Here is a 55,513-nt window from a genome sequence, read left to right as displayed (position 1 = left end):
CCCCTTTTTCCCCCCCCCGTACATTTGTGCCCCGCCCCCGCCCCCCTTGGCACCCCGGCCTCTCTTTTTTTTTTTTTTTTTTTTTTTTTTTTTTTTTGTTGTTGTTACACATCTTCAGCGCCAGGGCTAATCTCACTGACCCGGCGCAACCTTGACCACCCACTTCCCCCGGCCTTGGGCTTGGCTCATCGCCGCCCCGGACACAGAACGTTTCCCGGGAGAGACAAAAGAGTCTGCTTGATCGTTTCATCAAACGCCCGTCCCCGCGCTGCTGCCGGAGCGTGCGCACACCGCCGCCGACCTCCCCACGCTTCCCAGCAGCGGCGCGGGGATGAGAGGGGAAGTCGATGCCACAGCGCCAGCCAAGTCAATGATCCATAAACAAGAGCCAATCGGCGAGCGGGTAATGAGGGACTTCATTTGAACTTTATGTAAACAGCGGGAAGCGATGTTTGGCTTGCTGTGGGACGGCGCGGGGTTTGTAACCTTGATGGATGGACAGCTTAAGTTGGCATTACTGCCAGATTTCTACAGAGATGAGTGTCACTGCTGTTTCATCCACTTGGCAATGCAGAACATCTCTATGAGAAAATAATAGATATGCCCAATTTTAAAACAAAAGCTTTTTTTTTTTTTTTTGCTTAGAAGTAGCAACACACACATACACACACAGAGAGAGACAAACACTTAAACTCAAACAGAGAGGGAAAGAGAGGGGAGAAGCACCTTTCACTGCCCCCCTCGCACCCCCCTGTATCTCTCCTTTTCACCCCCCTCACCCTCCAAAGCACCCCTCCTCTCTTTCACTCCAGAAAAAAAACGGCAAGGAGGCGCGACTCGCAGGGCCGCACATAGCTGATCAATATTCGATTTAGTTGCTAATTTAGGGCCTTTCTATAGCTGTCATCCCGTGATGTATGAGTCCTAACCCGAGGTCGCCGCGGAAAAGAAGAAGAAAAAAAAAAATAAGAAAAAAAAATCAAACACCAGTCAACTTTTCACTTAACAATAGAGCGACTTGAATATTATTTATGGGCGAAAGACCCACTTTATGGGTGAATTGCTCCTATCGCTGGTGGGAATGATGAAGCGCCTTGTAAGTGCACGCCACACAGGCTCTGACATCGGCGTAAACAGACGTGCAGGCAGGAAAGAGAGAGAGGGGGGGGGGGGGAACATGCAAACACACACAGGAAGCACGCTACTTTTAAAATAGACGGGGGAAAAAACGGGGAAATATTCATATCAGCGCACGTCAATATTTCAGACTCCAAATGCGCACATTTGATTAATGACGTTTTAGTCAGAAAAGTACCCGCACATGCACGCGCTGACGTACACGAGCACACACATACATATGACAAAAAAAAAAAAAAAGATATCCTATTTGTCACTCGGACTGATATTTTGCATTATGGACCTAATTGTTTTTGCGCGCCCATCAAATCTGAATGCTGCCGCTTTATTTTTGCCACCTAATCTCTTCCCGATCGATCACTGTACTAAGGATGTTATCAATAATTTGGAAGCCTGATTAACTCCAACGTTTCCATAACAATGCGAGCGCGTTCATCCTCTCCTGAATTTTTAATTAACGCCTGCTTAATTAGTTCAAGATCGTTTGAGAGCGAGATACTTTGTTTTAAAGAGGAGGAGGACGGGGAGGGGGAGGAAATTAACATAAAAATCTCTGCTGATAAATTGATATATTATCAGGAAAGAAATGTTGTAGGAATTTCTAAGCGGAACGACTCATAAACAGACATCCATCAAGACGAGACAGCCTGAGACAACGTATAATTCTTTGGCAGTATAATTTAATTATTTAATGACTATACTATTCTAATTTCTTCAAATAATGAGGATATAAATTCTTTCTGCCTGAATCATCTAGAGACGATCAGAGCGATTTATAACATGAGGCATAAACAGGAAACCAATTTCCTCAGGTGACAAACTATTCCAGGGAACAGTCACCATGGATAGTTTGCACACTCTGAGGGCCTTACACCGGCTCGGATCTGCTGCAGCTTGCTTAGCAAAAGGGGAATTATCACGTTTGAAGTAAAAAGGCATAAATCTGTACAAATATAGAGAGTCATCGAAGGCGATATGGAAATACTGATTGAAATTTCTGGGTATTTTGTGTGGCGATTGATCCTTAAATGGAAGTAGTAGGCTGGCATGTAAACCACTGAATGAATAAAAGGCATTTTAATTAGAGTGATTAGTTAAGGAATCAATGAGCTGGCACTAGCAGAGCTCACATGGAGACCAGGGATCAGCTAATGGAGCAAGAGAACACTAAAGTAAGCGTTTACAACCCAGCTTTCACTTGTTTTGTTTTTTTTTTTCTCTTTTTTTTGTCTTGATCATGCAGGTGCAGCTTTCAGACCTGTGAAAGTTTCAAATGCTGGAAAACAACAAAGTTCCTTAAAAAACTTGAGGAAAAAAATTACCTCAATACTTATGTGAGTCAGCATTAGTCAAGTATTGATACCATTCAACTTTGATCAGTTTAGTCCTGACAAACCTACAATCTTTTACTGAAAATTCTAAGCACATGCAAATACAAAGTAGGGGGTGTTTGTGAAGCTTACAGAAAATGATCTGTGTTTTTGCCAAATAAAATAAAAAGAAAAACTGAAAAGTGTGGCTTTAATTTGTACACAAAAGTCCTGAACCATCCCTGAAATCACTAAGTCTTTTGGGGTGCTTTTACCTAATCTGTCGATCTAGACAACCATTTTTGGCCCTTGTTCTTTGCAAAAACATCCAATCCTTTCCACAGATTCCTGATCAGATTTAAATCTAGACTTTGAAAGCCCCAGCATATGCTTTGATCTAATCTATTACATTGAAGGCCTGGCAGAAAGAAGTTGGAGCTCTGAGCTAGTCAAGTCTTTTGCAGCCTCTAACAGATTTTGTTTGCTGTGTCTTTAGTTCCATCCATCTATTTGACCCATTTTCCCCGTACCAGTAGAGGAAAAGCATACCCATAACATGATGCTGCCACCTCCATATTCATCCATGTGGAGTCACTATCACACAAAAATAAAGTACGTTAAAGTTTGTGGTTGTAAATGTCCAAGGAGTATAAATTCTTCTGAATGAAGCCTTTGAATGAATCCTAACTACCTTCTGATTTATTTTATATATATATACAGGTCATACTCTTCGATCCAGTGCATTAAGTGGGTCTCTTTGCATGGAAAGTATAGTACATGGAGAGTGGGAGTGTGTGTATTGGCTGCTGCCAGCTGCTATGCAGCCTCCAGCTTGTTTTGTTGAAAGTGAGAGTGTGATTTCCCCAGACCCTGCTCTCTGGGGACGCCTGGCTCCCCCCCTGCCATCTCCCTGCAACCCCACCGGTTAAACGGACAGGTCATTGATACACACACAAACACACACCCTCTCTGCCTGCCGTTCAATCTCCTGCACTAAGATGGGCCCCCACTGGCGCATAAAGGCCACATTTCCCTGGTCATTACTGGTGAGTCACAGCGAATATCTCACCTCACTGTATACACAGTAATCAAATCAAACCTGGAATTACTATCATTAGAAATACTGCAGGAGGCAAATCATAAGGAAGCAACCCTGCGAGTAATAGCCGGCGCTGCCAAAGAGAGTTGTAATAGTAAATCTGATTCTACCCTTCAAAGCGCATGGTGTAATGAGCACCAGGCATTGTTTAAATGACTCAAATGAAATTGATGCCGATTCACCAAGCATGAATGACAGCTCGCATGAAGACGCGCACTGGGAATGAAATATGAACAGCAAAGGGAGGGTGTCGGGGTGGGGGGTTGTGGATGTGCGTGTCAGGATGTGTGGATGATGCTGGTGGCGGCGGTGGCCCCATGAATGCGCTGTTTAACAGAGGTATTAATAATCGGCATGATCTATGAGCTCGTCTGGTGTCAGTGAGCCATTAGAGGGACAGGCTCTCTGTGTTCTCCACACCTCGTTTCCTCCCCCTCGCCTGTGTCAGACCCCTAAAATAATTGTGTGTTAATGGGTGAAGAGCCAGGGAAGGGAAGAGGGGTGTGGGGGGATTACAGCCAAGGGAAGGAGAGGATTACAAAGGAGACCGGTGACTGCTAGCAGAGGAGTTGATTAGGTGCGATGACTGACCCTTCTCGGCCAGAAACATGAGATGTGTGATAACAGAGTTCAATTGGTGTAAAGGAATTAGAGGAAGATTTTTCCAGACAAAGGAGATAATAAACACATAAAAGATTGTTCCTGTAGGAGAAGCTGAAACCATAAAGCAGCCTAAAGCTGTTTAAAGGTCTTAATGTGGGTAGAATGAGCTGTGAGGGGAAGGAGGAACTGGAGCAGACTGACTAGCAGGTCTCCTCTGACCTCCCTCCGACTCTCCTGCATCTACTTCCCCTTTTCCTCATTTCCTCTCCCTCTCCAAACTGTTCTTCCCACTGATCCCATGAACAAAACAAAGTTGCCTGGCATTGACGGGACCCTCGAGGCCCTGGGCAAGCAAAGGAGGAAGTCATACCCAGCCGAGAAAAGGAGGTAAGAAATGGAGTAAGGTAAAAAAAAAAAAAAAAAAAGGAGAGAGAGCAAGAAAGAAAGAAAGAAAGAAAGAAAGTGGGGGTGAGGAGACTGGAGCGTTTCTAATTTAAATAAACCCTTCGGCAGACTGAAACTGGCAGCAAGCTTCCACTTTGCTCACATGAAGAAAAGGAAAAGAGGGGAAAGAAAAGGGTGGAAAAAGGAAAGCAGAGATAGCGAGATGGAGATGGAGATGTCTCCATGTAGGTTTGGCTATCCGCATGGGAGAGTTAGAGGCCAGAAGATGGGGAATGGAGGAATATAGAGATTGAAGTGGAATAAGATGGGGACCTCGATAGAGGGGAAAGAGAGGGGACACACATAATGGAGGGAAAACACTGACAAGATACACAGGTTAAGGGAGGGGAGAATAGGAAAGAGCGCTGTGAAAGTTAGGTAATGGAGAATTGTGTGTGAAGAGATGGGAGGTGCAATCCATCTGGTGTGAAGACTTCATCCATCCTCCCTCTGGAAACAAAGAGAAAAGAGGAAAGAAAGAACGGAAGATCTCTCAGCACCGGGCCCGATCAGTCTCATCTCATCAAAACTTAGCCAAAGTTTTTCGGATTGTTCCCAGCAGCCAATCTTCTCAGGCCTGCACCGTCTTCTCCGTCACACTGTCTCCCCCTGTCTGTCCCTGTGGCTCGTCACAGCAGCGGCTCACTGGACTATGCGCTCCTAATCGGCTGCCACGAGGAGAGGAGCTGCTGCGGCACACGCTCTGCAACAAGAAGTCTCACCACATTGAAGTCCTCTGCTGGTTCTGTTGGAAGAGAATGAGGTGACTTCATGCAGAGATGGTAATAACATAAAGATACATACATGCTTAAAAATAAAATAGGTAACTAGGCATTCTAGTAGCATTTGGGACGTTTCTTTTTCAGCAGGTATTTGATTAAAACGGCAGCCGTATGTTACATGGTGTCATGTAACAATATTAAGTCAATATTCAGTTCTTTATGCTTTCATTGAAATCAATTTCTTTTTATTTGACTGAATGGTGTAGAATGAAATTTCTCTGAGGAATGAAATTGCAACAGAGTAAAAAAATATATTATTTTACACAGAAAACTACAAATAAAAACACTAGAACAAATAAGATATAAAATAAGTGCAGACGTGTGTGTATATTCTGGCAGCAGCTAAGCTGCAGGCAGGAAGCTTCATATCAGTCTGTTGCTTCTACTTTTGAAGCACCAACACTGATTGCAAGAATGCAACAGTTCTAAAAGTTTGCTCAAAGGTTATGAGGGGTTTTTGACATCCTGCATCAATCTTTATCCTGTAGTGTCTCTGAAACAGACCCCGGACAGAGAGTAGGTGCAATGCTAGTGGCCTTCTGAGCTCCCCTCACTACCCTCTGTTATTCCTGTATGCCATAGAAAATCACAATGAGATGCATCTGGTAACACGCAGCTCCGAACAATGCTGTGAGAATAGTGGAAGAGACGGATTCTTGTTTCACTTTCCTCTCAAAGTGGCACTTCTTCCAGACCTTTTCAATAACCCCCATGGTGTTCCTCAACCAAATGGGCAGATACAAGATCTGATCTCCGACGAAATAAATTCTGTTCAACTTTCTACTGCATGGATGCTGACTTCCTCCCTCTAAATAGGTTCACCTTTATCATTAATAACTCCCACTACTTTGTCATCTGCAAATGAAATGATCAGGTTTTTCTCACGTTTTCACAGTTGTGTGTTTTCATTGTAAAAGCACACAATGAGGGAACCCAGTGTTCAGCATAATCAGGTTGGAGATTTTTTATTTTTTTTCCCCAAAGGGGACTGATTTTTCTTTTGTGAAACAAAATTTTCTTATTAATAAATTGCTCTTGATCATTAGAGTATATGATATTTCATAGGTGTTATTTTGTTTCTTTTTGTGACTAGTAGCTATTTAGGAAAGAAACTTAGAAGTAAATTAAATTAAATTGAAATTGAGTTAAGCTTTATTAGCTTTTTCATCCTTCAGCTAAACCCAGTTTACAGGAAAGGTTACTAAGGATCAGAAAAATCTCAATGTGCAAGACCAAACCAGGTTTATATGACATGGTACATTGAGGACAGTGATGCAAAGTTGGAACAAATATGGGTTAATAGTGACAGTGCCAAAGAATATAGAGCATGTCTGGAGACAATGAATATTTAACACCTCAAGCTCATTGTTGAGCTTTTCAACCCATTCCGCTAAAAATCCACTCCCGGATTTCCTAGTTACCTGCAACAACTCACTGCACTTCTTGCTCCAAGCATAAACAACAAAGTGAACCGTAAGTGCATTCTGCTGAAAACTGATAAAGGTAAGGCAAGTCCCATCAACATCTCTCCATGTCTAGCATGTTTAATTTAATGAAGTGAGATAACGGTTCAGTTGAAGTAACTGCAATACAGATGACTGAACTGCAGACATGTGTAATAAAGTGTTTTTGCTGGAAACATGTCCAGCAAAGGTGAACATTGATATTTTTAAAAAATATTTTTCTTCATAATAAGCCACTTAAGAAACTGGAGTTGACATGAGAACCTTGACAGACCAGTTAAGTCATGCACAGAAGAAAAACAAAAACCATTTTGTTTACGAGTTATGTGTCTGAGTGGTGTGTCCTAGCTACAAATACTTCTGCCCCTGATCTGAACATTTCTTCTGTGAAGGATGGCAGTTTGAACATCATATTGCCATGGCAGAAATATCACTCAAATGTAGAGAGACTCTTCAAGAAGACCATCCAACTGGAAAGCTCTAGAAATAACTAAGAAAAACAGGTTTGTCAAGCTTGTGAAGACTGACCTAAGAAATCCCAAGGCCATTGTTGCTGTCAAAAGTAGTTCAACAAAGTATTTAGTAAAGGCTTTGAATGCTCATAAGGAAATACATTAGTTATGCACAATGATGTTTTTGCAAACAAGCAGACATTTGAAAAAACTGATTAAAAAAGAAGCAGTTAACCTAAAAAGGCATCCCCAGGTTACGAAATATATCAGCCAAGCCAAGTCCTAAGTTGGACGATATTTTCATGTGAAGATGATTTTATCTACCTTGGCAGAAGTAGATAAAAAAACCTACTGTCCTCTTCTGCTCTCTTGTGAGAGAGGTTTGACTGACAGATCCACCCACCAGGTCATGTCTGCATGTTTGCAGTTAACTGTAGCCACCCCACTGTTACAAACTCAGTGATTTTCTTGCTATATTTGGAACATTTCGGATAAAGAAAAATCAGAATTGGCCAAAATCGGAATCGGCAGGTCAGGCTTTTTAAAGGTCGATAATCAGTGATCAACTGCGATCAGTGCACTCCCTTGATTATACTCTGAGTTTGAAAGTCTTTTTGTGCCTAAATAATTCATAGGCCAAAACTAAGGCAAAACAAGATTCTTGAGTGATACTTGACTGATGATGTGTAAAAGAAAAAAGCCTAAACAAAATCTAAAGAGAAACTTTGAAAGACATACATAAAGTCTGGAAAGCTGCTAATCAAGACCAGGTTAAAATCTGCTTTTTTTTTTTTTGGAAGCAAGGTATCCAAAATTCAGTGTTGACTCAAGATTTTTGCACAGCTGTTTTAAAGGTTTACTCTTATAGCCATCAGTTTCTTATTTATGATTTTCCATGTGTTGCCTGAAGGTCATATGGAGCCATTTATATTTTCCACAACATCACTTATCATAATCTTTGATTAAGTAGCATGCGCATATGCATATAGACCGGCTATTACGAGTTTATTTCAGAGTCAAGCAAAGAGTCAGGGCTTGACACGAATGTTGACAATAGATGACAGGATGCGATTACACAGTCTCCGGATTAAAGGTGTGTGTGCGTGAAGGCGCGACACGCATTCTGTGTACAGGCCCACAGGTAGGAGCAAAGTCTACAGGATGGATGGAGAGACAGGAGGGAAGGAGAGACTCCCCGACCCCCTCCTTCAAACATACACACTGAGAACTGGCTCCCGCTCCGGCTTCGCTGGAGTGGAGAACCATAAATCTTCATATAGCGGCTGTTTTGATTAATGCAGCCGAGTCGAGCTAGGGGGCTGGACCTATCCCATTACGGCCTAATGGAAGATGGAGCGGCGCTGTCTCCACCACTAGGCCCCTGTCATTTGTTCCACTTTGCAGTCCATTTGGCCGAGAGACTACAAGCCACTCCATCAAAAATATTTTCAGAGTTAATTTCCGCCCGCTTAATTCGCCTTGATTCGGATTGCGTATCGAATGGCAGGATCGATTTTCGCCTGGCGTCTAAATTAAATAAAAGAGAGGGGGGTATACTTTAAGTCTGCGTTTTCTTTCTTTTCTCTTTTCCATTCCATTTTTCCACCTCTTTTCCTGCCATCCTTTACCATGGGCCCCTCATTCTTCTTCTTGCGATGCATCTCATTTCCTTCTTTCTCTCAGATTCTGACAAACCCACGTTTACAGAGAGGGAGGCTCAGATCTGACTGGTTAGTGATGAAGGAGCACCCACTGAAAGACGAGTTTACAAATTTGCCATGCAAAGGAAATACATTTTATGGTATAAAGGAGACAGACTGAAAGAACTCCTTTATCAAAGCAAAGAAATGTCATCTCTGGAAGAAGATTTGGAAAACACATAGTGAAGAAGAATTGGATAGGCCTGCCTGGGAAAAGTGGGGTAAATTAGGGGCATCGGGGTATAGAGGGGGTGAAAAATAATAGGGGGGCAAAGTATCAAAAAAGAAATGAAAAGAGGCAAAAAGCACAGTGACAAATTGGTCGAGTGTGTCGCGAATTCCCTTTTAGATTTAAAGCCGCGTGTAGCCTATCGTCATATCTTTCCAGAGTAATTTATTTTCTCATTTCTCTCCCTCTCCCCTCACTACCCTTCTCCCTCTCTGTGTGAATTTATCTGGTAGTCACGTGGACTGAGGAGGTGGGGGGAAAAAGTCAATAAAAGTCTCTGGCGACAACTGTTTCCCCCACCGGCCTCTCGTCTCCTTCTTGCATTATCCCTCTTGTTTTGCTTTCTATTTGCTTATTCAATGAAGTTCTCTCGCTCCTCCCCATTTCCTCCTTCTTCGGCTGCGTTTCCTGTGTCGGATCATAAGACTACAAGCCCGTACCTGCTCCTCTCCGGGGAGGCCTATTGATTTTATTCTCCCACTAACAGCAAGCCCTGCACTTTGAAATTACAAAATCAGGAAGCTGTTGGATCCAACTCTTGTACCCATCTCTGAAACGTTTCGATAAGCGTCGAAAAATTCACAGAGCCGCCCTGGCTGAGAATTAAGGCCCATTGATGTATAGCATGGAGAGATGTAGCCATGGTCAAATCCAAAAAGCAAAGTAAGATAATTTGATTTGTTTGCACTCTTGTCTATTTTATGAATGTGTGTTAAACATAATAAAAGGGGTGAATTAAAACATAAAGGAACGAAACAGTTTGAGCATCTGACCAAATCCAACAGATGCAACACTCCTGAAAGCTGATGATCTGTACGGAGAAGAGAGCGTGGCTGGACGATATGACTGAAATAGGTTTAATATCAACTGATATTGAGAGTTATTGATTAGTTGTTGTTTTTTTGTTTTAAATATCTGAAATATTACCAAAATGGTGCCGTGACCTTTGCCGTTTCATCCAGTTTCCTCTCGAGGTGTTTTACTCATTTTTTCCTTTCACTTCACATTGTTCTTTTTATTTTTAAGCGGTTTTGAGACATGGTGGCGAAACATAAAACTGCTGCTGCGTAAGTTAACTCAACAAGTTGTTGCTCGGTAACCAAACTATGAATGATTGATGCCACCAGCCTTGCTTAGCTGGTGGTGAGAGGTTGAACGGCTAAAGCCTTTCCTCTGCCTACATCCCCCAGAATGCCGTGTGGTTCTGGATTGGAGTTCAGTGAAATTATTAAATATTCTATCAGACATATTTCCTATTACCTTACCTGTTGTGAAAATATGTCTAATATAATATTTAATAATATTTAATTTGCCCAACAACTGTTAAACTGCTTCAGCCACGCTGTACTATAGTGTTCAATAAGATTTCCAAACTGATATGTGTTTCACCAACGTCTGCATCCACGATGAGCTGAAAAAAGCTTGATAAAGTAAGAGGTCGATCCCCTGGAGGGGGCTCACACCACCACGGCAAACAGGACTGATGACCGATGCGCCCAATATGACTTGTTCACTCAGCCCCACAAACACCAGTGCCTCCATTTCAGTCACCACATCTGTTATTGTCTGATTCTTAAGAAAAAAGTGGCTGAGCGGAGGATAATGAAATCAAAGTCCAACACACACACAGTCAACAAGCCCTTGGTAAGAAGCACACTGTGTCAATATTAATCTCCTGGACAGAAAGTCGAAAAATAGCGTCTGTCACACATCATCTTCTCTCTCTCCTGTCTTTTTGTTCTGGAGAGGGAAAAAAGATGAAGAGGACCTGGAACTGGGGAGAGAGAGAACAGGCAAGTTCACATGAAATTCAGGACGGTGGGATGTTTAAAAAGCTCATGTGAATAGTTGTTGTTGGTAATGGTCTGCACAGAAAAATGTAGGAAGTTACTAAATATTTACAAAAAGGAATCAGGATGCCAATTGACCAAAAATTTTATCTGCTACACATCTGCAAATGAAGCAGGAAAATCTGACGATGCAAACTTGCATTTTGCATGGTGAGAATACCAAAACGACAAAATAAAAGATCTGGTAAATAAAGTCGGCCTTCCATATATGTCACTAAATGCATCAGTGTCTGTTCATACAAGAAAAGAAGGGAAGATTTAAAAACTCCCTGAAACCTGAGAAGAAGTGCATGATATTTATTTGCAGCGTTTCAGCGAGGAAAAAAGTCAGAAAGAGTCTTGTTTGTTATTGGAAACAGAAGAACAATCAACTAATCATACAAACATGGTGAATCCCAAAAACTGATCAAATTTTTTGTTCTAAAAATCAGCAAATTTGGGCCAAATTGGGAGGATCAATTTGATGGCCAATTGTTTCACCAGGTATTATCTGCTGTTTCCTGTTTTAAATGATTGCAGTCATTCATTTACTGTAACAACACACATGCTTGCTGAGGAAAAGGGTTAATTAATGAAAACTTAGTAACCCAATTAAACTGGTTAAAATTCCTTGGATAGAGAATGTTGGACATTGTTTGAATCAACTGGATTTGACAATATTGTCTTATAAATTGGGCTGACCTTGTCTGGATTTATTAAAATCTGAATTTGACTACTACATCACTGGGTTACATAGGACAGAACTGAACAATTTAAGGTATCTAAATTGGACTGAATTGACGCTATATGTAGTAAATGGGAAGTCACTTGAACCAGTCATGTGCCTTAAGAAATTGTTGTGTATTGGAGCCATAAAAATGAGCCGAGTTACTGAAGCAGAATCACCAACATTAAAAATGAAACTAGCAACTTTGAGCCATATTTACATCAGTGTAAAGCATCATGTTACAGAACACTGATCATTATTCCATAAAGTACAACATTGGTTTAAATTCTTTCTAATTAGAGTAAACTGAATTTATTTGGTTTGGATCTCTGGTTTTTCTTCTCACTGATACAATTTTCAAAATTAGAATGAGTTCTGACCTGTCAATTCTGGATGTGATCAATCCATTTTTTAACTAAAAAAAAGCGTGTCAGAGAACCCCTTGGTGGTCAGTTCTTTTAGTAAACCAAACAAAAAAAAAGAGTTCTGATGTTAATAATGAATTAGAAAAAAAAAAAAACACCTCTGGATCTTTCATCAGAGCAAAATAAAGACAAAAAAATGTTGCTAACCAACTGGTGCATTGCTAAAACAAGTTTTTAAAATTTCTTTTGCTTTAGATTCTTATTAAATTTCTTAAAATTAGCTCAACTGACACAGTGAAAAAATTTTTGCATTAAAATAACAAAAAATATCACCTATAGACCATACCCCCATGAAGTGCATATTCAAGGTCAAAATAAGCGACACATCAGTGGGAGACATCCAGGCTGCAGGGCTGCAAAACTAATACTGCTGCTGAAACAAGATGCTTAAGGCCAGTGATCACAACACAAGATCCCTGGGTGATGAGATATAAAATGCCCCCCCATATTTCATCAATTGTCCAGTGTTTTGAGATTTTTCTTCCTCATGCACATCCACCCTGCGTTTATATATATATATATATATATATCTATATATCTATATAGATATAGATATATATCTATATATATATAGATATATATATATCTATATATATATAGATATAGATATATATATATATATCCTTCAATCATCCAAGGCTCTCTCCCTCCTTTTTTTCAGCCTGTTATTTCTTCTTCCCACTCCTCTCACCCAGAACACTTTCCCTTCTTCCATCCTCTTTCCGTCTGCTTCCTATCTTCCTCCCACCTTTCCTCTACCACCCTCTCTCTCTCCATCTTTTGGACATTTCTCTTAGTCTTTTCTGTGCGCCTCTCCGTCCTCTGTTCCCTCTCTTTCCCCTGTGATGAATGAGTCTGTCTGCTGGCTGCAGTTCATATTTACTGAGCAGGGGAGCACACACTGTCAGTCTCTCTTGCCCTCCACATCTCTATCCCTCCACTAAAGAGACAGAGAGAGCAAGAGGTTACTGTGGGATAAGAGGAGGAGGGAGGCCGCAGTCACCGAGATTTTCAGCTGGCTCAGAGTGGAAAAAGTCCACACCAGTTTAGTTTGTCTGAGTTGGCTAAGGGAGAGAGAGAGAAATCTTCCGAACCTCTTGACCAACCTGTCAATGCAATGATACTAATCGTGGAATAAACAGCTCCCTTCCCTCCTTTTATGTGCAACTTTGGCAGCCCACTCTAAGCACTCAGCGCAGCACAATTTAGCAGCATTTTCTCTCCCTGTCCTTTGTGTGAGCTGTGATTTTAGGGGCGTTTGGACTTGAGAGGGAAAGAAGTAAGCTGCAGCTTTACCAGAGGGCCCTCCCAAACAACAACAAGACAGAAAAAAATAAAAAATAAAAAAACCGCCAGTTTTATCTACGCCCACTCACACCAAACTGCGCGTATTGACCCGTGTGCTGACCCCAACCCTCTCCCGCGAATGAGAGGAGTGGATGTGGGACCTGCAGGAGTCCAAAGGGACAGGGCATGAGCCCCGTAGAGCCACCGTCTCTTCCCACACGCTGACCTCGGAGGCTAGCTAACACCAAAACCACTGTAGCGTGACGACACCGGTGACACCATGGGCCAAACGCGCACAATGTGTTCCCCTGCCAAATTGGCAAAATATAGACAGTAAATGCAAGGAAAATTGGATAGTTTGAATTACATTACGAGAAGAAAATCCTCTCGACTGGACTTTTATAAGGCTCGATAATTTAATTCTCAGCCTGTTTTTCTTTTCTTTTGCTGCTTTGAGATGAGGAAGGATAAGTAAATGTAACGTTGATTTGTTGAGGATTTGCGATGGAGCCAACATTCACATAATGCAAGCAAGCACGTGTTTTACTCCAAGAAGACAAATGAAAGAGAATGGCAGGGGCGTAGGAGCAGCATAGGAAAAAGAGTGGAACACCAAACAGGAGGGAAGGAAAACATCACACCGTAATCATCTGATTATTAGGGAAAATTGGACGCAGCATAGGCGAAAATTGGATATGGGAGAAGATTTTCTTTGGAGCAGAGAAAATGTGAAAACAATGGCCGATATCAAAACGGATGGAAACAAATGTAGGGCCCTGTGGATAAATAAACGCTGTGAAACATCCTAAAAGCTGACAAATGAGAGGGTCAGAGGGCCCACACTGGATGCACTATTACAGCCAAAGGAGCACTATTTATGAGGGGACATGATCATGTTTTCTACATGTAGTGCTCTCTGCAGGCTTATTCTCCTTCATAGGTCTAACTTTGGAGTGAGAGATGTTTCCTGAAGTTCACTATTCCCTGAAGCATCGCTTCCACAGCTATCCATTTCCCCCTGGTGCCTCGAGAGAGGAACTACTGCCGTTTGAATCGGGCAACTTTTGTCGCAGCCGTTCATTTCACACAGCGTAATTCATTTTCAGCCTTTGTTTCTGCTTGCATCTACAGAAAATTCAACATTTTGTTTCTCAGAAATTTTTAACATAAATAAAATAATTTTTAACATGTAAATTTGGCCACCTGGACACCAGGTTTATGTGCTGTTACTTTTATAATGACCTTGAGGTCATCTACATTGGTGGGTCTGGAGTATTATTACCTTTTTTTTTTTTTTTTACAATACTCCACATGTTCTCTATAGAGTTTAGTTTAGTTCAGTTGAGTTTTATAGCTGATCAAGCACAGCGATGCTATGGTTATTAAAGCCGGTTTTGGTACATTTGGTAATGTGGAAAGCCAGGGCCTATTGGAAAAAAACACTAAGTACTCTCCTAACAAATGACATGGTTCCCCAAATTTCCCTAACTGTGGAAAATTCAGGCAGGACCTCATGTAACTTGTATTATATGCCTCCCCGCTTCTCTCTCACTTTTGTTTTAAATATTAAAACCGAATGTATTTTTATTTGTAAAGAGTATTTTGGACCACTGAACAGCCGTTCAATCATTTATCCCTTAAGACCAGCCTTGACCCATGCCATGGATATATCTGTAGTAAAACTACTTTTAAGAAAAAAAAATGCATTATTGCTATCTGAGAAGCTGACTTGTGTCATGAGTCACACAAACAAAATCAGGGTTTTGCAATCCAGTGACGTAGCCTGCTTGTTGAGAATTAACAGTAATTTATTTATATTTTTTGCAGTGTTAAATCCTTACATTATTCTTGAAAAAAGTAATCAGATTACAGTAACGCATTAATTCTGAGAACACAATGCCCTCCTACAGCAGTGTGAGACCAAGACGGTGATCAGCATGAAGAGGAAGAACCAAGGGCTTGTGGTTTGTCCATGGGCATCTCACACACCACTGAGGCCCCTGTTCGTTAAACAAATAACTTGTTTAAGTGCCAATATAAAAAAAAACCAGACCCATAAAAAAAACTAGACCAAACAAACAGAAAGCATTTAACAAGCTCAGCTCTGTTGCTCTAAGCACAAATGCTCTTGCTTCCAAATGTGGCACCATTTCAAGGACATCAACAGGACTTTCAGCAGCAAAAGATTTATTGCCAAGAAGCATTACTACAACCAGCACAATTAGCCAAACACACCTTTCATTCCTGTTAGCGCGGAGTTTATATACGAGTTACACTTTCTGAATTGAAGTGCCCAAGTAAATAAACTTTTAATGATGTTCTAATTTATTGAGATGTCCCTGTATTTACCAGAAATCCCTCTCTGCCACTTTGTGCACCCCAGCACCCTCCCCACCTCCTCGTCCCTGGATCATATTTGTCCATCTGCCTGCCACGCCGCTGGAACGCTCCAAAACTGGCTTCTGAGCAATCCATCTCAATTTTCCAAATCTATTAACTTTCTTTGTGTGGCCTGCCTCTCCCCGAGCCCGATCTTTAAAAACCGTGGTTGTTCAACAATTATGATAACTGCAACGGGGGGAATTAGAGAATCCACCCATTCATCTCCCCGCCCCTCCTCCCAGCACAGACATGACGCGGCTAAATGAAAAATGGACACACTTTAAGAAGTATTGATTCCAGCTTTAAACAAAGGTACAGTCAATATTATTTACTCCTAAATATATCTTTGTTATCTGTGCCGGAGTCGTAGTTACTGCTCTGTAGCTGTAATTGCGGACATAAAAATAATAGAGCAATTCCCACTGAATTGACTGAGACAGGTTTGGTTGCGGGCCTTGTCCAAGTGATGCATATCCTGTGTGTATATGAACGTTAGCAAGGTTTTCCAATGATTACTGACCAACGAGGCAGGTATGTATTCCAATCTGAACGGGGAGGGAAGCGTAAAAGATGCAATGAATTAAAAAAAAAAAAGTAGCAAAACAAAGCATTTTAGAAACGATTAAAACCACAAAATCAAAAATTAATCTTCCTCCTTATTGTTTCCCATGTATTCTTTTGAGATTGAATTTTTGTCTAAACAGACGGCGTTTCATCTAAAATCCAATAAACCCCCCAGAGTTTAGAAAATGTAGAAAACGCGATTTGTATTTTGTTTTTCAAGCAGGTTCAGTGTGAATTTGTGTGCATGTGTGAAAGCTAAAGTTTAAATGTCTAATCAAGGCCTCCTTTGAATCTTTTTACTATACTAGCTGACAATAAAATTAAGAATACACTGTCGCATAATGGCTATTTTCAGAATACATAAATATGCTGAACACCTTTAGATTTGTGTACACAACCAGCTAAGGAACAAGTTAATGCAAATCTAAAATAACATTATAGCTTCCCAACACAACTGGAGTATCATTATTTACACGTTTTGGGAAAACACATTTTACGAGGCAGAACCATTACTGACAAGTTTTTAATACTTGGTATAAAAACAACATATTTTTGCTTATTTACATAGCATCCTAAATGCAACAGTTAGGGCCGTATACATTAATTTCAATGAAAAGTGTGGGCAAAGCATGCTAATGTATACTTTACCTCTTTAAAACAGAACTGTGTTTGGTAACATTTATTTAGGCATCCACGACTTCCTGATTAGATAAAGTAGAAACATGAGATTACAGAAAAACTGTTTTTCTTCAAAACAGGAAAAAAAAAACTCTTCAAATAAGGGTAATGTGTTGATTTTGATGAATCAATAGCTGCAAGGAAATGGCTGCTTGCCTAAAGTTAATATCTCCAGTCAATGATGATTAAAAAGCTTAAGTCTGAAGGACTGTAACAGGACCAAATGTTATCATTTCACCACATACAGTGAGGATGATTGTAGTGGAAGTAAGAAAAAGATCATTTTGGGTTATCCTCGTGTTCTGTTGTTGCTCCTGTCTCATTTTGTTTCCAATGCTCATTGTGTCGTTAACCTTTGCCAGTCTCCCTCTCTTACCTCAAACCTTGTCGGGTCGTCCCAGCTGCTTCCACTTTGGGAATCAGTCCGATCAGCTGATCAAGGGATCAGTAATCACTCTCCAAGCAGAAAACCCTCCATGACAATGCAAAACTTTGTAAGTTCCCCTTTGGTATGCTTTTCCAGCCTTTCCCAAAAATACATTTTCCTTTGTACCTCAACCTGCCTACGTGAAGTATTGCTGCAAGAAAATATTAATTTACTTGAAGGCTTTTTAGCAAGGGTGCTAATGAATGTAAATGGCACTTTTTATTGTTTTACACATGACCTGTGAACATAATCACTTTGTGGTTAAATTGCCAACAAAATAACAAATAATAACAATCTTGTGCTTACCTTTAAAGGGATGTTTTCTTTGTTAATGTGAATTTGCTCTTTCGGCTTACTAGAAATAACCAGCTTTTGTTGATTCCCACAATTATTTGCAGATGCAAATGTCAAGCAGTAAAATGACACAGGGTTCATGCATTTAATGAATAATTTATTTTACCTTTACACATATTTCAACTGACAAAACAACCAATCCGAACATCCTAAAGAGCTCTATTTCCACAAGCCTTTTTTTAAAATAGTGTCTTACAAAACATCTTCAGAACCACTCCGGACAAAGAACAGACGAGGCTCGAGGCGGTTCTGTGAAAAGTGTCATGCATTGGGGTTAGTTATTTCAATTATTCCTAGAGTTTTCAGAGTCTTACAGTGTTTAATAAATAATTACTTAAAAACAAGTTAAATCTTTCTCACATTTATCAAAATGTAGTGTTAGATTGTGTGCAGATCACATCATGATCATCTCATATGCGTCTTCCTCATAAGAGCTCAGCGACATTTAGCAACATGTCCAGAAAGGTGGTGAGAGCGTGCAAACCTGCGGAGGCAGTTGGGGCAAGAGTACGGCTTTTCCCCCGTGTGAGTTAACATGTGCGTTTTCAAATGACCCGACAAACGGAAGCTTTTGCCGCAGTCTTTGCATGTGTAGGGGCGCAGATTAGTGTGACTCCTCCTGTGCTTGCCCAGGTCGCCGGAGGACGTATAGCAGCGGTGGCACTCGGGACATTCGAAGGGTTTCTCCCCAGAGTGGATCCTCTTGTGCTTCACCAAGTCACCGGACTGAATGAAACTCTTGTCGCATTCGTTGCATTTGTAGGGTCTCTCGCCAGTGTGGGTGCGTTGGTGGTTCCTCAGATGCGAGAGGCGAATGAACCTGTTGCCGCACACCGTGCAGTGGTAAGGCCTCTCTCCGGTGTGTGTCCGTAGGTGGACTTTTAAAGCTCCCAGATCTCTGATCTCCAGCCCACACTCCCCACACTGGTGAGCTTTCTCGTTGTTGTGAAGCTTGGAGTGAACCCTCAGGTTCCTCCGAGTGTTAAAGCTCTTTCCACACACGTTGCAGTGGAAAGGCCTCTCATTGGAATGCGTCCTCACATGAAGATCGAGGCTGGACTTAAATCCAAACTCCTTCCCGCACTCAGGGCAGGAGTACTCCTTCTTCCCCGAGTGTGTGGTTAAGTGGGACTTAAGGTGATGTGACCTTATGAACGCTTTGCCACAGACATCACATTTAAACGGCTTGTCTCCTAGGTGTATTTTCATGTGTTGGCGCCAGCTGCTGCGCTCCCCAAACCTCCTCCCACAGTCCTTGCAGACAAACGGCCGGTCCCCCGTGTGGGTCCGCATGTGGTCCCCCAGACTCTGGGGCGTGCGCAGCTTTTTGCCACACTCTGGACAAGGCAAGCCGGTATCTAGACAGATCGGCTTATCCTCAGATTCAACGTTTGGTTCGTGACACATATGGCGACCTTGGCCCCAGGTGGCCTTGAAACTCTTCCCGCAATCGGCGCAACTGAGGTGGCCCCCTCGGATGACTACAGACATGTTGTGCCAGCGGGTGCAGTGGTTCTTCAGGTTCTTCAGGTACTGGAAGCTACGCGCACACGTCGGACATGGATGAAGCCTGCGGGGGGGAGCCGAGGGGTGGGCCTCGCGCATGTGGATGCTGAGGTGAACTTTAGATTTAAAGTTGCAGCTGCAGATGGCGCAGGTGTGTTTAAGGTTGAAGCTTAGGGTGTGGTTTGGAAGGCTCTTTTTGAGGTTAGCAAGATACTCTTTCTGATGGACCCACTTCACATGTTTCTCTAAATAATCCAAGTCAGTAAAGGAGACAGTGCAGTGGGGACATGGAAAAAACTCAGAAGACAGCTCTAAGGAGAGACAAACACAGACAGGAAAGTGTGTTACATGATGAATTGAGAGAAAACCAAAAAGGAAACTGAGAACCAGCGCTCACTATATATCTTCAGTTTATTGCAGGAAATAAGGAAATAATACAGGAAATCCTTATTGCCTGCAGACATGCACTAGGTGCTGGTTCTCAGTGTGTTCAACCGCTTTATTGCCTGTGCAACTAAAATTATAGCTTACTAAATGTACCTTTGATCTGAGACATTGAAGTTTGACAAAAAAATAACAACAAAAAAAGAGGTTTTTTTTATATCTGTAATATCAAAAATAAAGCAGCTGAAATAATTGTTTTGCGAAACGTATACCCTGAGCTGACATCACATATTAATTCTAGTGAATCTAACAAACCCAAAATAAAATTCAGCTAAATAAGCAGGATTTTCTTGGCATTTTTATAAAAAATATCAAGGATTTCACTATTTTAGGTAGATATTTGAGATTTCAAGACAACTCAGGGAAAGAATGGGGTACTGCATGAAAAACCATGTTAAAAATGTCATAATATTTGATTCGAGTTGTTCTAATGCGTATTGGCAATGAAGCTGGGTGAAGTATTTCTGAAGCTCTAGGAGCTGGCAAGAACTTAACTTGCACAATAAACAGCTTTATTGATGAGGTTTTATGTGTTTTTATTGATATATTAACCTGCTACCATCATAGAAAAACAACTGCAACCCGTTGGACTGACTGTGAACCTGCAGTGCTGAACTCTGCCATAATGAAGTGCTGTGTAAGTCTAGTCATGGGCAACACTAAACCCAGCCAGAGACGTTATCCTTCCAGTCCAAAGAACCCAAAAATAAATAAAAAATACTCACACCTGCTAATGGACTTACACTAGGTTAAACATTTACAGCTCAGACTAGGAGTAAAATATTGATCCTTAACTGGACTTTAGACTTTTTGAATGAATAAGTTGTTAATGTCAGCAGTAAAATCAAACAAACTCCAGGGACCCCTCAAGTGCTCATTCCTCAATCTTGTGACACATGGCTGTACTGTCAAATTCAGCACAAACAGGAAGCCCACTTTGACTGGTGATGATACTACGGTGGGGGGATTTGATAACCTCCTAATGCCACCGAAACAAGAAATCTGACTCAGAAAGAAATGGTTGAATGTTTTCCCTCCTACACTAAAGGTCATAACCTCTAAACACCACACAACTGGCATGAAGGTTGAACAAAGGATGTAGGGATGACAGCTGTATGTCAGCCAGAGAAAACATTCAAGGAATATTTGTTTCATTTTCCCTCATGTCACTTTTTTCATCAGACTATGTTTAACCAGTTTGTTAAAGTCTTGTGTCAACCTCGCTGAGCTTTGCTGTAATTTAACAATTTCCAACAGTTTTTCCAAAGCTCTACCTCTTATGAATCATATATTTATGGGAAATTAAAAACACATTTTTTTTTTATGTTTGTATTTTCCAACAAAAAACTTTAGAAAAAAACAGGTAACATCCTCATGTGGTGGAACTGTAATTATTAAAACAATCAGCAACAATGCCTTGCAAAAGCATTAACACTCCTTGATTTTTTTATTTTATTTTTTCACATTTTGTTATTTGATAACCAAAAACCTGAATGTATTTGACTGGGATTTTATGTGAAAGACAAACAAAAAGTAAAGCATAGTTATGAAAAGTTAAGTAGGAAAAATAATATTTATTTTGCGTCATGTATTACAAAAGACACTGATGACGGGAAAAATGTTCATGTTAAAGTTAATCAGTCAAATCACAAATATTTTTTCTATAAATAGAACTCATCCAGTTATGTCAATTACAGTAAGTACCGTAAAACTGCACATAATTCCATTCAGTTTGATTTTAAAATGTACTTATTCAACTAACATTAAAATAAACATTTTCAAGCAATAAAAATGATCCAAACTGTCAGGTTTTAGATTTTATTTCCATCATAATTTACATTTTTGTACCCCCAAAATAAACAAAACATACAATTACCCATCCTTACTGTGAAACCTACCACCACACTGTTGTCCACTCTCACTGGTTAGGCAAAGAGAAGCAGCCTAAGAGACCCCATGCTAATTGGGGAGGAGCTGCAGATGTCTACAGCTCAGGTGGGAAAGTACCAGAAATCTATCCTTTGTGAGCAGAGAAAAAATAATAATGCACCTTTAACACACCATCCCACAGTTAATTGAAGGTTATTGAATCAGTCCTGCACTTTTCTTTGCTGTGTTAGCTTAGGTTTGTTACCCATTCAGAGACAACAAAGCAAATATAAATGCACACCATATCTTTTTATTGATAACTTTTAAAATTATATTGTAGGGCTTCCACCTCACAATAATGTACTAATCTGCGTTGGTTTATTATATAAAATTTCAGTCTCAGTTCTATTGTGGAGTGTGAATAATTTTGCAAGGCGCTTCAGATTTTATTGGCAACATGAAACAACAGTATTTCTCTTTTCCAGTGACAATATACCTGTGCAGACCCCCTCTCCCTCCTCAAACTCCTCCTGGATGTTCCCCGGATCGTCGTCGTCGTCTTCTTCTTCTTCTTCTTCTTCTTCACCCTCCTCTTCACTCTCCCTCTCCTCCTTAAACCACGACTCTGTCTCCTCCTTGACAGGAGCTCCATCGGAATCGCAATCAAAAGGGAGGTCAAAGTCAGACTCAACTTTGACGTGTCCCTCATCCGGATGGTAACCATCGCTGACATTGTCAGGCTCATTGTCCAAACAGCTCGATGTGTCCTCACAGAAATCCTCACCGATTTCCAGCAGATGAGGTTCCTCCTTTATCAAAACGTTCAGATCACATCCATTAGTAGTGTGTTCTTCATTAGAGTCTTCATCTTCCTCAGCGGATGAGGTCTGCTGCTCTGAGTCAGACTCTTTTTTGACTGTGATTACATTGTACTCTTCTTCTTCCATCTCTTTCATCATGGCAGACTTCATCTTCTTCTTAGCACCAAAAGCATCTCATTTTGTCTTCGTGGTGATTGCCCTTGGCAACAAGGACAGTTACATACAAAAAAATAAAAATAAATAAAAAAATAGGCTAAATGAAACTGTAAACAAGCGCAGTCGGCTGCTGCTGTGATTTGCTAGCAACCGTTAGCATCAAAGCTAAGCTACACAATCAGTGAATTGACCGCAGTGGCACAGCTTTGCTGCGGCTGCCACTGTGGTCTGCGTTTTCTCAGCTCTAAAGACGACACGTACAGTCGATAAATAAATAAAGATTAAGGAGAGTCCTTTTTGTGAGGTTATACAAGCTGGCCCCCACCGCTTATAGGTTACATTAGTGTTATAGCGAGCAGCGAATACATAGCAACACAGGAAGAGCTGCAGCTACTTCCTTTGTAACCAAACAGGTCAGGCCAATGAGTGCTCCCAGTCTAATTAAAGAGACAATAGCATCCATCTATCTATGGACAGCAAAAATGTAGACAGTAATGGTCTTGTCAAAAACCAAACATGCAAGAAAACTGCTATGGGGATGTCTTTCCTTTTCTACATGGCTTTCAAAATGTTTACATGGCTTATTTTTTGTAAGCCATGTAAGGTCATACACCCATATTTTAGGGCTATGACCTCTCATACCCCTAAAATAAGAGCAACTGTCAAAAGCCAACTAGTAAAATACACTGCTCAAAAAAATAAAGGGAACACTCAAATGACACATCCTAGATCTGAATGAATGAAATATTCTCATTGAATACTTTGTTCTGTACAAAGTTGAATGTGCTGACAACAAAATCACACAAAAATCATCAATGGAAATCAAATTTATTAACCAATGGAGGCCTGGATTTGGAGCCACACACAAAATTAAAGTGAAATGTTCCCTTTATTTTTTTGAGCAGTATATATTAACCGACGTGAGACAAGAAGCTGGAATTCAGCCCCAAACTCTCAGATTGCAGGACGTGAGGTTGGGCTTCACATTCTCCTCGCAGGACTATGACCCTAAACAACCAGGGATAGACTTGACTGTTTAAATCAAAGCATATTCTTGTGATGGAATGGCCTAGTTAAAGTCTGGACCTAAGTGCAATTGTGAGCAACAGGAATGGGTAAAAAGCAGAGCTGGTAAAAACAACCTATAGACTTGGACCTATAATATCAGCAAAACACGGTTTTGCTAAGTTAAATGCATGCCACAATTTCTGAATTTTATTTGTAACAAATTAAAAAACAAAACATGAACAGTCACTTGGATCTAAATATTTGGTGCAATAAAGACAAAATGCAGCCATGTTTCCAGAGACTTTATTTCAGCTGACTCAGGACGCTGAATCTTTACTCAGTCTTTTTGCACAATACTGTTCCCTTTCTTTGAAAACAAAAGAACAAACGCAACATAAGTTATTTACAAAAATAAAGCATGTAAACAAAAATCAATTCATGCACAAAGTTACAAGACAAAAGCTTATTTGCAGAGGGCTCCTATTAATAACGTTTGCTTCATTATTTTGCAGTTGATGAAAGAAAATGTTTTTCTTTTTTTTTTTAATCTGATAAGAATCCAGGAGCCTCACTGCCAGTTCATTTCTTTACCACGTGTTAATAGAGAATGGCGTAATGTTGGTCAGGAAGCCGCTGGCTCCATGCAGTGCAAAGAGAAACGGAAAGAAAAGTAAATACTATGAAAACACAACAGTGATTCAGTCTCAAAATGCACTCAGACCTTCTCAAAGTTCTTAACAGATACATTTTTAAACTAGTCCTTGTCAGCAATTACAATCATTTTGTGTAACCAGTCAGACTAACATGAAAGCAAAACAATGGCTTCAAAAGCATAATTTTGTCATTATTATGGACTAATCCTGTAGTGTTTGACAAATAATTTTAGAGACAGAACAGAATACCGATGTGGAAAACATTACCTTGTCATCTCTTTAAAAGAACAAAACAAGACATGAAATGTAGAACATCATTTAAACTTTCTCCAGGAGCTGCACCGGACACGTTTACCGCAAAAAGTTTCAAGTGTAAGCCAGCTGACTCGCAGAAAAGGCATAAAGTGAAGGCAGATAAGACGAAAAGTAACAGAAAAGGTGGATGAATATGCAAAACCATACCAAAGAGTTTAACAGAAACAGGCAGCTGACAAGCCTGCCGCGTATCGAGTTGCAGTTAGAAATCACTAATACTGACTGATAAATTAACCGTCTCACAAGCAACACTGTGTCTGCACTTGGCTGACAATTAACATGACGCACATTAATTTGTACCAATTTTAGTGTCTTTGCAATAAAATTTAACACTGTCTGATTGTCACCTTTTTAATGCATAAAGCACATGTTGGTTCCAAAGCGCGCATTTTGATCTAAACTGCCTTCTTGTTTTTTGGCGAATAACTTTTAACCAGAGCTCACCTGTAGTGTGGTCCTACCTCATTAGGGATTGCACACCCACATATTATTTAGTAGAGTAGCAGTTGTAGTGCATTGCAGAGACAGCTGACTTGGTCATGTGAAGCGCTGAAATACCGTAGAGCAATACGTCATACAACATAAGACACTTAATTCATTATACAGTGTATGTACATTTCTGTTCAAAAAGCTCATTTTACTGGCTGTACAGTAACTTTCTTTTGGACTTTGCCTTTCAGCTAAGATTCTTTCAAAGAAAAAAAAAATAATTTATAATATTCCAAACACTTTACAGGCTTTCCACATCTGTCTCTATCTCTATTCTTCTGTGCTGCTTGCGTTCGTTCCTACATTGCCATGGTGGTCAGGTGCTGATGCAGACCCTTGCGGCCCGCGCCCGCCCCCGGGTGGCCGCCTCCACTGCCGTGGCCGCAGTATTCCTGCAGATTCTGGCGCAGGGTCACCAGTGCGGAGCCCAAGCAGGCACGATTCGGTGCCAAGACACCGCCAGGCAGCTGGAACAGGACGGTGGCTACCCCGGCCATGCCGTCCTCTGTGGGCTCCAGGGTTATGGGCCCCACCTTGAAGGAGGAGTAGGAGAAGCCCATGAGCTGCGAGAGGAAAGGGTCAGAGCGGCAGAACTGCTGGTAGCCAGAGTACGTGGATGGATGGTGATGATGGGAGGACTGGGTGCCTGTGGTGGTGCTGGCGTAATGATGGGTGTTTAAGTAGTGCAGTGGCAGATGCTGTCCGCTGTTGCCACCCCCACTCAAGGTGAGGTGATGGTGGTGGTGGTGGTGGTGTGCTGTGGGTCCGGAGCCCGGGTCGTGTTTATAGACCGGTCCCGCTCTGCCCCTCTGGCCCACCACCACGCCGCTTAGCTTGCCCGTGCGGGCGTGAGCGATGGATACGGTGCCGCCCCCGACCCCGCCGCCAGCTGTAGGTAGGTAGATGAGCTGAGGCTCCTCCGGTTCAAGGTAAATGGTGAGTTTGGCGAAGGGTCTGGAAGCCATTTTGGTCATCTCCTGAATGTGGCGACGCTGCTCCCGACGGAAGTCCAGGAACTGCTTGACCTTCCACAACAGGACACACACAGACAGGAAGAGGAAAAAGCAGGAGAAGAAGACGGAGAAGAAGACGAAGAGGTCTATGTGGGCCTGGTCCTGTCGCACAAACAGCAGCCCCTGGGACTCGCCCTGTCTGTCATCCGTTCCCACACCTCTGAGAGCGATGTAAAAGCGGCTGGACTTCAGGGAGTGCACCTCATGGGGAAAGGTGATGACCACGCGGTCCCGAACCCCGCGGACGATCAGCACCGTCTGAGGCTTCCACACGGTGATGTACGAGATGAGTCCCTCGGCTCGCTCCTCTCTGATCTCCCTCTCTGCTCCTGGCGGTTTGGCTTGCAGCTGCAGGGGATTGTGGGAGAGCACGGGACCTCCCAGGCTGGACGAGGCGTTGGCGAACACTTTTATAGGGGACGGAGGAGAGTCCTTATCTGCCCCTGCAGCTGTCCCTCGACTTGCTGATTCGTCCTCTATCTTAATAGTGTGAATCCCCGTGTAACGGTCCACGTCCACTATAAAGGTGTCGTGCGAGTTTGAGACATAAACCTCCACTTCTCCAAAGGTGACGTCAATGGTGACCCGGATGTCCACATTTGTAAACTTTGGCTGAGCGGCGAAGAACACGGTGCGATCCTTGGGCAGGTTGCGAATGGTGGGGTCGTGGAAGCAGTTTGTTTGGGACGTGGGGTCAAAGCAGAACTCTGAGTCCACGTTGAACTGACGGTAACACTGGCGCCCGTTCACTGGGTTCCCGTTGAAGGAGTCTTTGCATTTGGCACACTAAATGGGAGAGCAAGACAAAATGTGAGAAAAAAAAATAAGCAGTAACGGTTAGCAGAAAAAAGGAGAACGTGACATTCTTGTACACAAACATATTTGTCGTACTTGTTGCCTGTAACAGTCTTTTCGATCATTCTGAGAGGTGCTGCTCAGGCAGGACGAGGTCTCTGTGTTGTTTTGGCAGGGGCAACTGCTACCATCGGCGTCACATGTGTCGGCATGGCCATTACACTGACATCTGCAATAAAGGGAAAACATCAGCAACAAATAGCATTTAGAAAGGAGTAAATATTCTTTGTTTTCTACATATGCATGACAGCTTTCTGTCTTACAGCACAAGAAGATTTCTGTTGACTTGGTAGCTTTTTGGTTGCACTAATCCAGATAGAAAAACACCACAAATTGCCTTGAAAAAAATCCCAAATTACTGTTTTCTGCATTGTAGGTTATGTTCATGTCTGACAGGCCCAGCATTACACTCACCAATAATAACAGTGAGACGTGAGTTATACATTTTGTAATGGATAACGAAACTTCTTAAAAAGTGCTTTGTAAAAGTCTTTACACCCTTGAAGTTTTTTAGATGTTGTCATAGTCTACTACTAGGATTTCATGCTCCAAATTAATACATAAAGGATAATTATAAATGAAACTAACTCCTTCTAGTGTTAATTAATTACACATCTTTTATGTGGCGTGATCTCAGCTGTTCTATAAAGGAAACAATAGAGAGCAAACTGCATCATAAAATAGGTCAATGATAGAGTATATTAAGACTTTTAAAGAAGTGTTCTTCTGGAAGGCAGAAATTATTTTATTCGCAATAAAAGTTTGTAAACTGTGGGTTACATTTTACTTCACAGTTATTAGCAACTTTTTCTTGGTCTATAACATGAAATTCTAATAAAATCCATTTAACTTTGTGGAAAATGCGATTAAAAAAAAGCTATGAATACTTTTTCTGAATGCTGGGTGAAAGAGGTTTTTTTTTAATGGTAGTAAAAAAGTGAATCAATCGTTTTTTGAGCACCAAGCAGTACTCACTTTTCACACTTCCCATTCAGTAAGAAGTAGCCACGACGGCAGCCCTCACACTTGTCCCCAACGCTGTTGTTTTGGCAATTCACACACACGGCAGTATTTTCTGTGGGACCTTCAGACACCCATTTCTGAATATGATTCAAGGATACAAGGAAAAGGAAAAAGTAAGGACACTTACTGGTGTATTTGTTGTTAGAGACTGAGAAAAAAGACAGGAGAGTTTCAGAAACGTACCTCAACGGCGTCTACAGGGAAGTGATGAGGGTTCTCGATGGCCTTATTATATTCATCCCGGGACAGACACACCACGCCGTTTCCACGGCAAAAGTCCCGACATGGACGACAGGTGCCGCCATCTACTGCAGAGCCTACAAACAGAGGCTTGCATTTCTCGCAGTGAATACCCTGGAATTCAGGCAAAAAAAAAAAAAACACTGATCACTACTGAATATGGAAACAAAAAAGTGTGTCGATGTTAGACTTTTATTAACACTTACTTGGGTGTTATTGTGGCACTCCAGACAAACATCGGGTTTGTCAACACTGGTGCAGTTGCTGTGCTTGTTGCACTTGCACTCAGACGAACAGTTATCTCCAACAAAGCCAAAGTGGCACTGGCAAACCCCTGGGGACACGCAGGTCCCGTTAACGCAGCCCTGTGCGCACACCGGCTCACACTGACCAGAAACACTGAAGGGAAGAAACACAAGAGATTGAGATCTCGTTAAACATATAAGGTTACAATAAGGCGCAGTGTGGTTTCCTACACGTTAATTTAATCTCATGCTGCATTGATGCAGTACTGATGAATACTCTCACCTCTGCATACCAAATCCTTGAGCTAGTGCCAACAGCAGGGCAGCCTGACCTACTTTCTCATTAATATTGTACATCCTAGAACATGCATGTTTCATAAAACACAGGCATGCAATATTTGAAATATATATTTATTTGACATAGCAGGATTTGATGTGTCACAAGATGCATTTTATGTCTTAAATTGAGCAAAAACACATTTTTAGAAAAGCCGTCGTACATGAGATGAAAACAATGAGAAAGCAGCTTTACTGACAGCTGTTCATTACCCATTAAGTATGTAACCCTGCTTGCATGTGCAGTGGTAGCCCTCAGGTAAGTCGTGGCAGTCCTGAGTGATGTTGCAATGGTGATGACTGTTGGCACACTCATCCTCCTCTGGACAATCCAGGAAAGACCAAGTACTGTTTCTCACAGGGCAAACGCCCTCACTCACACCTGGAATGGGATCAGTAGTAACAGTTAGACAAACATTAATATTTTTGTAACGTTGTGAAAGACTGCTTTTTGAAATCTGCAAGTGAAAATTATTCTCACCATCTACTCCCCCTTGTAAGCAGCGCCCAGCTCCATTGCCTCCCCCAGAAGCACACCAGCCACACTGAGGCCTGGCGATGCACTGGGAGCACTGGGTGAGCTGGGAGCACTTTGGAGAGCAGGAGTCTCCCCCAGAGAGAAGCCGGCCACACTGGCCCGCTTCACAACGAAGAGGCACAAAAGATGGACTCATGCACTGAAACATGGAAAGATGGTTTTGTTGGATATTAGGATTATTTAAATACAATTAAAGAAAAGTAAAGCTGTTAGATTTTACCTGCTGCAGAGCCATACTCCACACACAGTGCTGCCAGCCCCCATCAGAGCCCCTAGATCCCAGACAGAGGCTGCAGTTATGCAGAGTGTGACACGGCGGAGGGCATGGGAGAGGCGGAGACGACTCCACCTGCATGGGGGAGACGTTGAGCAGCGCGTAGCTGAAACACGTCCAGTCGTAAGTGGGGTTCACGCTCAGGATTCGTCTTGTTTCACCTGAAGGAGGAACACACTGCATTCAACGATTTGGTAGAACATGAACGACATAAATGCCTTAAATCTGAATTCATCACAAATATTCAAATACATGTGGAACCTCATATCCTCAACAAATAAAGGTTTCACAAACCAGTGTTCGACAGCACCTGTAATCAATGTAGAATAAGTCAATGTATCACAAGTCTATGTGCCTTTAAAAAAAATGTAAGATTCATAAGAACTTTCTTATTACTTTAATAAAATATGTTAGCATTGATCATTCCAATAGAGGTTGGAGGAGTTTAAATCAGAGGAGTTCAAATGATTTGCCATGTGAACCAGATAATTAAATGTATAGACTGCCTGCAAAAAATAAACTTTTCTTAATTTAAACATTTTTTAAATTAAAAATGCAAAAAATGTCTTTTTAGTATTCTACATAAAATACAAACTTGCGATAATTTAATGACAAGAACAAAGCAGCCTGATTTTTGTCAAATAGGTAAAATAAAGAAAATAAAAATTTTATTCTGTGAATTTCTCACCTCCCAAAAAAATTTAAAGTGGCCATTTATTAATACCATTCTTAAACTGCGGCCAAAGATGTAAAATATTATTACAACGGTCTTAAATCTTAAATGGCTCACAAAATGCACTTTGAATACCCTGGTATTGACATAATTCTTAAACCCTCCTCATAAAAAAGGCTTTCAGATCATCACTGAGAAGAATCTTCTTACACGTTTTCACATAATGTAGCTCATGACAATTCACCATTGATTCCACACTCAAAAAAGCAACAGAAAAAATTTCAAAATGCAACTAAAGTTTTTTCCCCAAAGAGTGCTTAGACCATCTCTAAACCAAGATGCCCTTGGGAATTAGTTATTTGACTTGAACTAAAACTATTTAGAAATGGAATTAGATACTTAGCAATCCTGAACAGGAGCACTTAGTTTACATACTTTAGAACAACATTAGATTAGTTTTCTTTCTTCTGTTTTCCTTTCGATTGTTATTTTGTTTGTATTTCCTTTTAACTCATGTAAAGCACTTTGAATTGCCTTGTTGCTGAAAATGTGCTATATAAATAAAATTACCTTACCATACCTAAAAGCTGTTACTGTATAGAGTAGTTTAAATAAAATAATGTTTTATTTAAACTACTGTATCTGATATAAACTGGGATTTTCACCAGATAAACTTGTGTACCTGTGCGTTTGAACTGGCGAGTCCACATGCATTTTCCAGAAGCCGTACACTTGGGGCAGTCTGAAGCCTCGCAGCTGGTCTCAGTGCAGTTGCTGGACAGGAAAATTTCTCTCTGGTTGATCCGGCAGTCATGTTCCGATGTACAGCTGACAGAGCTACTGATACAAGCTCCTTCTGGACAGTTTGTGCACCACTTGCACTGTAAAGCAGACTGGGGAAAATAAAAATATAGATTTAAGTTTAATGAATGTTTTGTTAATCAGATACTCTAAAATCAAAGCATGTTACCTGAGGTGGACTGGAAAAAGTCTTGGGATGCCGAGCTAGGCATTCGCTACAGGTCTTAAGTCTGCGGCACTGATCTGGCTGACGAGGAGTCGGGGAGCAGGTGGAATGACCCAACATGCAGCCAAGTCTGGGGACAATTAATGTCTCAGGTAAGCTGCATTAACTATAGTAGCTGCAGATCATTTCAAGCTTAGTTTACAGAGTGTGTTACCTCTCTGCAGCATCAGAAGAAGTGCAGGTACCCCTACACCACACACAGCTGCCTGTGGTGGTGTTGCAGGCCTCTGCTGTGGGCAGGAGGGCACAGGGGTCAGAGGGCACAGTCAGAGTTAGGAGTCTACCCAGTGTGACACCGTTAAAGCCACCGGACAGGAAAAGACGACCACCCCAGCTTGTCATCGCGAGAGACACAGAGTGATTGACTGGATCTCCAACAGCTGAAACTGCATGACAGATGGAAAACTATTAGTTCATAGAATATTATATTTTGAAATGAAGCAGCAGCTTAATATTAAGAGAATCACCAGGATGTATCCAGGTGTTGCAGTTGATCTGGTACAGAGACACAGAGTTGCTGTAGTCTTCTGCTTCTGTCCTCCCACCTACAATCACCATGGTGTCTTTGATCAGAGCAGCAGCGTGGAAGAAACGGGACAGGGGCTGTAAAGCAAATAGACAATTCATCAGCATTGTGTGAGGTGGTCAAACCGCATATAAAAACATAAAAACAAGTCTAACTTGTTACCTTTATCCCCTGTGAGGGAACCAGAAGAGACCAGGTCAGGTTGGGGTAATACAGGCTGTAGAGCTCGGCTGACGGCTCCACTGTCTCCACATGAAAGCGATAGCCTCCAAATACGTAGATGGCATCAGTCTGCTCATGATACACAGCTGAGTGGCCATATAACCCTGACAAAAAGGAAATGGGTAGCATCAGATTTCTGAGCAGAAAAACACATTACCAACATCCATCTACATTTCTCTTGACTGTTCTATACATTTTCATAACAAGAGCCTTTTGAGGTTTTAAACTGAAGGTTCATCAGTGGATGTATCGTTATTTAATGTGAAAAACAACAGCTATGGAACCTGTAGGTGGCGTTCCAGTGTGGGGGACAATTGTCCAGTTCCCTGAATCAGGGTTGAACTCCAACAGATGATGGTTGAAGCCGTTTTCAGGAGAGTAGCCTCCGATCAGGAGAACCGAGGAGTCCCAACGTACGGTTAAAGTGTGACCGGCCACCGGGGGCAGCACTGAGCTCTGTCAGACAGGGGTCAACATTGGATTTCATTTAGACATTTTTTTTCCCTACACACAAAAAAATTCTAAATCAGTGATAAAACAATTGCTAACCTTGTGTTCTCTCCAGACCAAGCTGCTGAGATTGAGACACCAGGTATCCATGGCAACACCACTTTCAGTGACACCGCCTACCACTAACATTAGGCTGTGACCGCCCTCGTGGCTTCCAGAGTCCAGATCATAAGTGTTCAGCAGCGCAGCAGCGTGGTGATAGCGAGCGCTGGGAGTCGCCCCTCCATCTAGAGAACTGGTCAACATCTGGGTCCAACGGTGCTCTGACACAGAATATCTAAACCAAACAGAGGGGGACTTGCTATTTATACTGAAGGACAAAGTGGACAAGAAAGAAAGCGCCTAAAAATTTCAAACATTTAACCTCTCAGAGTTCTGTGACCTAAACTGATTTTATCTCAGATTATTCCATCCCACCTGTACACATTTCCAAGAATGCCGTCTGACAGAGAAAGCCCCCCGTACATCCACAGGTTGCCCTGAGGTCCAGCTACCAGAGAATGTCCCATCCTGTGCAGGAACCTATGGGCCTGTTTCTGTAAAACAGAAGTGCTTGAATGTCAGGATGGATTTGTAATTCACGAACTGCTCCAATTGGAAATGAAACGTATTTCGATCATGTTTGTTTTAGGACCTACCATCGTCAGTTGTGTGTCCAACAGAGTCTCCCAAATCAAGCTGTTGGGGTCTCGCAGAACTGAGCAGTCAGAGCCGGTCCAGCTTTCAGAACACACACAAACTCCCAGAGACTAAAACACAGCAAATAATGACAGTTAGATATCCAAAAGGATTGATGTGAACAAGTTTATTTGTCACACCTGGTTTCATCTAAATTGTAAAAATAAATTTTAGTCCAGTTCTCCAAAGAAAAGTAAGCTAAAATTAAATTTTCCCACCAGAAAACTTACAATATTACAAACTCCTCTTTCTTCTGTTGCTCCACAATCTTGAGGGCACATGGGTCGGTCACAGTACGGCCCCCCATATCCCTGAGGACACTGGCAGAGCCCACCCTGACACTGGGCTCCCCCTGCACACACAGCGGACCCCTCTTCATCCTCATCAGAGCTCTGCTGACAACGTCGCACCCAGAAAGACGCGTTGAAGCCTTGAGGTTTGTTTGAAGAGACGTTGGCTTCATAGTAGACTGAGATCACGCCTAGTGTTCATAAACGAGATGCAACGTTGTGACGTCTGAAGGTGCATTAGGTGCCTACTCAAAATTAGACATTAAAAGGGATGAGAAACATTTACCTGAGGTGGCCTCGACTGTGATTGGCTGAGTCCTTGTTGTTCCGCAAAACGCTCCAATGAGGTTGTGATCGGAACGCACCACTCCACTGGGCAGAAAACGAGGGAGGCCATCAAACACGTAGACGTACGAATTCTGCAAAAATAACACACGATTAAAAAAGATACAAGTTAATGTCACAGCAGCTCAAAAATATCAGTATTCCATGAGTGGATTAATAACAATGTAACACTGGAACTCACTTTACAGTAAGTGTGGGAGTCTGGGTGTAACGTGAGCGCTACTGGGGGGCAGAGCTGTTTGGGCTTGCAAGGTTCAAGCTTCTCAGTGACAGATAAGACCCAAAGACAGTGAGAAAGTCCTCCTTTCCCTTCTGTGCCACTCTGCCATCCCAGAGACGAAGACAAGGGGACGGTTGAGGAAGAGGTGGAGGACAGCAGGACGGAGCGGCCCTGGCACTGACGGTAACATGTGCCGTTGTTCCTGTTTGTGGGAATATTCATTTAGCCGAGTTTATCCCATTAAATTGGTTTTGTTTAGATAAAGCGGTGAAAAGCAAATAATTCTTACCTAGGGTCTCCATAGTAACCAGGAAGGCAGGACTCGCAGTGCGGCCCCTGAGTGTTGTGGGTGCAGTAGCACTGGCCTGTCAGGTTGTGACAGTAACCTTGGAGCGGGTCGCCATGTCCATTACACTCACAAGGAACGCAGCCACCACCTCCGGCCAGGGCGGAGCCGAAGCTCCCCGGACGGCAGTATTCACAGTGAGGGCCTGTAGTCCAGTCTGAAAGACAAGCGAACAACAACCGTGAACATTGTATTCTAAGGACAATACTGGCAACTGTTTAAAACATAAAATTAAGTAGATAATGGCCTCACCCTGGCATTCATCACAGATTCCAGGAGCAGTGATACAGGTGGAGTGGAAGTTGCAGCCACAGTCCACGTCGCATTCAACGCCACTCAGAACCAGCGTGGCGGGGTCGGACGTCCAGCCCAGAGAACATTCACACTCAAACCGAGGGCTGCCGCTACACTGGCCCTCACGGCATTCATTATAACAACTGGGAAAGCGGAGAAATGTAACTTGACATTAGAATCGCATACTCAACCATAACTTAAATGATAGAAATTTAAGTTATGATTGATTTAAATTATGATTCCTTGATCTCAACCTTGATCTCATCAGGTTGAGATCAAGGAAAGTGACAACTAAAACATGTTCAAAGAGAACTCGTACGTCTGGTTGCAGTGCAGCGTGCCATCGCCGGTGTATCCCCTCTCACAGTGACACTCGTATGAGGTGGGAGTGTTGATGCACGTGGCAAAGGGATGACAGTTGTGGAGGCCCAGCCTGCATTCCTCCACATCAGGACATGTGGGGTAAGACCAGACTGCATCTTTCTCCTCATCATCAAAGATTTCCATCTCCATTTCCATTTCCAGGGGTCTGGGTGGGGCTGAAGTTTGAGGTTCAGGACTAAGAAAAAAAAAACCCCACTGAGTTATATCAAGACATAACTGGATAGATTACATTTTTCTGGTTATTATCTCTAACTACTATCAAAACCAACTGCTATAGCCTGTTAATATTTAAGAAGTATTACTAAACATGCATTTTTAGCATAGTAATGAACTCTAGCAACTTATCCCAGATTAAATCTTCACTCTGTGATAAAGGCAGCTTGGAACATGACTCATCAAAGTGTAATGAGTTCACTTACTTTGCAGCTCGAGCTTCAGCCACAGCCACACTGCAGTTATACACAGATGGATCATCCATTCCTGCCCAGTCTCCCCTCAAACACCTAAAACAAGCACAGAAAAAAAACACACACGACTTTTCACACACCTCTGATTAAAATTAATGCAGATTCTTTTTCCACTCCCACAAATCTAATCATTTTTTTCATAATAACATCAGATTTATAATAGGCCATTCTTACTTTCCAATAGTGGGATTGTTGTAGTCACCACACCAGCCACACTGAAATGTTCTCAGGCACTCTGTGCATGTGTTTAAAGCTGAACACTGCTTACACTGAGGAACCGAATGGACACTGAGGATTAAGAAGAGAACCAATAAGTAAACACTCAAGTTAATCTCACATGCAAAATATTCAGCTAATGTGTCTAAAAGATGTAAATACACAAATTATGTTCAATCAGAAATTACTTACAAAGACATAATTTGATATAATGTCAAGTGAGTAATAAATCCAACAATTGCAGAAGATTTTAGCAGAGTGTCGTTGTTTTACCTGTCGTACCAGTCCCTGCACTCTCCGTAGGGATACTTTGTGAGGTACGCAGCAAAGTAGAAGCAAGCTTGGGCAGATTCACACCATGCACACTGACTGGAGTTGGACAGACACTCACTGCACGTACTTCTCCTTTGAAACAAAAAGAAGAAAACAATTTACGATGAATCACAAATTCCAAATCATGTAACATACAGCAAAAATGTTTGTATTTTAGTTTTTCTGCTCACTGGTTGCAGACTTTAGGACACCCGTTTGGGTCACGGATGGATCCCTCCAACCTTCCTCTGCGGCTGCACTGATAGTCGCCTTTCTTACTAGAGTTAATCTGCCACTCACAGTAAGGGTCCTGTGGACCAAAGTTAGATGGAAATATTATGAAACTTTCAAAATTATCTACATATTTGCAGAAGAGTCACACACAACATCAATGTTGTGGGTGACAACATTGATGTTGTGGGTACGAAGGTACCATTTCGTTTCATACCTGTGTACATGCAGAGCAATCTCTGTAATCCTCACACAGAGTGCAGTGCTGCGGTGCCAACAGCAGATGGCGCTGACCGTCTCCTTTGCCTTCAACCATTTCTGTCTCAGGACAGTATTCCAGGTCTGGGCTGTCTCGCAGAAGGCAGCGGGACAGAGACGGACACCAGCCACACGACTGGTCAGACAGGCAGGCCAGGCAGGACATGTAACCCGAGCAGGAACCAGAGCGGTACGGCTCCAGGAACAGGAAGGAAATCTCCTGGAGGGGAAGGAAATTTGGTTTTTAATCTACCTTAGCCATAATGAATTTGTGAAATTTATTTGCATAGAAATTTACAAGGAAAGGAAACACAATCTTTCCTATAGTTACAGGTTTTACAACATTACTGCTCCGTAAAAGTTGAAGTATTGATAGTACTTACACTCCCTCCAGGTAATGTTCTGTTCCAGATCAGGGCCATCTCACTCGTCTGTCCAGAGCCAGAGTTGTTAAGGAAGCCTTCGGCTTGAACGAGGTAATGGTTCCCCCTGGTCAGGTTGGAGAAGAGTCGACTTCCATCTGGTCGGGCCAGTAGCTTCAGCTCCTTCTCCTGCTGGGCTGCCCAGCGACCCACCACCTCCTTCAATTGGACAGTAAGGCGCTTAGTTCAATCCTATCATCTTATAATTCAACATACCCATACATTATTGCATTTTGTTACAACTTTAAACCTCATTTAACTGGGATTGCATGTGATAAACCAAAAGAAAGCTGTGCATAATTGTAAAATACATCAAAACACTAAGGAATATAAATGCTTTTGCCAAGAGTGCTAAGGAAATTTGTTGCCATTAAAAAAAAAAACAAAAAAAAAAACATTTTATTTCTACTTTTAGAATTTAAAATAAAGATAAACATAAGATTTTGCTGAATGAGGATGGGTCTGTGGGATGGAAAGTGATAAAACAACAACAATTTTTTTTTTCCAATGCAAATATTGCAAGAGTGAACTGAAAGAAAAAATGTTACAAACCCATATTTGTTACAAGATCTAAATTTACAATATTTATCTGGTTCTTTTTTCATTTTTAGCCAAAGTTTCTAAGAGCCATTTGCGGCTCTGAAGCTGCTGTCCTTACCATTTGGGTGGAGTTGGGTCCTGATGCCACTCGAGCCTCAAAGTGGAACCTCTGGATGCGAGCCCATATGAAGACGGTCTCTGTGGGAGGAGGTGCGGGTGGAGGCCCTCCCCACAGGGGGTGGATGAAGCCCTTGAACTGTAGGGCCACATCCATTTCTGTGGTGGGGCTTAGAATGATGTTGGTGGTGCGGAGGATGGATACCTGGCGAAGGGGTGAAGTGGATGGAGGATAATGGAGGGATAGGTGGAAGTGGAAACACATCAACAGGAGAACTATTCTCTATAAACCGCACCACATGTTTGTAACTACTTGGGAGAATAAAGTCATGTCTATGCAAAACAGAGAAAAAAAGTAAAAATAAAAGAGCTAAAAATTATGGAGGTATCATTTTAAAAAAAGAAGTTGGAGAACAGCAGTTGAGTCACAGCCTCAAAGGAAGGAAGGAGGATTAGGAGTAAACAGAGAGGGAAGGAGTTACAACCACATCCAGAACAGTGAGCAGTTGAAATTTAGACTCCGTACCTTGTCAGGCTGGGAGTCGTTGCGGGGGTGCTGGAAGGTGAGCAGGTGCAGTCCCGGGACATAGTTCTCGGTGCGACAGGAGTGGAGGGAGGTTAGGAAACGGGTACGCTCCCCCCACCAGCCGTACGCCCCTGAGATCTGGTCCACACGGCACGCACTTCGCTCTGTGAGACCGAGAGGGAGAGGTCAGCACACAAGTAACACATCTGACCTCTTAAAGACTTTTAATATACAGCAGTTTCTTATAGTTAACTACTGTACTGCAATGTAATTTGTGACTTTTGTGTGTTGTGCTCTCTGGGAGCAAAGAGGCATGATCACACACCGTGATTGGACAGACGAGCCAAATCAGCGTCTGAGCAGCCTGTCCAATCACTGCTGAGCGCCGTCAAGTTACTGAACTCCGCCAGAGCAACACAATCACACAGAAGGCTCGTCCCTCCCATGTCAGCTCCCAACATCTTTTAGTTCCCTCTCTTCCGCCCTCCTTCCTCCCTCCTTACGTCTCACCTGACACTGGCAGGCAGGACTCGTTCTGAACACACCAGCCAAATTCACCGGGGGCTCGTGCCAGAGACGCTGGCGTGCCGCTGAACACCAGGCAGGACTGGCAGTCAGACAGGAAGCGAGCCAGGCCCAAGCACCCAGTGCTGCCACACTGTGAGCAGAAAATTCATGTTTTACAAAGGAAATATAGACAAGCATTCACAGAAAAACACATAAGAGGAACAAGGAGTCTTTGGGGGTTTCTTTGATGTCTGGTCTGCTAATTATGACTTGGACCCATTCTTGTTTCAGTTTAAGGACTAAAACATATAAGAGAGAACAAAATAGCCTTTGGGTTCTTTGACAGAGCTAAAAGGTTAGTTGAATCCAACATAATATGTAGAGATTATCCCCATCATCAAACTATAAGTCTCCCTGTTTTATCTGATTTTTTTTTTTTTTTTTACAGTCAATATTAAGCTCTAAAAAGAGAAGTACATGCAAAGTTTAGGTTGATGGATTTATAGATAATTTAATTTTGTGAGTTCCTATTTCCAATGCCAAAAAGATAAAAAATGTTTTAACATTTAACCTGTTGATCACCAATCAGGTCCAATCAATAAAAGGTTCAAATCTTGTAAAAAATAAACTGCAGAAATCATTACCGGATTGGTGGGCTGGTACTCTCGACAGCGGCCTTCACACCAGCTGCACTCTGGGTTCTTCAGGCACATACTTTCATCAAGCGCCTCAGCACAAACGGCATCCTACATTAAAAGGAAGTTGAGTTAAATATCCGTTTTCTTTTTGTTCTGTTTCTCTCCAGTTTTGACTTCGTATTATTCTGTATTCATTTGCTGTCGAGCACTTTGACTCACCCTGTCGCCTTGATCACTACTAACAAACAGCGGTACTTTGTAAGCCACAAGATCTCCCCGGGCAACACCGCTGTAGCCACCAGCAACCAGCAGCACACGTCCTTCCATCACCGCTGCAACATGTGAATATCGCCCCCTCACAGCTTCACCATCTTAGGAAAAATACAAAAAATGTATGCAATAAATATCCACAGGTAATAAAAGCCTATAAAAAGAAAAAAAGAGAGGAAAAAAAAAAAAAAAAAAAAACAGAGTTACTGACTGGATGACCATCTCTCCCCAGAAGACACCCATTGGTGGCAGCCCAGATGATAGAAAAAGATTTCCTCATCGTAGCATTTCTCTTCCTGGTAATGAATATGCAAATTTCCACCTGGTGAAAAGGGGCAAAAAGCAAAATGAATACAAAAGAAGTTCAAATCAAGCTATTTCATGTTTTCTAATTTTACTCTTTCTCACCATAGACCACCATGTAGTTTCCAATGACAGTGGCAGTGTGGAAAGCTCTCTCTCTGGGGCCAGTGGTTGGAAAACGGGAACGGAAGGATGTCCAAAACCGTCTGTCCACGTGGAAAACGTCGGTGTTGTTGACCCGCACGCTGAACCTTAAAAAAAATTTACAAAATGATTAAGCACAGCTATTCTTTGTGGTTTAATATCGGTTTATTATGTTACTTTATAATCAAAGCGAGATTTTAATGCAATGCTTAGTTTTATTTTTCACTTTAATTTGAAAAATACACACTAATTTTGAAAAAATACTTAATATGAAAGGTTGCAGGTAGCAGTTCTACTTTTCTCTTACACCCTCCTGATAAAATGTAAATAATACCCAGCACACTTGAGGAGTTGTGTACCTTGCAGTGGTGGGCCTGTGGCCTCCGTAGACCAACAACGTCCTGGATGGGCTGTGGAACACCATAGAGTGGCCAGCAGAGGCAGGGGGTTTCCCACCGGTGGGCTGAACCGTTTCCCATCGTCCTGAACCGTGCAAACCGAAGCGATACAGAGTCGAGGAAAACATGTCGTCCTCAGTGCGACCTGGTACATCGGCAGAGGTAAGATGTATTTCTCAAAATATTATCTCGATTTCAACACAGACACACACACCAAGGTGATACAGGGATATCGTCCTCACCTCCAAAAATGTAGAGATAGGTGTCGACGACGGCTGCAGCATGATTGGCCAGTTTGGGAGCATCGCGTGAGTGGGAGAAACCGAGCTGTTGCCAATCATCCTGGACAGGCCGGTACATCCAGACGTCACTGGCCAGGGATCCGTTAGCTAGCTCTCCTCCAAAGATAACCATATTACCCATGTACTGTACAGCAGTGTGGGAGTGACGAGCCACCTTACATAAGAGAGTTTAAAAATGAGAAGAAAAAAAAATTATAACATTTTACGTAGACATTCTAACAGCTTTTGCTTGATCATACATACATTTTTCATTTGAATGCAACTAAGTCCAGTTCATTATTGGATTAGGATGTTTTCTATTTATGGAAAGCTCATGTTCACCTGTGTTTACAAAGCATTTAGTCTGTTCAATTAAAGAGAAGGTGCATGTTAATGATGGGTCATTTTACACTAAAGATGATAATCATGATTTAAAAAAACAAAATTTCACATATAAATCCGATTTTAAATCTCATTGTTAAATAGTCTCTTTTGAAATATTTTGTGTTTACATATAAAAAAAAATACTTACAGGGGAATGACCATAAGATCTGCTTTCCCATTGGTTGGAAGTGAAATTGTACTTGATCAAGTCACCAAGAGCTCTGTTCAGATCAAATCCTGTGCATAGAAGATAAAAAGTATTAAAATCAGTTTCTAACGATAAAAATGATATGTTCTGATAAGGCTCATTTTTCATATTACAAACAAGCCTTATATGAGCTTGTTAACTTGGAAATGAACCAGCTTTAAGCAGCTATTAAACATACTTTTCATAACACCCAACCCGCATGACTTTTTAAAAAAAATTATCTGATGTAATATTCTACATTTTTAAGAATTAAATATGTTTACATTAACTGTAACAGAAATAAAAGCTTAACATCAGTCTGTGTGCAACTAATCATTATAGAGCTTTTGATGTTCACTTAGTGAATGGAGTTACTGAAATAAATGAATGCTTAATAATATTCTCAATTATTACTTATGACTGTATACAACAAACAGGACGAGTAGCAGCTAAAACAAAGATTGACATATTTCAAAAGATGAATGAATCTGTGATCCAAGTGAAACTATAATAAAGCTAAGAATGAAGAAACAACAGAAGACAAGTAACTTAAAAGTCTGTAAAAAAAGAAAAAAAAAAAAGTGAGCGAAAGCAGAATTTGTTCTCTGTAAATACTTAAATTCACCAACAGTGGGTTGCACTGACCTCCAAACAAATACATGGCTCCAGTAGAGGACAGGTACGCGCCAGCAGAGCCTGTCCTCGGAGGTACGTTAGGGTTTCCCTCGCTCACACGCCACCACTGTCCCGCCCCCTTGTCGTCACGGAGACCGAGCTGACAGCTGTGGCCGAGGAAGCCAGGGTTACACTGACAACGCTCTCCTTTCTGAAACAAAACCAGTCGATCTTAAACATTTAAATTCATAAAAACAGAAGAATTTACTTTAGACCTTTTCACTAAATACAACTGAAGAATTAGCCAATAAGAGGTTGTTAGAGTGGTCATAGAATCATGTCCTTTCTTTGTACCTTGTCACATTGTCCATTCAAAGAACAAGCCTGGGGACACAGAGGAGCTGTACATGATGCTCCGCCCCAACCCTGGTGACAGTTGCATTTGGATGTAGAGGAATCACAGCGGCCGTGGCCGCCACAGGCTCCAGGACAAACAGAGAAGGTGTAGGTTGCATTGAAGCCCAAGAGGTGGTAATTAGCATCACTGAAGAGGTGAATAAGCATCTGGAAGAAGGAAGCAAACATGTATTAACATCTACTATATCTGTATATATATAAAAATAAAAAAAAACCCCAGCAACTAACATGTTATTTCTGTTTAGTTACCTTGCCAGACTTGGCCTCAATGGGTTCAGGCATAGAGTTTCCACTCAGACTGGCAAGAAGTGGACTTTGGTAGGAGTCGCCATCGTACACAAACAGATAGTCGTAGGTACACTCTGTGTCCATAAAGGTGAAATTTAACACAATTCGATGACCGTTGCTGGGAGCTGAGAGAGAAGAGAAAATATTGCTTTGTCAAATATCAAAATTAAATATTTGAAGCTGTAACATCACAAAATGTGAAACAGTTCTAGGCCTATGATTACCTTTTCCAATGGAGTGTGTAATGTGAATAAGCACAACAACTTGCACCAACTCTACCTTTGATCAGCCACTCGCAGTTCCCATTAACAGAATAGTTTCCGGGTCCATCAGTCACATAACCGGGAAGCCCCCTCAGCACCTGCCTGTGGCCCTTGCAGTCCCCTGCCTGGCACACAGATGACTCAGCTGACAGGAGGACCACCAGAATGACAAAGGAGACAGAGAGAGGGGAGGCCATCTCTGGCACTGCCTGAAAGGAGAATGCCTTGTTTTAATTTTTATCAAAACATGATCCCTTATAAACATACAGTAAGTTTGGATTTAGATTTCCTTGATAAAGATCATGATCCACCATAAATTTAAGTCTGGATAAGACATCTGACAAATGAAAGCAGTCAATAGCCAATATGAGGTGTGAAATATTAAAACACACAGTCTTGATTGCGCAATGTTGCTGATTTTTCTGCAGGATACCAGTTTATGTCAGAACGCCGGGCATTACTCTAGCATTCACGAAAATATACGAACTCCCATATTTGCTCTTCAAGACGAACAGGCTTCTAGAGAAAAAAAAAAACTATTTTCATGTAGCTACATGCTAAGCCTACATGCAACAACGGCTGTAACGAGCTAAAAACAAATAAAAACGCAATGAGAAGCCTCATACCTCTCTCCACTGCACGTATTTTACCCATAAAACAGAGAGAATGGTTAATGAAAAGGATTTCTAAAAAGGAGGGACTCTGAAGGCTATCATAACAAGGCTGAGGAGAAAAATGTTGCTAAGCTAGCCGACAGAAAACCGTTAACTGCCAGGGGCCGTCATACGTTTATTATCACATTTTTAAGACCATACTTACCAATTCCCGTCTCTTTGATTGCATAATGAGTTACATTGTCGATGGGTATTATAACGGAAGCAGCCGCTTGAGTCGACCTGTCGTTTTTGGCGAAGCTAGCTCGACTAGCTAACCGCAGTGGAGTGTAAATCGTTGCAGAGAATAGAGGCTGCAACACGGAGCTCTGCTAAATCCAGATGCGTCAGTGGCCGCAGAGAACCATGAGAGACCATCCCTCGGAGTAATTACGATGTTATGATCTTCGATGCTCTTCTGTAAAAACAATCGCCTGGCTATGCATCATCTCCACCACAAACCCACACTACATTTTAAAACGCCTTTACTCTACCAGCCCTCTGGTATAGAGCTCAGTGTCGTTGTTTTGGTTTTTATGGATGGCTAGCTGTGACCAGAGGTTTCCAGCACAAAAGACGGAGCTGCAGGTTGCCTGTAACAGCACTGCCATCCAGTGGAGATGGAGGACAACGTTCAACATCTGGACAGAAGCCTTGCTCACTGCAAATTTAGTTTTTATAAGGTCAGATTAAGTTGTGCAGCAAAGGGCCACACAGTGAGTAGAAAGCAGTGATGTTTATGACATTGTCTTGGATTTATCAGTAAAACTAAACATCTATTTTTAAAAAGACAGTTTTAATATTTTAAAACTGTGGCATGCATTTGTAATAACTTTGGTTTACTCTGATACTCATAAATCCGCTGCAGTCATATTTCCATTCAGACGGCCCCTAATTATAAAAGAGAGTCTGCCTCTAATTTACTCTCACCATAGAGGCCCTTGGTAAATGTGGAGATTCACAGCTCAACAATGTCAATACAAGTATTACATACTTTACAAATCCAGCTTTTATGGATGACTGACAAGGGGAAAGCTGCTGTAGAAAAAAAGCCACATAAAAAAAGCCACTTCTTGCATCAATACACACATCAGGAAGTAGCAACATGTGGAAAGAAGTGGTCTGGTCAGAGAAAACAGATTCATCTTCCAGGAGCAGAATGATCCTAAATACACAACCAAAGCTAATGATTTAGAAATAATCATTCATTAGTTTGAATGGGTCAGTCTAAGTTCAGATCTAAAACCATTGGAGAATCTGTGACAAGCTTTAATAATAATAAAAAACATCCTACAGCAGGTCTTATACAGCCATTGTGACTGAGATTGAGTCTGAGAAGAATTAGCAAAATTCAGTCGCCAGATTTTGAATGCTGGTAGAGAGATGCCAGAAGACTTGTGACTGTAATAGTAGTGAAAGGGGGTGATACAAAGTATAGACTTCAAATCAAGTGAAACTTTTCATATTCCCATTTGTAAAACAAAACATTAAAAACCTTTATCTAGCATTTTTGGAATTATTTTCTTCCTTTTGTTGCTCTATTTTACATAAAAATCTTGTATATTGTACTTAACATGGAACATGGAGTATGCTTGGGTTCTTTCCAAGGACTCCAGCTTCCTCCCACAGTCTAAAAATATGCATGCAGTTTAATTTGACTCTGTGTGATAGAACTGTCCAGGGTGTAGTTTGCCTCTAGATATCCACCAGAAAGAATAACTGGGTATTTAAGATGAATGGGAGAGTAATTTTTTATTATACTGCTAAAATCAACAGTGAAATCTTTAAGAATGTACCCGTTAGTGAAAATATTGTCATCGACAAAAAAAAATGCATCATGAATCCAGAGGAACAGTCTGTATTTGTCCTTTAATGAGACAAAAAGAAAACAAGAACATTTTAAAATATATCAATGAAAATTTTAACAAAGTGTGAAAAAATAATATCAGGGCACTATATAAAGTAGAAAATATAGTTGAACAGTTGGATAACTTATCAAAATGCTCATGGATTTTGAAATATATTTGAAGCATGTTGTAGGACATTAAAATATGATTAGTATGAGAGAAAACCCATTTTATTGAAGTGTTGGATAACATTTTCTGCGTTCTGATTCAGTTTACACTGCTTTAAGTTTCTGTACATTATAGTCAGGAAAAAAAGTGAAGAACATGAGCTTCCTCATAGAATCAATTCTGATCAAGCTAGCACATACTTAAACACCACAACCATTAAAAAAGATAAAATAAACAAAAACTAAAACAATTAAAATGATTTAAGAGCCCTGCCAAGATTTAAAGTGCAGAACTTTGATAGACATTTTTGCTTTAGTTTTTTCTAAGGATTGAATCAGACACCAAGACGAGTAAAAAGGCAAGTATGCAGTTTTGATTTGGCAAAAACACAAAAACAAAACAGATATTAAAAGCTAAGCGTTTCCTGTGGTACAATTATAGTTAACATGGTCACTTGTTTATTTTCTTATTCTTGCTGCATAATAATTTATTATGAAAAAGGCACAGAGGCAAAACAGCTTTTCATTCTCAACATGAACCCTAAACAGCGAGTTTTACTTTATGCACAAATAAGTTCTAAAAGAAAATCTTAATATTAATCGTCATCAAAATCTAGTTGATGTAGCATTTAGATGTAAAGACACTTGGACTGTCAGACACTTGAAGATGTCTTGACAGTCAAACACTTTTGGCAGCAATAGCAAACTAATATTTTTGTTTATTCCAATTCAGATTCTTTTAGCAGTTAGGTGTACAGACCTAACTTTGCATTAAAAGCTTTTTTTTTTCTTTTTCTAAGTTAAATTCATCCAAAATTTTATTAACTTGAATCTTTCTGTAATACTGTGGGGAGGAGGTCGCTTATGATGTGTGTACAGCTATTTTTCCAGGAGCCAGAACCATAGGAGTAGCATGAAGGCCAGGGCCAAAAATTGGGAATATTCTCCCTTCAAACTTGTGTGTAAGAGTGACCAAGTGCTTCTCTCTCCCCGCATCCCAGAACGACACCTCCCCTTTGTCCATATTTAGCTTGATGCGTATCTTTTCAGGACCCTGCGGCACCATTACCTCTTTACGTTCATCAGTGAGGACAGTATACACCCCTTTACTCAGCCCCAGGGCCCACACGCCACGACTTGAAGAGACCGTGAACTTCTTTTTCCGGGTCAAAACCTCTTTGCACACTCCCAGGATCCACTTGGGGTTGTCACCGACAATGACGTCCCATTTGTGTTTACCGGTTTTGTATCCTTCAGTCGCCATGACGAAGACGATGGGATCAAAGCGCTCTCGGTTGTCAGGGACGGTCATCCGCTCTGAGCTCTCCTTCATGGTGGTGAGATCAGGGCTCAGTGACAGCCACGGGGAGGCCGTGTTCGGGTCGAGCACCACTGGGTCTGCACAGACAAAGAGAAACATTTATATTTCCTTCCTGCTTGAAGGATGTTTCACTTCCTCCATTTTACTTGAATAAAACCCAAATTATGTAACTATACATACAATATTTGATATGATCCTTCATGTCCTTCCATATGTTGAAGCCCAGCGAGCCAACATGATTGCCCATGTTTATAAGGGAATCATAAAGAAAGGCTGGATCAGGTTCAACCCACTGGGCTCTGTAATAGAAATGAATTTAAAAAAAAAACACACACACACACACACAATCAAATGTGTTTGTGTTTACATACTGAGATCCCACCACATATTAAGACCATGACTTACTGTCTTTTCACATTCTGGAAATTCTGCAACAAAGAGGAAGACAGGAGAGGGGGTATGAGTGGGAAATTAGCCTTGAAGCAAGATTTACAATAAAACCCAAACTCAAAATGAGATGTTAAAACAAGCTGCCCCTGGTTACCTTCAGGAGGGCCAAATCCTCATTTCCCATCTCTTTCTTTATGGTGTCAATGAGGGTCCTTAATTCTTTAATTTCCTTCTCTGTCTCCTTAATAATTCTCTGCATGGTTTCGATCTTTTGCGTCTCATCATTGGACAGAGCTTCCAGTCGTTTGGCCTCTTCCTGGTGAAGAACCATGTGGAGTCGCTCAAATTCTGCCTTGATCAATTTTTCTGCTTCCGAAGCCTGATGCTGTGGTGAGTTGGACAGAAAAAACAAAACAGTGTATACAATTTCTCCTGGTGTCTACAATGGAAAATTGTAGAATTACATTTTTTTACTTTTGTAAAGAAAAAATATCACTGATTTCCAACCAATCTGCGTTTTTGCCAGTCTAATTAGTTTTGCTATTAAAACCGTTTTGTCTGAGTCTTATTAATAATTATTCTAACTTTTATCCCATGAATCATAACATGAACCCCGTGACAGTAACCTTACCTTGATATACTCCACTGCATTGCTAAACTTCTTGTTCATTTTTTTGTGCAATTCCACTTTCTTTTCAAAAATCTGAACTTTGAAGCCAAGCTCCGCCTGAAAAAGCACAAAGAGGACAAACATTTAGCAAAAGCAGAAATATTACGTTTACTTCAGTTCAGACCCACTGCATCTTAACAGATATAATCATATAATCTAATTAACATCAAGATTATGAATGTCATCAATAGGCCAGGGGTGGAAGCACAATGTCTTGATAAAACTATTTGTTAAACTTTTACGATGCTATAGCCGTCTCTGCATTCAGTGAGTTATAAAAATGAAATAATATTAAACATCTTTTCACGCTGATGTAATGTGGCACAATACAAATAGAAACTGATTTGATTTGCCTGATAAAGTGGAACGGAAGCACACAACTGTTGTCTTGAAGTTTTCTTTTTTCTTTTCTGTGGATCTCTAGAGTGTCTCTAGGAATCATTAAGGTAGGCTGGATTTGGCCTACAGGCCTTGAGTTTAACACAATGTGCTCCAGAGCAACAAAATATGCCAGCTCATGTAAAGGAATTCAGCTAGACAGGTCTGAATTGAGTTTTACTCCAGGTGGTTTTTACTGCTGTTAAACAGGTTTGTGTACCAGAATAACCCCATCAGTTATTTCTTAGGTACCTCATATTCGCCTATTTTCTTAATTCTTCTTTTTCATCTGAGCATCTAATCGGCCACTGATGCATTTCTAGACGTTATAAAACAATTTACATGAAAAGAAGGGCGCAGAGAATTACGTCTGGACATCAATATTGTTTTCCATATTTATGCAGAAATGAAAAGTATTTGAAAAAAAAAACCTTTAGGACTCAGGAAAAAATGTAAACATATTTTGTTCTATTAGCATTATCATTCCTCCATTTATTATGTCTTGTAAATTTATTTAACAGTGTATTATAGAATAGTAAAACACGTTGTCTGAGCTTCAGTAAAGAAGACACTCCAAAACTGTTAGGCGGCTTTACCTTGCACATGGATGTGCCTTCTTTCAGGGACCACAGCCTATGTCCGATGTGCTGGGAGGCACAATCCACGCAGACCGGCTCCTCGTCCTTCTCACAGTACAGCCCCAGCGGCTTCAGGTGCAGGTTGCAGAGCTCCTCGCTGGGTTGGACCTGAACGGGCCGCAGATTGTTCTGCTTGAGGAAGCTCTCGCAGGCGTCGTTGAGGGCTCGGTTACTGATAGCGCTGCCCTCCTGGTAGGGAACCCTGCAGACGGGACACGTCCTGTTGTTGAACTCCCAGCTTTTCTGTTGACATTCCCGACAGAAGCTGTGGGAACACGGCAGCAGGACGGGGTCCCTGAAGATCGCCTGACATACAGGACACGTCAGGTCCTGCCGGAGAGGCAAAGTGTCCTCGAACATTTCCTCATCCATGCTCTCAGGCGTTTTGGTCCCAACCAGTTGTTAGGCCTACTTTCGATTTTTTAAGCCACGCAAACACACTCGACTTTCTTTCAGTGAAGTCAAACAGCCCAAAACCTCTGTTAAAAAAATAAAATAGTTATTCCATGGACAGAGAGAAATAATACATGTAATGTTAAAACTTGAACTAAATTCGTCTTACCCTTTGGATTGTTCGTTTCCGCGTTCTTCTTCTTCTTCCTCTTTTCTAAAATGGCGGATTTCAAGTAACCTTTAGGTGGATACCGCCACCTATCGTACATGAGCAGCATTAACTCACATTCATTTTTGTATCACGAAGATAAATAAATAATGATTTCCTTGCTATGCATTTACTCTTGATTTTCTTCAGCCCCAAATATTCAAATATCCAAATATTCATTTAAGACTCAATTCCTGTCCTGCCCTTACTATTTTCCTAAATCTCTCCCTTTCAGGTGCATATTTCACAATGCATCAATACATGTTCATTTCTTTCACTCCACACCCCTCTCATTCATTATTATTTTTCCTCTCAACTAAACACAATATACGACTTATGTTTGAATCTCAGCATTAACAGATCAACAGTAGAGAGGAAGTGGTTAGATAATACAGGCCAGCTGTATCCCACGATGCCCCCTCGACAAGTACAAGTGGTTGAAGACAGAAGGACTCTGGCTAATAAAGTCACTGATAGATAATGTTTCTCTTCCCATGGAAGAAGCTGATACTGAACTGGAGAGCTCCAGTGACAGACTGATGTATCTTAGATGCACAAAAGAGTGTTAGCATCGGTCCTTCCTCCCAGCAGCTGCAATATTTTATAACCATCACTGCTCCCAACAAACTCATTCAAGTAGCCTTTTGTAATATATGCCTTTGTACCACTTGTCTGTTTGTTTTTATTCAGCTATGACCAACAGATGGCGCCACTGACCATTACCAGCTCCACAGAAACAAGGTGATGATCGCTTAAGAGCAAAAATATTCTTAACACAACCCGTAATCCACTTTATACACACATGGTTCATGTGTGTCTGTGTTTTTTTTAAAGATATTTGGAGACAGTTAAACAGAAACCAAAATTGCTCAATGTGTAACAAGTAGATTAAACACGTCATGTAGCAGGAGATAGATCACTTGGACATATGATGCAAGGTTAAGTTTAACTACAATTATTAAAATTAGCAAGCTTACTAGCTGTTTTAAAATAGATGAAATAGGAAAATTCAAAATGGTCAAGTATGTACAGTTGTACCACATTCTTTCCATTTTCATATGATAGACTGAATAGTTTTAAGAGAGATGCTCAGTGCCTAGGATATTATTTTATCATCAGACTTTGATTTGAATGTCTCAGCTCAGATTTCTCACTGACCTGTCTGCTGTGTTTCTTGGCTTTTATGATGCCATTTATTCACTAGAGTTCTCTGGCAAATGTCAAAGGCCTTCACAGGTACATTTTCACTGAAATAAAATTGTACACAAATGATCTCTAAGTAGGTGACTTTTAAAGCCATGTTGTGCACAGAATGCTGTTTAGGGTTATCAGGATAAAGATGATCGAACAGCAGATTTTTAGTGTCTTCAAGATTTATCCCATTCATCATCTTCCTTCCACATTTTCACATATTAATTCATTAAATCTCAATAAAATACAACACGATAAAGTTTGTGATTACAGACTGAAATAGATCAAGGAGGGGGATTGCTTTTGTAATATATACTGTCATTTTCATTTAATTAGAATGCCATTGAAAAGTTGATTTCTTTCAGCAACTCTATTCTCAAAGTATATAGATTAATTGCGCAAAACATTTTGCATCACATCAGATCTACAGAAAAATTCAGAGTACATAATTTGTGTCATTAATGTCAAACAACTCAAACGGGGAGAATTTCCAAACACTTTTGAAATAAGATTTCAACACATTTATTAACATAAAATAGATGCCTTTCTATAAATACTGTTTCAGTTCCAAAATATGATGAGGTGCGCTGGCATTGCTTTGTCGCTGTGGAAACTGCATGACTCAACCAACATGCTTCATTTCTTCACTTGTTTTCTGGAATGAGGGCACACTGCTCCAGTTCAAGCTAACATCTAACCGGAGAGGGCATGACCTACTTGTGGCATCTACGATCTCCAAGGCCACAAGTGCAGCTCACTTAGTGGAGGTCTTCATACAAACTGTCTTCTGTTTCGTCCATATATTTATCATCTTTCATTCACTCCTCCTCACTTTTTTTAGAGACCGAGAGAAGCAGAGAAAAACACTTTTCCACTCATCGCTACTTTTAAAAACAGATTTAGTCATACAGGGTCTTTAAACAAAAGACAGGCATGATGTCCGTTTACATTATTTAACTAAATGTATTTTATGTTTCATGTATTATTCTCAACTATAGTCGGCTCAAAACATAATTAGGTGTTCAAAGAGCAGTTTGATGCAATGTTTGCAGTGCTCTGTATTCATTGCTCTACACCTGAGATATGGTGTGACTTCTGTGGTTATGATGCCTTCATAGTCACGCCAGAGGGTGCATATATTACCAAAAATTCATGCTTTGTGCACATTCATCACAGTAAAAGTTAACACCTTAAGTCAACCAAACTCAAAGCAAGGTCTGTAATGCACTCTAATTACGTTTTTAGACATCAGTCTTACTAGTCGTCCGTGTTAAAAGTGTCTCATTGGTCAAGTTGAAAATCTCTTAAACAACATGCTTCAGTTTTTATTTTAATCAAATCTTTTTTTCCACCCTCAAATTATGCTGACATAAAAAGGGCCCCCCCTAATCACTGAGGCAACTTTTATTTTGGGGGACAGGATGAGGAACTTTTGGAGAGTTTCATTTCTCATGTGCTAAACTAAGGCCATGAAATACCAGCAAGCTACGGGAAACAGGAAGATGCTACCAAACCAAATACTGCAGAATTTATTTTACACCCCCTTGTTTTCCATTCTATTGTCAAATATGAGCCATGAATTTTAAGCAAATGTTCAAAAGCACACCAACACATTAATCGAGAGGTTTAATGTGGCTTCTCATTCAGTTTTTTTTTAATATACATATATTAATGGTTTAATGCCCACATCATAATCTGCAGACTGGTTTCTCTTTTAGTCATGGAGTCAGTTAATTATGCTTCTAAAATACCTACCACAAAATGTGGACAATGCATCAGAATTTAATGAGACGCTGCAAGGCAAAACGTAAAGTGGAAATTTAAAACTTTTTGTGAATCATGAATAAGAAGCTGTAATTGTGACCCAACAGCACTAACCAATCAGAGCATCAACCATCATAAAAGCATCAAGCCAAATGATTAATACACATTACATTTTTCAACCAATTACAGCATATTTTATTTGGGATTTTATGTAATAAATCAGTACAAATCAGTGCATTATTATGAAGAAGAAAGAAAATGGAAATACTGTTTTCACAATATTTTTTTTTTTACAAGTACAAATCTGAAAAGTGTGGTGTTCATTTGTATTCAGCTTCTCCTTGCCCAGCCTGTCTGGTTAGGCAAACAGAAATGAATTGGTAGGTTTGTGGCTGTGCCACATTTTTACATTTTTAGGGTGAACATGCTGAAAGGGATTCATAATATATCTGAAACATGGGATAATGTTTTATTGCCCAATTCTGCTTTCAACGTTTCCCCAACTTCATTCCTGACTTTTCTGGTGTGTTCCTATGTCTTTATGAAGTGTATTACTCACCATTTTTTTTCAGCAGACCTTGAAAGCCTTTACTGAACAAATAAGAAATAAATACAAGCAAGTGGACTCTAATTTGGTGCCATTACATACTAAAATTATTTTATTTTGGAGAATCGGAATGGGATAATTAGTGCAAATATTCAAAATCAAAGTTTTATTTGTATTTCCTCTTCACAATGATGCAGTTTTTTTACTCTCAATGCAGAACATAATAGCTGAATAAAATGCATTCACTTTGGCTGTAATGTGATAACATAGTGAAAGAGGTGTCATGTCTTGTTGTCACGTCAGTATGGTGTTCAGACCAGGTCTGTATTTGGTAAAACAAAGTGTAAGAATGTTTTCGCAGTCGTCACAGAACAAAATGTCACACAGGAAATCCACAGGACGGCTGTGGGTTTTTGATGTTAAGTGAGACTCTATAAGTCACAAATGTGTTTTCTTTTTAAGAGTTTACTCTCCAGTTGGGGATTTTCTGCCAGGGACAATTTTAACGTAGGAGTTCTATGGTGGTCGACATGATTATGGTTTGACTGAAAAGGCTGACCACTGTCATCATCTCTGACAATAAATTTGAAAGGACAGATCTATTTTGGACATAGTGGGTTATATCCCTAAAAGCCAAAAGTAGAGTTAAAATTAGAACATAGTTAGATGTTAAAATGGACTAAAGTGTTTATCCCTGTCATCTATCATTTCTACCCATTCTTCTTCTACCAGTCAGTATCCTCCTCTGTCCTTCATAAGATTTACTATCAAAGGTCAGAACTCTTTCCAAAAACGTTATCAGATGTTATCAGAAACCAAACATGCTGAGTTTGTGGGTGTGTTGCTGCAAACTGCATGCCTGGCCACAATTGTTTCTTTAGCTACTAGGATAAAAGGAGCAGTTCCCAAGTTCTGGTTTCATCACCAAATCTATGGATCCATTCACCAAGAACCTCAGAGACAGTTGTCCCCTGAATAACATTCCACCTAGAAGTCGTTCTCTACTGGTTTGTCATTTCAAACTTCGCCCTGCCTGTTGATTCTCCAATGTTCTGTACCTTTATGGCACACAAAACTTTGCTGCACACCAACCATCCCTCTTCCGACCTGGAACCGAAAGCCTACTTCATTCTTCCTCTAAAATTATGACTCATCTTCTTAAACCTTATCATTGTTCTAACTTCTCCTATCCTCCCAAGAACATTGTTGAAATATAAGCCAGTTTTTTATTTTTTTTTTATTTTTTTTTATTTTCACTTTCTTTTTAAGTAAAATCTTTATTATTCATTCTGAGTCCTGCATGTGATTCTGCATGTGGGTCAGGAAACTTCATGACAGTGAAACAGTCATATACCTGCCAGTTTTTTTCTTGAAACTGCAAGCCTCCTCATCTGTAAAGAAAGTTTTGAAATGAGTCATGGTGGTCTTGTTTGAGTTACATCACAAAAAACCTGTTGATCTTCATGAACCACAACACAGCTTATTTATACATATGTACACCCATGCACACGCATATATTCACATACATTACGGTTCTTCAAATTAAGACCTCAGTGGTTGGTTTCCTGTAACTTTTAGGGTCTATGCACACCTAGAAAGTCCTTTAGTCCAGACCAAAAGCGAACTTCATTTTTTTTTCATTTGGTGCGGTTTGCATTCAAATTGTGCTTTTTAGCAAGCGGACCATGCTTTATAAACAAAGCCATGCTGGTTACGATCACTGCTGCCATTCGACAAAAATAAGGGGGCGGGAGAGATCATCGCAGACCTGGAAAAAACAAACTTTGGAAGTTCTGCTTGTTGCATTTTTATTGTGCACCTTTGTATTGTTATTAAAACTGCAATTACTGTCAAAAGGATCTCATACAACGCAGGCTTTGCAATGTGATATACATTTTGGAGCAGTATTGGCAAATTCGGCTGCAAGCTCAATGAGGTGAGATGAGGTGCTGCAGCATCGCTAAGCAGAAAACTACGGATCAGATACGTTTCAGAGGACACAGTAGCAAGGTTAGCAGCAGTGAAAAATTCATTTTTACCATAATGCCCAGCTCCGGTGGCTCATGATGTCCAAACACATGTACATTTCCTGTATTTGGTTCAGATAGAGGCTGGTCTGTATTTACATCTGAACCAAACCGTACTAGAATTAATTTAGGAGTGGGGCAACATCACCTCAAAAAGTGGGTCTCGGTCTGGTTGTTTGGTCCGCACCAGGATTTGCTTGTATTATATTCACACCTGCACAAATAGTCAAGACCAAAGGGGAGATTCTCCAAATGTGTCAAGTGTGAGTAGATGTGTCTGAGCATCAACACACCTGAGTCAAATAATGAGGCCATTAGAAGGAGTCTGGAGAACTTGACTGCA

At 41.0% G+C, this 55,513-nt stretch overlaps 3 protein-coding genes across 3 annotated transcripts; all 3 read right to left on the bottom strand.

Annotated features, from left to right (window-relative positions):
- Positions 1-17,968: 17,968 nt before the first annotated feature.
- Positions 17,969-23,090, bottom strand: LOC106960023 (oocyte zinc finger protein XlCOF6). The gene is made up of 2 exons (XM_015052933.1): positions 22,208-23,090; positions 17,969-19,709 (listed from the first exon to the last, which is right to left on the bottom strand). Exons 1-2 carry the CDS (start codon positions 22,680-22,682, stop codon positions 18,328-18,330), a joined length of 1,857 nt encoding a protein of 618 aa, XP_014908419.1. The 5' UTR covers positions 22,683-23,090; the 3' UTR covers positions 17,969-18,327.
- An 892-nt stretch (positions 23,091-23,982) lies between these two features.
- megf8 (multiple EGF-like-domains 8) lies at positions 23,983-44,237 on the bottom strand. The gene is made up of 44 exons (XM_015052924.1): positions 43,796-44,237; positions 42,993-43,185; positions 42,675-42,838; positions 42,363-42,572; positions 42,039-42,219; positions 41,355-41,443; positions 40,784-40,997; positions 40,503-40,686; positions 40,105-40,250; positions 39,908-40,018; positions 39,646-39,797; positions 39,433-39,534; positions 38,792-38,939; positions 38,282-38,445; positions 37,757-37,960; positions 37,060-37,257; positions 36,636-36,896; positions 36,379-36,497; positions 36,149-36,280; positions 35,834-35,947; positions 35,612-35,695; positions 35,128-35,367; positions 34,767-34,951; positions 34,458-34,671; positions 34,130-34,370; positions 33,890-34,022; positions 33,544-33,794; positions 33,274-33,384; positions 33,053-33,171; positions 32,675-32,912; positions 32,410-32,581; positions 32,066-32,229; positions 31,845-31,980; positions 31,532-31,763; positions 31,321-31,447; positions 31,033-31,243; positions 29,624-29,838; positions 29,347-29,542; positions 29,079-29,247; positions 28,491-28,683; positions 28,228-28,398; positions 27,997-28,121; positions 27,058-27,190; positions 23,983-26,952 (listed from the first exon to the last, which is right to left on the bottom strand). Exons 1-44 carry the CDS (start codon positions 43,817-43,819, stop codon positions 25,453-25,455), a joined length of 8,670 nt encoding a protein of 2,889 aa, XP_014908410.1. The 5' UTR covers positions 43,820-44,237; the 3' UTR covers positions 23,983-25,452.
- Positions 44,238-46,169: 1,932 nt separating this feature from the next.
- trim35-28 (tripartite motif containing 35-28) lies at positions 46,170-49,711 on the bottom strand. The gene is made up of 7 exons (XM_015052947.1): positions 49,603-49,711; positions 48,999-49,519; positions 47,986-48,081; positions 47,509-47,739; positions 47,370-47,392; positions 47,145-47,263; positions 46,170-47,041 (listed from the first exon to the last, which is right to left on the bottom strand). Exons 2-7 carry the CDS (start codon positions 49,410-49,412, stop codon positions 46,506-46,508), a joined length of 1,419 nt encoding a protein of 472 aa, XP_014908433.1. The 5' UTR covers positions 49,413-49,519; positions 49,603-49,711; the 3' UTR covers positions 46,170-46,505.
- Between the last annotated feature and the right edge of the window lie 5,802 nt (positions 49,712-55,513).

This window comes from Poecilia latipinna, unplaced genomic scaffold, assembly GCF_001443285.1.
Source record: "Poecilia latipinna isolate Pla-1442-1.1 unplaced genomic scaffold, P_latipinna-1.0 Scaffold54, whole genome shotgun sequence".
NCBI lineage: Eukaryota > Metazoa > Chordata > Actinopteri > Cyprinodontiformes > Poeciliidae > Poecilia > Poecilia latipinna.
Note: the sequence above shows the minus strand (reverse complement) of the source record. Positions and strands in the feature narration are given on the sequence as shown.

Bases quoted from the DNA above. Each gene is read 5' to 3' on its own strand.
- LOC106960023 (XM_015052933.1), bottom strand. From the start codon at position 22,682: ATGAAGTCTGCCATGATGAAAGAGATGGAAGAAGAAGAGTACAATGTA. The intron at 19,710-22,207 runs GTATATTGTCAC...GTCTCTCCTTAG, and splicing joins GGGAGAGGGGGTCTGCACAG to AGCTGTCTTCTGAGTTTTTT.
- megf8 (XM_015052924.1), bottom strand. From the start codon at position 43,819: ATGCAATCAAAGAGACGGGAATTG. The intron at 42,573-42,674 runs GTAACTAAACAG...TCCTTCTTCCAG, and splicing joins TTGAGGCCAAGTCTGGCAAG to ATGCTTATTCACCTCTTCAG. The intron at 34,952-35,127 runs GTACGAGTTCTC...CCGCTTTCCCAG, and splicing joins ACGCTGCACTGCAACCAGAC to TTGTTATAATGAATGCCGTG.
- trim35-28 (XM_015052947.1), bottom strand. From the start codon at position 49,412: ATGGATGAGGAAATGTTCGAGGACACTTTGCCTCTCCGGCAGGACCTG. The intron at 47,264-47,369 runs GTAAGTCATGGT...TTTCTATTACAG, and splicing joins TTCCAGAATGTGAAAAGACA to AGCCCAGTGGGTTGAACCTG. The intron at 47,042-47,144 runs GTATGTATAGTT...TTGTCTGTGCAG, and splicing joins GAAGGATCATATCAAATATT to ACCCAGTGGTGCTCGACCCG.